Here is a 62,971-nt window from a genome sequence, read left to right as displayed (position 1 = left end):
CTCTCTCTCTCTCTCTCTCTCCAGCTATAGGCGACAGCTCTCACTCTGACCCCACTTTCGTATAGATTTATACGAAATTTTTTCGTATAAATTTATACGTAATTTATACGATTTATACCACTAAGGTGGTGGTAGCGCAATGGATAAGACACATGCCTTTGGTGTGAGAGACCCGGGTTCGAATCCACTGTGAGACACCAATGTGTCCCTGAGCAAGACACTTAACCCCTAGTTGCTCCAGAGGCGTGCGACCTCTGACATATATAGCAATTGTAAGTCGCTTTGTATAAAAGCGTCAGCTAAATGAATAAATGTAAATGTAAATGTATAGAGTTTTTTCCTTTGACTGGCTTCACTGCACTGTCAAGGTCATGAATAACAGCTTTCTCTATCCACCAGCCCTGGATTCCAACAGCTTATTCAAACCTGTAGCCCTCCACAGCGGGCATACACACCGCTCAGCCGGCCTTGACAGACAAAGGCAGAGTCAGGCTGTCGGGATTGGATGGCGTATCTGTTAATGTAGGCGGCGTGTGGGTGGATACTTGAGATAGGCAATCACCGCAGAGACGTTCTGCAAATTCAGCCGCTCAAGGCCGTTTTCCCCGACAACAGGTGCTTTCAAGCATTCAAGGCTGCCTTTTTGTTAATTCTTAGCATTTGAATAGCATACTAATGTAAAGTCAACTCAATTCCCGTCTCTCGAGCATCCGTCGCGTGTAACTACATTTGCGTCCCTCACAAGGTCAGGTTTTTTGGCTCGTCATGCCTGTTTTGGAACTGCATACACAGTGTGAATTGTGACGGTCTCAATTTCCGCAGACCGAGACAGCTTCATTAGCACCTGCACTATCAGCGGTTATTTACTGCGGCTCTGAGCTCTACGGACTCCCCGACGCTCCTGCTGAGCTCTGATAAGAGACTCCAGTGGCTCGCTCAGGAGAAGAGAGGGATGGAAAAGGGGGGGGGGAGGCGTTTTGTGTAAACAGGTTCTGCCGGGATGCTTTGAACACTGGAGATGAACTGTATCTGTTTACAGCCGAGAGAGGAATGCAAACAGGAAGAAGTTGAAGAAAGAATAGTGAAAAAGAAGTTTGGGCTGTCATTGAACCCGTGCAATTCCTTAATAGAGCTTGAGAAATTATGTGTAAATATTGCATTTCTTTTCTGCAAATTATTCAGTAAGGCAAAAAAAATTTCATGAGACATTTTATGTTATTCTTTCTTATCAGCCAGTTGCTTAATTGAATATTTCACATAAAAATATAAATTCTGCCATAATTTTTTATGTTTACACTAGCATTCAAAAGTTCATGGTCAGTAAGATTTATTTCTTTAGATTTTTTTTTTAAGAATTTAATACTTTGATTCAACAAGGGCGCATATATTGATCGAAAGCGACAGTTAAGACATTTATAATGTTACAAAAGATTTCTGTTTGAAATAAACACTGTTCTTTTGAACTTTCTATTCATCAAAGAATCATAACATTTTATTTATTTTTTTAAGTACAACACGTTCCGCAAAAATAAAAACAGTTTTCAACATAAATGTTGCCTCGGTCTTCCTTCACAAACATAAAAAATCAACCCCAAAATCTGTTTTATTTTTCATACAATCAGTCAATTGGTGTCAATGGGGCACCAAACATATGCCATTTTTTTAAATATCTTCTTTTGTGAGGGAATTTTCGGTGGAACTATCCCTATGAATTCTTCTGTGAATACTCCATTCCTCCATTCTCTGACACTATGTTTTCTCTATATGAGCTCAATGCTTACTAATGGCCCTGTCTATCTCCCCATCTTAAGAGACCTTCCACTGAGCTGTCATTACATAAATCAGGGGGTAGAACACGGTCTGAATAACAGCGGGGTCAGAGGTCATCCGCTTCCCTCCCACAATGATCCTTTTTTAATCTGCATTTTGTTCCATCCGTTTATGCCAGGGGTTCGATTTGTCACTCTCACATCAAAAATTCAATTTCCGTCCATGTACTCCATGTCTGCAGCCTCAGATAGAGTTGTTGGCAGCGTTTAGATTGTAATCTCTCACTCAATTGAATATATACATCCTTCTCTGTATAGTTTAAAAGTGAATCTGTATGTAAATGGCTGAGGAAGCACTACAGCACAATGCAGCATTGATTCGGACATGTTGGACCGTATGGTATAGAGTCAGTAAAAGGAAAAAGCAATCAGAGTAATGAACTCCTGCACAGTGATTCATTTTAAACCAATTCTGTTAAGTGTGACTGTGCTGTAGGTTTGACTAAAGAGGCGGGCAGACTAGATTCATTTCGGACTCTGAAACCTGATGTCAAACTTTTTTAGTAAGATATTACAATTAATTAAGGACAACCTCACAAGCATGAACAACTATAGTACTAGTACAACTATAGTACTAGTACAACTATAGTACAGTTGTAAGTGTGAAATAGATGACTGAATTAATCTTGTTTTTAACAAATTGGTTGAGTGAATGATTCCATGACTCACTCAGAGCATGTGAGCGGAGTGGAGCGGGAGCGAGCGGGGAGCGGGAGCGGGCGGATCTTGGACAGCTAGAGCGCAGAGCGGCATTTTTAAAAGGACGGAGCGTCGCCTTATTTCCTGCTCCAATTTCGCTCAGTTCACACCACGAGTCTGAAGCATGCTCAGTCAAACCTAAACCAGGATCCATCTGTCTTGCACAGTCATCAACAGTAGACTATTTTCAGTCAAAACTCGGCTCAATAATGGAGTTCAAAAAGTAGGCTACTTCAAAAAGGAAAATGAGAAGTCATACAGGTGTAGGCTACTATTAATATAAAACTAACAATGATAATGTGGTACAAGAAAACGAATGTGGAGACATCGTTTCAGTCAGCAAAGATTCATTTTAAAAATCTCAAAAGACACATCTCTCGAAAACATGAACGTGACCTACGCGAACACGCAACAAAAGGTGAGCAAATTAAGTACGGTAACTTGTAACAAAGTGTAAATTAAATATAGCGTAATATTCAAACAAATTCGTTTTTTCATTCAAGTAGATCTAATGGTTCGTTTTATTTAGCCGAATTTGTGTCGTCCGTAATAATATTGATATTATTAGGCCCATTTATTCGTTTAATTTTACAGCAGTTTGTGTGAATGGAAGCCAATTTAAATTTTAATCGTGCGCGCTGCGCAAAAGTTCACTTATCAAAATTCTGGCCTTATAGTTAATTTACTTTAAAAAAATGTATATTTTTGTTTATATAATTTTTATTTATATTATTAGGCCCATTTATTCGTTTAATTTTACAGGACTTTTTGTTTAGGCTATATTCCTTCTTACATAGGCCTGTAATTTGAAATAAAACATTTCAATTTGAAAAATGTTGTTGTTGCTCATTAGTTGTTTAGGAGGTAAGGCTGTGGTCTAAGCTAAAAGTGATATACATGTAGATTTTTTTCCTTTTTCGGAGCGAGCGGGGGGCGATTTGAGTGGAGCGCGAAGCAAACCTCGTTGAGCGCTGAGCGATAATGAGCGGAGCGGCCTGATGTAGCTTTGAGCGGGGGAGTGGAGGGGTGGACAGTCACGTGAGCGATGAGCGGAGATTCTCACCGCTCCACTCTCTCGCTCCACTCCGCTCACATGCTCTGGACTCACTAATTAAAAGTCACTTGTTTCATTCATGAATGAACCAATGTATTTGTCCAGTGTTTATCGAGTGAATGATTCAGTGAATCTCTCAAATACAGTTACTTAATTATTCCTTTTAATCAGTTGAATTAATGATTTAATGACTCATTCATAAAGACAGCCACTTTTTTTTCCTGAATAAATCAGTGTTTTGAATAAATCGGTTTGAGTGAATGATTCACTGATTCACTCATAAAGACAGTAATTAGCTTCGTTTCTGAATGAATCAGTGTTTTGAATGAATCGGTTGAGTTAATGATTCAGTAACTCGCTCATAAAGACAGTGATTAGCTTCGTTTCTGACTGAATCAGTGTTTTGAATGAATCGGTTGAGTTAATGATTCAGTAACTCGCTCATAAAGACAGTGATTAGCTTCGTTTCTGACTGAATCAGTGTTTTGAATGAATCGGTTGAGTTAATGATTCAGTAACTCGCTCATAAAGACAGTGATTAGCTTCGTTTCTGACTGAATCAGTGTTTTGAATGAATCGGGTGAGTTAATGATTCAGTAACTCGCTCATAAAGACAGTGATTAGCTTCGTTTCTGACTGAATCAGTGTTTTGAATGAATCGGTTGAGTTAATGATTCAGTAACTCGCTCATAAAGACAGTGATTAGCTTCGTTTCTGACTGAATCAGTGTTTTGAATGAATCGGTTGAGTTAATGATTCAGTAACTCGCTCATAAAGACAGTGATTAGCTTCGTTTCTGACTGAATCAGTGTTTTGAATGAATCGGTTGAGTTAATGATTCAGTAACTCGCTCATAAAGACAGTGATTAGCTTCGTTTCTGACTGAATCAGTGTTTTGAATGAATCGGTTGAGTTAATGATTCAGTAACTCGCTCATAAAGACAGTCACTTGTATTACTCCTGAATGAATCAGTGTTTATGAACCAATCATTTGAGTTTCGATTCAAACGATTCAATGACTCACTCATAAAGACATTCGCTTGTTTTGTTCCCGAATAAAGTGTTTCTGAACGAATCAGGACCAACCAACCGTTGTATTATAAATAACAATTAATTAAAAAATTATATGCATATGCTGTTCACATTAATATGAATGGAAATGAAATCTCAAAAACCAATTGCACTAATACATGAATTTACTCAAGCGTAGTACTCTGAGATTATGTTATCTGATTTGATGCCGGCATCAGTTATCTTCAAACAAAATGTATATTGAATGATGGGATATCTGCTGCTTTAATGGAGATGCCCACTAATGCATTTTCTAATAAAGACGTGTATCATACAGCCACAGGCTTTGAGAGAGCACTGATCTGAATCCGATAACCGGCCGCAGACCTGCCAAAGTATCAAACATTAATCACATCGTGCTTTTTAGTCTTCCCATCAATCTCCCAGACTCCCCGGCACCTCCTTCCTGACTATTCACCCCAGGTGTTCTTCTGACTGTTTGTAATCTAGATATCTCATCTCAAATAGCCAGGTGTTCTGCAAAAAATGCCTACATTATTTATTCAAGTGTGTCCGTGAATAATTAGAGGTTGAAAAAGTTGTGCTTGGTTCAACGATCTAGATGTGTACATTTAATGAAAATAGTTTCAAATAAAAGTTGACTTCAAAAAGCACATTTCAAAGCCGTTCTTTGGTCGAAACCTTCTGCCTTTTGGGCATGAAAACCATTAGGTTTTTTTTATCAGCAGTCAGCCGTGTGTAAATGTCAGATCTGGTGTACGCCATTATAGGGGCCGCATGTTTTGCGCTGTTTAAAGGTCAATGGAGCCTTGTGGGAAATGCAGACTGCAACAGATGCTTTTAAACATGGTAAAGTGCCTCTTGTTGGGGATTTGAGAGATTTGCATTGGATTCTGGGTAGTCAGTGCACTGAATGTACAAATGTGTGTATTACAGTCCCATCCCTGTGGGTTTTTCAATTAAATGTATGTTCTGAAAGTGTTTGGGTTCTCCTCTTCTCTGGTTATGTCAAGGTGTTTTCCCTCACTAAATTTCACATTTGGTTTTCCTGTTCTAACCCAGTTTAGTCAGAAATGCTGAAGGGGAGTCGACGTGTCCTTCAACAAAAGCTGCTGTCCTTGACACACACACACACACACACACACACACACACACACACACACACACACACACACACACACACACACACACACACACACACACACACACACACACACACAGACACACACACACTCCTAAACATGTTCACTTTGCTGACGAGGCATTACTGAGATCTTGCCTAGCCAGTCCAGCCCACTTGGGAATCAACTGATTTAATTCATGTAGTGCCGTATGTCATATCCAAAGGCAAACAATGGAATTTAGTTGGATTTAAGCCGTGATAATGATGTTTTAGAGTAATAGATGTGAATTATGATCAGTTATTGATGCTTATATGTGCACGATCACATCCAATAAACATGATTACACCAAACAAATAAGATTATCAGCACTGTGATTTTAAATTATTGGTGACAGGTCTTGGGCTGCTACACTAAAATGTATTTTATATTCTGTATGTTGCGTATTTAATAATAACATAATATATTCATAATGTACACACATTCACTATAGAATGAAATCTTAAAACAAGTGGCATTTTTTCTGGTTGTTAAACATTATTTGAACATTAATATAATATAATATAATATAATATAATATAATATAATATAATATACAAATATATATTATATATTATATTTTTTTATTTTTTTTATTTAATTTTTGTATAAATTATATCCATATCATCTTAATAGATAATGTATAAATGAGATTTTAAAAATGAATACAAAAAATAAATGAATAAAAATATATGAGAAAATAAAAATAAAAAAAATAAAAAATTATATACAGTATATATACAACTAACAGTGTATATATATTTATTTTCTAAATAAGCGAGGAGATAAATATTACAAGCAATATAAATTAAAGAAGTTGATCTCTGCTTCCTGTTAAAGGAAGAGGATGTGGATCTGACCGATGCATTAAAAATTCATCTGGCTTTCAGATTGTACACACACACACACACACACACACACACACACACACACACACACACACACACACACACACACACACACACACACACACACACACACACACACACACACACAGAGAAAAGAAAAACAGACGCTTGTGTTCGGCTTGTGTTTCATTCCCTCATCTGAATCGCCTGGCAGGGGGTGTGATTCTTTATATTGAACATTAATATGAATGAGACACTTTGGAACAGATTGCTTTTTCACAGAGTCTCATCTCAGTGTGCTCGTATGAACATTGATGGGACTTTTATTTATGCAGGCAAATAAATGTGTATTTTAGGTGTTTTTGTTCAGGATAACGTCCTCGTAGTTGACTTGAATGAAATGCTAGTTGTCTGTATGCGTGGCAAGTTTTATGAAGTGGAATGGTGAAATGTTGGTCTGTATCTCACATAAAACTATCATGTGACTCCAGAAGATTTGGACGTAGCGCACAAGCCGGATGGAATTTTTGTGATACTTTTCCTTTAAGAAACTCAAAAACAGCGGGTGTATAAATCTATCCTTTCATTTTTCTCCACAAACACTCTTCTCTATGCCATGTGCACACACACACCATCATCGGTACCTCCATTAACACGTCCAGGCGCCTGTCACTAGGAGGGTGAGTCGACAGGGAAAGTGTGAGAGAGAAAATTGCAGGCCGTTTTAAAATCAAAAGGTCTTCGAGACCAGACTGAAAGCGATCAAATGAATGGGTGAATGAAACCTGATTCCTTTGTAAAAGATCATGTTATTTATTACCCTACAGGATTTTCCCTGTTCTTTTGAAATCATAAAAAAATTGGCATGTTATTGACATCTCAGCCATGAGCACATTAATATATGATATTCAACATTCAAGGGTTACTCATTTTACAAGCGAAGGGCTTAACCAATCATAAAAGAGTTTATTTGCATATGAAACTCTTAAAGGTACAGTACGGTTTTAAAAGCCGATTTAATTCTGATGTTCAGCAAGAGGGTGAAAAATACCCTCATAAAAAAAAATTGTTGTAAAAAGCTAAATTACAACGGTTTTTGATGCAAGAAACTAATGAAAATGCTAAGTAAACGCAGGGGGTTCAAATTTAATTGAAATAATAATAATTAAAAAAACAATAAAAAAAAAGGACTATTAAGTTCTGGCTCAACCAATGGGCATGAGTTTTGGGAGAGACTATATGCTTGTCCAACCAATGACACACAAGGATGTATGTTAATGAAAATTTGGTTTGTTGCTGTTCGTTCCGCAGAATTCACACACTTTAGCCTAAAGTCGGCATTAAATGGAAGTCGTGATGTTTTTTCTTCCCTATTGTGACGTATATCCGAGTGAAACGCTTCTCGAACTAGAACAAATCTAGGGCGGGACGTGATTTTGCCCATTGGGAATTGATTGGATGGTTTGCTATTGGTGGATCTCATATAATGGTGTGCAGAGATAAATCATTTATAAGAAAAACTGCAATATTCCTTTAAAAAATGTATTTCGATCGTGTTGTGTTCTCACTAAAGATATCTATTTTTAAAACGTGTGCGATTATTAAGTCAAATAATGTGATGGGTGTTAAAAATAGAAAAAAGGTGAACCAAAAAGCATACAGGAAAGGACATAGAGAGCGACAAATGAAGCGAAAAAGGCATCTCAGTGGAGAAGACTCTGGAGACGTCGCCCCGTTCTGAGGGTAATTGAGCTCCGTGTGGCGGCAGACTCAGTCCTGTCAGTCTTCTGAAGCCCCATTTGCTGTGTTTAGCAGGTTGTGTGCTGAATACAGATGCAGGGATGAAAAGACAAGCACAGACCGTACGGCACGCCGCAATCACCGGCCAATCTAGTGTCAGAGCCCTCTTACCCCGTCTGTCAGTCTCTGTCTCCCCTCACATCCAGATCCGCCCCGGTCTGATGGAAAACGGATCAGTTCTCGGCTCGGCCTGAGGTGGCAAACGTTCTGCCGGTCTGAATGTGAAATGAAGGTTTTCTAAACGTCGGATGCAGTTTGCTTTCTCTCCTGCTCTCGTCGGCTCTTTCTGAGCACATAGCTGCAAGGACAGAGTGAATAATTCATTAGGAATTTAAGTAGTCGGTTTGGAGGAGTAATATTTACCTTATTAGATCTTCCTTATGGTTAATATTTTAAGCCTGAGAGGAAAGTCTGGGAAAATACTTCCACAAATTGAAAATATTCAAGACATGCAATTAATTGTATTAATTGAAAAGAAAAGTCTCTTTCATTTCGCCATGAGAATAAAATAAGTAGCATCTTCGGCTTTTGGTTAGTTATTTTTTGTTTTAGTCTGACTGGCGGTCAATTTTCACGTGATCAAGTGTTCGTATGGTTGAAACATTCTCTGCTGCACTCTTGATTGGTCTGCGGTGTTGCCATAGTAATGCAAAATTAGAGACGAATCATTTGATTAATCCACATTGTTATTTTTAAATGGAAGTAATTTAAAGAAATGAAAAACCCAAACAATAGCAATTATTGCCTCAAATTATTGCCAATTTTTTATTCAAAAAAAGAAAGCTGTCTTGGTTCTAAACTAATTGCATATTGTTATTGGACTCAGCATGGCTGTTTGCCGCAGTATTGCTTTTTCTCTCATGAGAGTGATGTGATAAACAGGCTCATCTGGACGTGATTGACACACACACACACACACACACACACACACACACACACACACACACACACACACACACACACACACACACACACACACACACACACACACACACACAGCCTTAAGATAACACCATTATTAATGCCAGTGTAGTATTTTATTTTTTATTTCAGTGTGTTAAGATTTTGGTTTTTGAAATTAATACTTTTATTCAGAATTTAAAGGATGCATTAAATTGGTCAAAAGTGACAGTAAAGGAATTTATGTTTCAAAAGATTTCAAATAAATGCTGTTCTTTTGAACTTTCTGTTCATCAAAGAATCCTGAAATAAATATTAAGAACAATAATAATAATGTTTTTTTGAGCAGCAAATCATCATATTAGAGTGATTTCTGAAGGATCATGTGACACTGAAGACTGGAGTAATGATGCTGAAAATTCTGCTCTGATCTCAGGAATAAATTATTTTAAAATATATTTAAATTGAAAACAGTTAATAGTTAAAACAGGTAGTGCTATAAACAGATAATACAGATAACAATTGTAATATGTTTAATTATTACTATTTTATTGTATTTATAATGTTAAACTAAGTATTTTCACATGGCTATTTTCCACCCTTTTTGTTACCTTTAAAATCTCTATATGCAAATGACCTATGTCATGATTGGCTAATCGTATAGTATGTTCATTTCATCATGGTTCTGACAGCATATACCATTTAACCTGCTTTTACAGCCTGGTTTCAGAGAATCCTTTTTTAAATCATGTCCTTTAAAGCAAAACCATAATATTCAGAGTTCCTTGTCGTCAGATGATTGTCTAATGACTCATGGTGGTGGCACTTAATGAATATTAATATGCGGTAACCTTTGTCACGGGGAGAGGAACACATTGTATTTGGAAGTGTACAGGTGTCATGCTGTGCTGACAGAATAAGGAACAAGCTCCTCACAGCATGAGCAGAAGTCATTAGCAGTCACTGCTCATCAATCTCCTGTGTGCCACAGTCCAGACCACAGAGCCATTGATTTAACATGGCCTTTCAGGAAACAAGATGGTGGAGTTCAAACATTTCAATATTCTAAATGCTTTTAAATTTACATTGCCAACTATATAGCAAAGTGCCCAGACATAAAAAGTTTTATTCTGGGCCCAGGGTGGAACCAACCTTATATATATATACATTCTTTTTTTTATTATTATTCTTTTTTTTATTTAATTTTTTATTATTTTTTTTTTTGTCATGTATTAAACTTAAGGGAAACTTCTACATTTTACAGAGTAAAAAAAAAAAAAAAAATGTATAATGTTAAAAAAAAAAATTTTATATATATTTAAATTTCATATTGTTCATTTATTTTAAAGTATTGTTTTCTCTCGTTGTATCTGTGATTTTGATTAGCATGAATGTTGTGCTTTCTGTTTAGCTGCTATAAATGTTGCCAGGCAGGGTTTGTGTTGTGGTAACCCAAGCTCAGGTTGCTAACAGAGTCAGAGCTGTCTCTTCATCCAGTCATTCATTCAACTACTTAATATTCCTGACAAGATCTCAGAACCTTTCAGCCTCATGCAGAACTCGGAGGATCCACAGACTGAACCTGCGAGCGCACAGGTAAATAACCTGGTGGTCTGATGGCCTTTACTGCTGATCTCAGAACAGGTCTTTGCGTGTGATGGTTTATGGTAGAATGGAGAAGAAATGGGATCCTTGAGTGAATAGAGAAAGAGTGAGGTTACATAGGGGGAGTGTGTGTGTGTTTGAACGAGATGGGTTGGTGGTAGTTGGACTTCTGTCCTATTTACATTACATTGAGGCAAAAGCGTACTGTAAGGCTACATAACTGTGTTTGGCGATGAGTTTAAGACCTTCATTCTCATGAAACTCTCTTAGAGGCCATGTTTTGGATTTTATGAGTACTGTATACGCATGTAGTTTATTACTATACATTTTTGAAAATGCTGAAATATTACAGGCCAAGTAACCTGCTCTGTAAGTACTGGGATATATAATACACTGTAGTAGCTTGATGTTTGTTGTCTAGGCTACAAACATTAAGCTGTATTTTTACATTCTCTGTATTGACCTTTACATGACAGGTATGTAATGTGTTACACAAACAAAGTGTTACAATGACCTCTACTGCATTTTGTCAGGATCTGTTATTAAAGTCGGCATGAAACAGAAGTTGCGCTTGTCTTTTCTTCCCTATTGTGACGTATATCCGAGTGAAACAACTTCCCGAACAAGAACAGATGTAGGGCGGGACTTGATTTTGTCCATTGGGAATTGATTGGATGGTTGTGGTTTGCTATTGGTCGATCTCATGTGAGTGACAGGTTGCCCCGCCCTCGCGCCAGTAAGAGAAGTTTCTGTAAGAGGGAGGCGGAAGTTATTAGAAGATAAAACATTGCAGTTTTCTTTAAACACGCTGTTTGTTTTTCCCCTCAGATGGAAAGGGATTCCTATGATTTGCCATCACATGACGCCCTCTCAAAGATCCTCCAGGAGTATCTTCACCTCGTCAAAAATCCTAAAACTCAGACCAGGACAGAATCTCTACCACAGAAAAAGTCGAACTCCCGGCTCAACCGAACCTTTGACGTGCATTCAGCTAAAAAAAGGCAAAATACCACATGATGGCCACTATAATTATTAATTACAGCTTTTAGCTTTGGATTGAACCTATAATTTCCATTTACTTTTATTTGTTGCTGTAAATATTTCCTTTTCAGTTCATCACTACCTGATTTCAAAAATGATCCTCATGCAAGTGAAGTCACTGAACATCAAACTAAAGTAAGTAATAAAACTGTAGATCCTTCTAGAAGTTTCCCAGAAGTGTTGCCTTTCCTCAAAGAGACTTTCAAACTCATTCAGAACCAGACTTTGAGTTGTTGGCATATGGTGTTGTCCACTTTCCATCTTTGGACAAAAGTATAATTCAGTTTTAATGCGAACGCTTAGAATACACATACATCCGAACGCATAGCCTTTCATACTCCATTTGATAGTGTAAGCAAACACCGGCGCTCGACGTGCACACCAGAAAGTTTAAAGATAGAGTAGGCAATGTTTTTCATTAACACTTTTTATACTGGTTGAAACTCTCTTCACATGCTGATAGCAATCAATAATAGAAGTGGTCTAAATATTAAAACATGTACATATATCCTTTGTGGAAGTCTCAGGACCAAAAAATATTCATCCAATCATTGCATTTGGTCCGAATGCATTGATAGGCTGTCCTACCTGCCTGTCAACATATTTATTTCCATAACTGCACGCACCTCCTCCACGATAAAAATGCATTTGTTGTTTTAGTTTAAACTAGAGTTGCGAGTATCTCTTTAGCCCTATTCGGACGGGACTAGTTTAACATGGAGAGGTGTGGTAAAGTAATAATTACCAGAGCTTCTCTGTGATTTTAGTCGCGTCCGAATGTGCCATCTCAGTAATCATTACGGACAATGTCAGTTAAGATTACGGCGACTTCTACCTTCAGTAAAAAGGTCCGGAAAAATCACCTCAGGTCCCGTGCGAATAGACCCGCTGTAAATATGTACGAAAATATTTTGTCATTTCTTGTTTAAAAGCAGTTTTCCTTGGTTTTTCAAGTATGGAGACGCTTGAAAAGCATTCAGTTGCGTTCTAGACGCTGGGACAAATCTGTGGCAAAACTCAAGTGTTTTACACATACCATTCAGATCAGAAAGAAGATCGAAAGCACTTGTTAAGAGGCACGAAACATCTTTTAGCGTTAGGTAAGTGCCTATTGCCAACACTATCCAATCTGAAGTTAATTAATACATCGTTTGACCGGACATAACTGTTTTATATATATATATAAATATATTGTTTGCGAACGTGATATCAGGAAGCAATGTAATACACACATGACGACAGGAGGGTGACGGCGATGCACAAATCGAGTTACTCCTCCCACTTCTGCTAGTTTTACTGAGATTTCTTATCCCGTGCGAATTGCCCATTACTATTACAGACGTCCTGTGGTGAAATTACATCACTCCATCTACCCTTGTAAAGTTCATCCCGTCCGAATAGGGCTTTAGCCGCCTCACAAAAGTGCTTGTCAACAGGGGTCTGTTGTTGTTTTGCATCTCCAGTAATTTGTTTGTTTTTTCAGCTGCAAAACAATAGCCCAGGGCGGTGACACCATCTTGTGAACCAAGTAATTACAGCAAAAATGCCTTCTGAGGACCCATACAGATTATCCCTGCGTCCGAATATGCATAATTCCATACTATAGGAGGCGAAAAACAATATGTGAGCTGAGTCGCATGTCTGAATTCACATTATTCATAAAACAGTAGGCAAAAAGCACCCTGATGACCTACTACTTCCGGCGAGATTCTGAAGTGCGCATTCACTGGACACTTTACTATCCCAATGAGGCCACGGGAGAGGATTAATGAATGGAAGTGAAGCGACGCAACTGACACCGTAGGTCACATGACAGTGACAACATGGCTAATGTAGTACGCCTGAATTTCATTCATACTACACACATCATACTCTATAGAATGTACTTTTTAACAGTCGGAAAAGTACGTTTCAAACCAAATGTAGTACTAACAGTATGCAACAAATACAGTATGATTGCGCGCCTACAGTACCGATGACGCTGAGTCACGTATACTATACGTATACCCTAGCATCTGCGTAAAAATCAAAGTTTATTTTGGCTACGTAATTATTCGTCATGAATATTCACACCATGATTCGGGAATTCAAATAAAAAACCCTCCAGACCATCTCAAGGTGACCCTTATATGTCCACAGTGTTCATTCTACAGTATGAAGGTTTGATGAAATTGACAGTCTTTGCTTTTCTCATCATATCGGAATCATTGCAAAGCCCCCTGCTGAGAAAGAAAGAGAGCGGGAGAGCAGCACATATGTGCTTTTATAATGTGATTGTTTGAAGCAACAGTACAGACTGCGCAGGACCTCTGTCTGCGGCGTCTACGGGGACCAATCTCTCTCTCCATTCACTTTTTCATTGGGTTCAGATGATTCCCTCCGTCTCCACCCCTCCGCGGGCCCCATCTCATCACCGATCATCATTCTCACCTTGCATGTGTGCCCTTTCAATTAAGCGCTCAATTTCTTTCAGACGACCCCAGGGAGCCACAAGCACACTGGCCCAGATTGGAATCGCCTAATCGGTCCCTCTCCCACCCCTCCCGTTTCTGCGCACCGACCTCCGACGCAGACCCCCTTCCTGCACACAGTGACCCTGAGTGAAAAGCAGGCGCCTCCGTGGCATGTTACATGACATGCGACATACGAATAACACAATGGCACAAAAGGATGCCTGGAAGTGCGGCACATCCCACAATGGCCCTGGTCTGCTGTCTATTTAGCACAATACAATGTCTCAAAAATGCTATTGTTCAGTTCTATAGAATGAACCAAGGTAAAGACATGTTGACAAATGTAGATGTGCCGACTTTGTTACACTTTGTTCATCCCATTTGTGTGAATATGCTTTAGCTAATTTTTTGAAGAGCACTTATTACAGAAATAATATATTTTAAAAGAATATACTTAAAGTCCCCCTGTAGTCAATCATTTTATCCCTTAAAACGCATCATTGATCACCAAAATGACAAATGTAAAAGTTTTTATAATGCCTTAAAATAGCTTGAATGTAACTCTACACCCTTGCCTCATTTAGTATACGCGGTTCTATGAATATGCAAATTAGCCCCGCCTTCACTCACTCACACCAGCTCAGAGACACACTCGTTGACGATCACACGTTGACCTGATTGGTTACAAGGTAGTTTGTGCTACCAGCAATTTCAGCAATCAGCAAACACCAGCAATTTCAAACCACGTTTTTGAGACTGTCTTTGGTCCACTGCAGTTTTAAAGTGCCCATATTATGCTATTTTAAAGTTTCCTAATGTTATTGTGGAGTCTTCTACAACATGTTTACATGCATCAAAGGTAAAAAAAAAACAGTTTAATTTCCTCATAATATACATTTGCAAATCATCACATTTTCAATGATTCTCAAATGACTCGTGAGATGAATCAATCTCTCTAAATCCCTCCTTTCTGCGATATACTCTGCTCTGATTGGCCAGACAGCTCAGTCTGTTGTGATTGGCCTACCGTGTACAGCGCGTCGAAAACAAAAACGCCATAACAACGTCAGCTGTCCTGAGGCTTCCTACACTGTAAACTAAACACAGTAATGAACAATGACGTCGATTTGACCATATCAATGCGAGCGCGAGTCCGATAATGAAACATTGGAAGAACTAGTTATTCAACCCGAACCTTCATCGCAAGGACGACTCGAGCAGGACTCAGTGTTTCTCAGTGATACATTACTCAGTTTGAGGTACATTGTATGAGATGTTGCAACTGTAATTCCTCACCATCAGCATTAACAAGTGCATGTCCATCAACAAACCGATTATTTTACTTGTAGACTAAGTTATATTTACTGAGTATTTTTCTAATATATTGCGGTGAATTCGTGGAAACTGTATCAATAGTGAGTGAATGATCTGATGTAACATAAACGTTGGTAAAACAAATAATTCCTCGAAGTAGTGAGAACGACAGACAATCTGCAGTAATAGACACAGTTATAGGTAATAGTGGTCCACAACTGATTAGCAGAAGTATTTCAGTAGGACAGTAATAACGCGAGTTAGCCAGCTAGCAGGAAAACAACACAATATAAAATTCAAAACTAAGTATTTTGAACACCATCGTTCAAGAGAAAGCGGTTTGTGAATCCTGCATTGAACTCTGAGATTTGAAAAGCAGTCATCAGTGAAATAAAGGGAACACAGCAAAAGTTTAGGATTATACTGCTGTTCAAGTTTTCCCTTGTGTCTGCGCATGCAATAAGTGGGCGGGCAATATGCTAATGTTTCGTCTTAACATCACAATGAGATGGCTTATGACTCGTTTGAAAAACGATTCATTTAATTGACTCAGAGTCGACTCTTACTTTTGAAAGACAATAACTTTATATACGGTGAACTTTCAGATTTAAAACTTTGCAGGATGTTTTCATTCGCTTACAGCCATGTCACACACTACATGAAAGGTCATTTTCAAAAATCCATAATAGGGGCCCTTTAAGGAGGAAATACTCAGCAATGGTGTTGACTTATGAATTTACACAAGGTTTGTCTCAAAGCACATTAGAAACACCACACAGACATAAACATTAAAAGCTTGATTTTCACCACAGGAGGACATTAAATGTGAACTGAATGTAATGTTTTGGACACTTAATTGCATGCTAGTGTTTTTTTTTAGACCCACTTAAGTAGTAATTCTATAATTCTATTGCCTTTGAAATAGTGTGGTTAAAGTGTACTGCCGAAGTGCTGACAAGCATTTGTGGTAAACTAAAATATACTTTAATGTCAGTCCTATGCATGTCATGAATTTAAATGTAGCCTATAGTTTTAATTTTAATTTGAAGTACACTAAAAGTGCATATTCAGTAGTTACTTTTTCACAAAAGTATGACTGGAACAGTATTATTTTAGCTCTACCTATAGCTTTATTTTAGGGTAGCCTATCTGATAGCAACTAGTTGATGAAAGCGTCTGTTTTAACCCAACCACACATTAAAAACGACAGTATATCTGCCTTACCTTTAAAAATGGTTAAATGATTCAAGCGAAGCATAAAAAGGAATGTTATTTGGGCAGATATAGTCAGGCTCAGACGAGCGTCACATTCAAACAGACTGAGGATCGGTGTTTCTCTCAGCATCCCGACTGAACATGTGACTTTGATTCCACCTAGTGGCGGGAAACTGCATCTGCCCCTTCCAGACAGTTGGGCGTTGCATAAAGTCAAACGAATAATTTTAAAAATAATTATGCCAATGACCTCCAGCTATGATGATCCTGTTATGAAGAAACTCCTTACTAAAATATAAAGCCAGCTATATATTTTCATGGACACAATCCCTTTTATAGTCTGACTTTTACAATGTCATTGAAGCAAACTGTTAAAATAATATGTAAAAAATATTTCCTTTTTATTAAGTTGAAAACATATATTTATCCAAATAGGCTATTATCAACATTTGGCTAATGAGAATGTAAATAAATATATATAGGCTATATATATATATCGTTAACATCATTTTAACTTTGAAACCCTTAAAATACATTTATTTTTTTCTCTGATCCGCTAGCACAACTTTGCATCCCTCCAATATTGAATCTTGAGTATTGAAGCTTTCAAATAGAATATTGTCAAGATGAATTAACAATCATGCTTAAAACACACACACACACACACACACACACACACACACACACACACACACACACACACACACACACACACACACACACACACACAAATATATTTAGATAAACACCACCATAGCACCTTGGGGTAGCCTACCATTTAAACTCTTTGGTTGGCCATATATCAAAGTACCATATACTATGGTATCACCATCTGATACTAGGACTGGTTTCTGCTCTTGCAATTTTCTTGCTGTATTATACTTTGAAATAATATCCTGAATGGAAATTGATGGTTAAAGGTTTAGCGGAGGATGTTTTACTTCCTGGTGGGTAGTCTAAACTATTGGTCCTCCTAATTGTCAATCATTCTGGTGAATCAATCAAACTTTTCAAAAAGTGGAGAGGGCGGGTCTTATCTAAAATTTGGAAAGATCCTCCGCTATACCTTTAACATTTGCAATCTATATTTGCAGATCATTTTGTTTGCACAAATCCATTTTCTCCTCTAGGAGTTGGAAAACTATCGTGCGGCTATGCATAAGATGGCGGATGACATCATCGGCCTGCGGTCTCAGGTGAGCGGACTGGAGTCTGAGAACAGTCGGCTCCGGCATGACCTCTCCCAGCATCAGGACCTGGGCCACAGCCTGCTTGACGACACCGACACGGACATCATGACCAAGACCGAGATTGCTGACCGGATCGGTAGAGTTTCTCCCACTATAATCTCATTTTAAAAGCATAGGCCTATCATTAGTCAAGGATAACCAGTCAAAAATTGCATTTGGATAAAATCATCTCAGTTTTCTAACATAATATCATCCTGGCATAATTTATTAAATTTTTACATTTTAAAACCTACCTCCACAATGCCAGAAACCACAATGCCAGAAAGTCAATAGCGCAAACTAAAAAACAAACCTTGCTTAGCAAACACTGCTAATGTGCTCTGTGTGATGTTAGCTAATGATTTGCAGTATCATTCATGTCCGTAGTACAAACTAACACATTACACTCTGATTAGTATAACATTAAGTATTAGCAATAGTTGGCTTACTTAGCAAACACATTAAGGTTAACACCATTAGCAAATGATCTGAAGTATCATTCATGTCTTTACCATACAACCCGATCTAACGGCAATTCATATGTATTTACGACCTTACTCGTAAGAATTTGTGCGATTTTTGCTAAATCGTATGTATTTTACGAGTTGCCCAATTCGTATGAATTCGTACGAATGACCTACCCCTGACCCCGCCCCTAAACCTACCCGTCACTGGGATTTAGACAAATCGTACGAATTAGCCACCTCTTAAAATACGTACAAATTGGCCGTGAGATAGCGTTGGACGATTAATAATTTTGGTAAATACCAGCAATAGTTAGCTTGCTTTTTCTTAGTGTTATATGAATGACTTTAGCGCATGAGTTGAGGTATCACTTATGTTCGTAGCGCAAACTAAAAAATTACACTAATTTTAAGTAGTCAGCTTACTTATCAAACACCACTAAGCTGTACTGACTGGTTTTTATCTATCATTCCTGCCCATAGCAAAAATGAACAAATTATCCTCTGAAATACCTTACGATAAGTTGCTGTTAGCAATAGTCAGCTTACTAACACCACTAAGGTGTTCTAAGTGTGTTTTACTGGCAAGTGATTTTAGGTATTATTCATGTCTGTAGCATGAACATTCAAATTATGCTCTGATTAATTCTTAATAATTATTAGTAATAGCTTGTTTGCTTAGAAAACACCACTAAGGTGCTATGAGTGAGTTTTAGCATGTGCTGCTTTGAGGTATCATTCATGTCCGTACTCCGTACTAGCATAAACGTACAAATGATCTCATTACTTAATGGTAAGTATTCTTGCTTAGCAAACAACACACTATGGTAGTCTGAATGGTTAAAAGCACAAATGATCAACATTGATCATTCAAAACTAACATTAATACAAATGGTAGCATTAGCAGTAGTTAGCTTGCAATGGTTAACAGTGCTAATTAACGTGGAGAGATGATGTTCATATGTACATGCAGAAAAAAATTAACAACATCAGACAAAAGTTTTGGGGAGTATCACATTTCAAATGTTAAAAGTTGAGCCTGAAGTGATTTGCACAGGTTTCATGTCCTCTGAGCTGTGCTGAGGATTGATAAGACTTCTCATTTAGCTAAGGGAATCTGATAAGCACTTACTGCCTTATCTGCTGAAGGACAGTTTGTGTCCCTCACACACTCATATGCACACAAACACAAGGCTCCGCTTAAAGGACACGTCAAAGACCTTTGAGGCCTTCAAAGCAAATGCAGGCTTTAATTTCCTCTCTCTCTGGTGAATGCACTGCTGGCAAACAGGGGTTTAGATAATGTTTTCTCCAAAAATATCTCCACAGTGTCATGGTCACACTATTTGCTGATGTTTCTGCAATGCTCAGAAAACAGATTTTGTCTAACCATAAATACTTAAAATTAAATTATATATATTCAATTTAATAGAAACAGAAATATATATGTCCCCAACAGGGAAGTTTCTCAGAAGTTTAGCTAATGTTCTGGCAAGGTTCTCTCAAAGTTATGAACAATCTTTCTTTAATGTTCGTCTAAAGTTCTCTGGGTAGGGTTGCACCAGCCGTTCGTAAGTTCTTTCTTAAATTGGAACGTAAAGTCCACACTAGAGGCTTAGTGACTACTAGCTAGTTTGTAACTAACTCTGAACTTTATTCCGTTGCACCATTTGTTCGTAAGCCAGAACGTAGCTAGTAGGTCGTAAGCTCTCCATAAAGTAATGCGTAGTCGCGTAATATGACGTTTAGCCTCGATGATCCAATAGCAGCCTTCAAATACGTGAGCAGATGTTGTGTTGAAATGCTGTGAATTTCAGTTTATCCTTCATTCTTTTGCCTCACGTTACTAACGGTAAAAATAAGTTTCCATTAAATACGATACTTGATCATGAATAGCATAAGTGTTTTTATAGGTAAATAACATTCAGAAACTGTATTTGAAATGAAATGAATAAGGATCAATAAATAAATATTGATACAAAAAAACATAAAAAATTACGTTTATAGATTATGACTGATATTTGACATGCACAACATGGACCGATGCACACAACGGCGCGCTGTTTAGGACGGGTTGGTGTTAACTTCTATCCTGGTGAACTTCTATCGCTGTGCAATAGAAAGCATCCTGACCAACTGTGCTACAGTGTGGTATGGGAGCTGTTCTGTTGCAGAGCGCAAGGCACTGCAGCGGGTGGTGAAAACCGCCCAGCGCATCACTGGGACTCCACTACCTGCCATCGAGCACATCCAGAGGAAACGCTGTCTGCATCGAGCTCGCAGCATCCTTAAGGACTCCTCTCACCCAGCCCACAGACTGTTTTCTCTCCTGCCCTCCGGCAGGCGTTTCAGGTGCCTACGGACCAGGACCAGCAGACTAAAGAACAGTTTTTTCCCCAGAGCTGTCTCTTTATTAAACTCTAACCCTCATTGATCCCACTCCCCTCATATACTGATAGACTCTCCTCTCCCTCCTCACACCTGCCTCCATTTTGTTATTTGCAATACTATAATGTTCATTTGCACTGCTGACTGTTATTATAGAAACAACTGTTTACATATGCATCTTGCACTACTACCTTGACTGGAATATGCTCAATTTGCACTGCCGACTGTTTATTTACAGTACCGACTGTTTACATATACATTTGCAATACCGTACTTTAACTGTAATATGCAATTACTTCCACTGCACTTTCACTCGGATAGCTTCTGTCCAAACATTATTTGCACTACTTTAAATCCATTGTTATACTGCTCATTTTAGCCTAACTTATACATATATCTATTTGTAAAATTCTGTTTATAGTAATAGCCATCTGTATATTATGCTCACATTCTGTTTATAGTAACACCCATCTGTATATATATTCATAGTACATATCTATCTGTAAAATTCTGTTTATAGTAATAGCCATCTGTATATTATGCTCACATTCTGTTTATAGTAACAGCCATCTGTATATATATTCATAGTACATATCTATCTGTAAAATTCTGTTTATAGTAACAGTCATCTGTATATTATATTCAGTACATATCTATCTGTAAAAATTCTGTTTATAGTAATAGCCATCTGTATATTATATTCAGTACATAGCTGTAAATTCTGTTCACAGTAATAGTTATCTGTATATTATATTCATAGGACAAATCTATCTGTAATTTTTTTGTTTATAATAGTATTCAACTCTATATTTATTCAGTACATATCCATGTTCTGCACTTATGGAACCACTGTATATCCTGCACTTGCTGCTATTGCACTTCTGGTTAGACCTAAACTGCATTTCGTTGCCTTGTACCTGTACTTGTGTAATGACAATAAAGTTGAATCTAATCTAATCTAATCTAAAGATAGCCGCTTACAAAAGTAATCTTTTCACATAATGTTCTCTCTCTAAAATGTAAGCGTAAATGTAAATGTCAGCATAATCATATTTGTCTTAACAATTAAAGTCTGTCAGATAAAAGAAGAGCTTATGCTTATGAATATTTATTTATTGATCCTTATTCATTTCATTTCAAATACAGTTTCCGAGTTATTTACATATAAAAACACTTATGCTATACATGATCAAGGCTATCGTATTTAATGGAAACTTATTTTTACCGTTAATAACGTGAGGCAAAAGAATGAGGGATAAACTGAAATTCACAGCATTTCAACACAACATCTGCTCACGTATTTGAAGGCTGCTATCCGATTGTTAAGTCTGACGTCACGCGTGACGTTTAGCCTTTTCCGGGTCCAAACGCTCCTCTCGTCCAGAAATAACGTGGAACCTGTAAATTTATTTACGATCACGTCCTTCTTAGTGAGGCACCCTTGGCGGTCAAAAAGGGTTTAAATTCCTTTAACACCAACAGAGTGGTTAGTGTAGCTCATCACTCAGGTGGCATAATTAAGGGTAGAGACCAGGCATCAATGAAAAAGAAGATTTACGAGGTTGAAGTGAGTTAGCTCGGGACACGGGACACAGCACTGCGGCATTGTAAAAACACTCAATAACAACCAAAACACTAGCGAAAGCGGTAGGTAGGTAGAGAGGACCTGGACTTTGGACCCGGAAAGAGTATCGGAGAGTGGTTATGTCACGACTTAACAACCGAATTGGATCATCGAGGCTAAACGTCATATTACGCGACTACGCATTACTTTACGGAGAGCTTACGATCTACTAGCTACGTTCTGCCTTACGAACAAATGGTGCAACGGAATAAAGTTCAGAGTTAGTTACAAACTAGCTAGTAGTTACTAAGCCTCTAGTGTGGACTTTACGTTCCAATTTAGGAACGAACGGCTGGTGCAACCCTACGCTGGTCTTTAATAACGTTCTCAAAACGTTAGCACAAAAACGTGATTTATACATCTTTAATAGAAACCTTTCCTAAAACATTTTAATTTAGATTTTTTTTGTAAATGTTACTACTTGTTTCAGAATGTTTGTAAAATGATTAAATGAAATGTTCCCTTAACGTTAGCATAACCAAGAAAAGTGTTCATAAATGTTTTGCACATTCAGAGAACATTTAGAAATAATCTTTTCATAACTTATTAGGAACATTCACTAAACATTTTCAGAACATGTTTTAGTCTATAAAAGAAACAGAAGAGATTCATTTTTAAATAAATTTTATTTTATACAGTAATGCTCATTTTCATTGTTATTGTAATATGTTTGCTGGTTCATTAAGCACTTATGAATCTTCTATGGCCCTTTCTGCAGCCTCTCTGAAGTTCAAGCTCTCCAGTGAAAGCAGCAAAGCCGCAGCCCAGAAGGACAGGATCCAACAGCTTCAAAACGAGCTCATCAGGGTGGGTTAATCAAGGCCGGCCTCCTTCAGATCATTTCAAGTTTTTAATAAAAGCTGCAGCAGTGCTCAGAGACCGCGTGTTTCCTTTCTGAAGCTCAAGGGATCCATCGACTGGCATACATTTGTGCTGTTTGCTGGCAGTTAGGAGATGCTGTATCAAATGCATTAATGGTTTCCTCCCAAGATCATTGATTGGATCAGGTCGTTGAATTTGTCTCCAGACTGCATGGCATATTGCTTGTTGTATTTGATACAAAGCTAAAAATACACAAATCTGGCTGGAGACCCCTGGTAATTGAGTTAACTCACTGCATGGACTCATTGGACCTGAGTTTTTAGCTCTTTATTTTGCTTATTGCAGAAGAACGACATTGAGAAAGAGTTTGTCCAGCTGCAAAGAGCACATCAACAGCAGCAGGCGGTGCTAAAAAGATATCAGGTCCGTGACAGTAAAATAACTGTGCTGGAGGATACAGTTCGCCAACAGGAAAAGGTATTTAGCTCTTCTGTACATCAAAACACTGTTTCTGTCATTTTTCGACCACCAAACAATCAAGCTAATAAAACACTAAAACACAGTTTGTTTGAGCATCCTGACCAGAGCATGAGTTTAGGACAAAAGACAAATTCACCCCAAAATTAAAATTCTGTCATAATTTCTCACTCATATGTCATTCTAATAGTGTTATTTTAGTAAATAAAAGGGCATAAAGGTGCCATGAAATGAATCCATGAGACTCAAGTGGTTTAATCCAAGTCCTCTGAGGACATATGATAGCTAACGGGGAAAAAATTATAATTGCTAAATGTTTAATTCTGCTTCGTTTTTTTGGGTGCATTCATGAAAAAATCCCTCCACGCTCTTGGTTGTGGTTGGTTGAACTATTTCTTTACATATCTAGCAAGGATCTAATGTATAATGTGTTGTATTATGTTTTAATTCACTGTGCAGGTCATTGAGAAGATGGAGAAAATATTGGATGCAAAACTGAAGGAAATAAATAAAGAAAATTCAGAGATGAAGAGAACAGCTGTGAAACATAAAGGTGTGCCTTTACACCAGCTTTTAGTGGAAACACACACACAAAAAAACATTTCAGTTATGATTTATTGGTCAGAGCCATGGCTTAGTGTTTGTGGTGCTCATGCTGGAAATTTGGGTTCGAGTCTGTCCTGCGTCATGCCCTAAAAACTGTCTTTATACTCTCTTTATCAATAAAAAGTGTGAAAAGCTTTCCAGAAATTGCCACTGACAAGTAATCGTGCTGTTGTATATAGATAAAGAGGAGCTCAAGAGTAGAGAGATCGAGTCTGTGCTGGCGGCAGAAAACTCTCGACTGCGAGCAGAGCTGGACAGGCAACGTAATCTACCCCCACCTATCATCATTCAACCGCCTGTGCAGGTAAAACCCCAGCTTCCCCTCAAACAGCCATCCCAGACAGCAAACACAGAGATCCGGCCCACATCTGGTACGCGCTGAATCCACATGTACCAGATGTGGCCCGGATCTGGGCCGACACTGTCTGGGATTCTGCACGAATGCTTTAATGTGCACATTTTATTAATGTTTTTGATCTCAGTCCCATCAGCCTTTCTCAGACAGCGAGAAGCTGGACTTATTGACGCAGCTGGCGAGAGCTGAGGGTCGAATCCAGACACTGGAACAACAGGTTTGATCCTTTAACACTGTGAGAAGACGTTTCACTTTGTGTAAATTATTGGTTGGGATGCAGTGATTGGTGCGAGCGCTCTTGACACATTGCGCTGTTGTGCTTATGTGGGTGATTGAGGTTCGAGTCAGGCCAGTGACCTTTCCCATTTGTTCTTTCTTTCCCATATAATTTCCTATATCATCTTGTTACAAAAGAAGCATGTCCTAAAAAATGACATTTATCTGTTCCTGTGTAGCTCAATGGAATGTATGTTTTTGTTTACACAAACACTGGAACAAGACACTTCAGTCGACACAAGAAATTGTAATAAATAATGTTTTTTTGAACACTGCAGTGTTTGTGTTTGTGATATTGGTCATTTGCGCAGCTGAAGGAGAACTCCAGACAATGGGGAAAAGAGAAACAAGACATGTTGACCAGACTCAGTGAATATGAACATGGATTCACTCGAACATCTACCATGATTCTTTTTGATCTGCCCGTGGTGAGTAAATAACTGCTATTTACTTAAACTTATATCTGATATCAATGGTATCATCTATTGAGTCTTCCTTTTTTATTTCCGAACAGAAAAGTGTGTCTGATTCTGTATTGGGACATTCTCGACACAGGCAACTGGAACCTCTGAAGTGATCACGTCTAATCAGAGTTAGTATTTTGCTAAATATTTTTGAAAAAAAACAAGTGTATTTTTAGTATAAAACACATCATAACATTTTTAAATGCCAATTTTCATTTATTCATATTCATTCAAAACTCTTCAGAATATTTGGATATATTTGTTTTTAAAAAAAAATCACATTTATTTAAACATTTTAGTTTTTCTGAAATATTTCAATTTAGTACCAGTCAAAATTTTTTTTTTTTTTACTTTTATTCAAAAAATCTGGAAAATATTAATAATAAAGTCATCAAACACTTTGAACAAACTTGGAGAGTCATAAAAAAAAAGTGTTAAAAATTAAAATGAAATTTTAAATCAGTGTTATTTTAGCATCATTGAGAAACTAATATAGTTTTTATTAATATTTTAAAATAGATATTATGTTTATGTTTTCAATTTTCGTTTTAATTTCAGTTAAAGTTTTAGTAATTTTGTATTGTGTTTTTGTCATTTTTATATTCGTTTTAAAAAAATAAAAATGTCTATTTAGTTTTTATTCATTTTTTATTTCATTTTTGTTTTTATTTTTTAAGTATATCAAGTTAAACTAAATAACAATGAGAATATTGCCGTGGAACAATTTTTTTTTTAATTTAATTTATTTTTATTTTTAATTTCAGTTAAAGTTTTGTAGCGTGTTTTTGTAATTTATATAAGTTTTTATTTATTTTTATAAATATGTCTTCAGTTTTATTTTTATTTTTTAAGTATATCAAGTTAAACTAAATAAAATTGAGAAATGTGGCAACTTTTTAGATTTTATTTTATTTTATTTCAGTTAATGTTTATTTTATTTCAAATACCAAAAATGTTTATTATGGTTTTAGTTTTAGTTTCAGTGATATGAATATGAATATGAATATGAATAACCATATTTTAAATGAACTTTTTTCATTACTCGCCTTCATGTCGTTCCAAACATGACTGATGTTTTTCTTTTTCTTTTTTTTTATGTTGTTTTGAACATTCTTCAAAATATCTTCTTTTATGTTCCAGGTTAGAATGACATGAAGGCGAGTAAATGATGACACAACAATCCCTTTAAGATCATGAGAAACTTAAATTGAGTCTAATCTTTTGACAGGTATTACATCTCAAAGACGGACTGTTCGCCGTCCCTAAAGCTCAGAGTTGCGTCCAGTCCAGTTCAGTCCTCGACATCATTTGCAGCTCTGCTATCTGCTGGCGTTCAGGGGTTTGATGGTTAGTATGATGGGCTTCTCGGGCAGTAAGATGAGCTCAAACGTGCTCCTAACCTCCACCTGCCTCTGCTTCTCAAACCTGAAGTTCTCCAGCATCTATAAAGATGACGAAACGACAAATAAGAAAGAGAATCAGCCCAACGTTATTTAGCCACTTGAGAGGATATGATGTTCCTCGCTTTAGAAATCCACATACATGAATAAGGAAGAGCTGCATCTCTGTCTCGGCGATCCTGCGGCCCAAACACTGGCGTGGGCCGAACCCGAAGCTCAGGCTCTTGAAGTAGTGGGTCTGGGATCTGACCCAGCGAGCGGGACGGTACTGTTCTGGGTGCGGGAAGACCCGATGATCACGACCCATAGCGTACAGACCCAGCTGAACTAAAGTCTGATCCAGACAGACAAGAGAACAGTCGTATTTTGTCCAGTTTGTCATGAAATAATTCAGTAATTCCCTTAAATTCACACTCACCCCTGCTGGAATGTGGTAATTTTGAAGGACGATGTCTTCAGTGATGTATCTTTGTAGACTCACAGCTACGGGATGTAACCTTCAGAAGGAAATATATTATTTTACACACATGGCAAATGCTTGTCACATTTATTATTTTATTTCTGGGTGTTTCTTCACTAATTTGAACAACAAAAAGTTGTAATCGATAAAGCTTAATTGTTGTCAATATTGTTGCTTGTGGTGAAACTGACAACATTGTGATTTGTATAAATATTGACAAATCAATTTCACACATTAAATATTGAAATGGTTTATAATTATATCACTGTAAAAGTATTTTAAAAACAATATTTTTATGATATATATATATATATTTGTGCTGTTAAATCGATTAATCACATCTAACATAAAAGTTTGTATATATATACACACACACATACAGTATGTATACACAGTATACAATATACACACATCGATTAATCGATTTGACAGCACTAGGAGCCTATATATATATACATACATACAGTGCTGGGTAGTAACTGATCATTTGTAATCTGAATTACGTAATCAGAATACAAAAATGAAGAACTTGGATTATATTACATTTTAAAATTCAGTTAGAAAATAATCCATAATTTAATGATTCTCCCCAATTCTTATTTTTAAATTTTCCTTCCTAAAAAAAGCCTATCACTTATAATACTGTATGTTTAGAAAATCTTCTAGATTTGTGGAATTGCACACACCCGCCACTAGTAAAGTGGCTTTAACCTTGAACAAAGAGACTAAATATTTAATAAAAATCAACTCCTGAAAACTTATAGTTGATAAGTTTCCCTATAGTTGAACAGAAAGGTGTTTTATGCCATAATATCTTGGAGTGAACTGTTTGTATACCTTAAAGTTTCCTTCAGGGCTCCTTTAAGCAGAGGAACCATCTTAAGCATCTGCATCACGTCTCCTTTAGAGGCGATACGAGCAGCCGAGATTTCCCCCCGGATCTCCTCCTGCAGGTCCGGGTGTCGGGCCAACTCATAGAGCGTCCACATCAGTGTGATAGACGTCTGACGCACGCACAAACACAGAAAATATCCCAATACATCAACCTTGAAAACATTTAGATTAAACACACTATATATAACCCGGGTTCATATTCTGTAATACCACCCAAAAATGAAAATATATAATAATTTACTCAGTCATGTCATTCTCTCTGTGAAACACAAAAGAAGATGTTTTGAAGATTTTTTTTGTCCATGCAATGAAAGTCAATGGGGTCTAATGTTGTTTGTTTTGGACCCCATTGACTTTCATTGTATGGACAAAAACATTCTTCAAAATAACTTCTTTTGTGATCTGCAGAAGAAAGTCATACAGGTGTGGAATGACGTGGGTGAGTAAATTATGGCATTTTTATTTCTGGATGAACTATTCCTCTAGCGTTGATTATTTATCTTACCGTGTCGACCCCTCCAGCCATCAGCTCCGTGACACTGGCCTTTATGTCCTCGATGGACAGTTTGTCCAGCATTAGAAGACTAGCCAGCACACCAGGGTACTTCTGGCTGGCTTCTGGATCTTTCCTCAACTGTCGGTAGATATTCTGGATACATCGGTCGGCTTTGGAAAAACCACATTGAGGGATGAAAAATCAGTGGAAGTTTCAAGAGGAAAGGCCCCGATATACTTCGAAGAACTGGTGTGATGTAATTTCGAACAGAATCAGGCCAAAGTTACGTTTGTTTCAAGTTCATTTTGGGAGTTCGAAACAGCTTGCCAAAGGGAACTTTTCTGGAAAAGTTCGCTCCGGCTGGTAAACACCTGGTAAATACCATTGGTCCGTGGCGATTACATAATTAGGTGTGGCTCTGATGATTGAGGTGGAAATCTTCTCCGGTTCATTTTTTCTATTCAGTATGTCGAGGTCGGACGTTCGAGAGTAAAAACATGAACACACTGTAGAGCTGCTTTATAGTAGAAAATGAAGTTGTAATTGTAATTGAAAGCGACACTAGCTGCGTTTCCATTCCCCTTCAAATTGCGCAAATTGAAATTGCGAATTGAAAATATGCCCAATGGAAACACGTCAATTTCGCAAAAACTCCCATTTATCGCAAAAAAGTTTTTACGTTCGCATGAGGTGGTTTTTCAGGCAATTCGAAAAAGAAATATTTCGCAAAACTGCAGTTTTTGCGCATTTACAGGTCACCTGACGTAGGTGACGCGGTGAACAGAATACGAGACAGAGTTCTTTATTAAATTCATATAAGACAAAAGAATTACAGTAATAATGGATTCTAAACCTCAAATAAATGCCACAATCAAGACCTCAGAGCAGATATGAGGGAGAAACACCCAGAAACACCTCATATGTGCCGCTCACAAGTATAATAAGGGTCGTTCCTTCCATTAATGCTTGGAAAACACACATACGTCTCCTTCGATTAATAATAATGGCCAGTGCGGTGGCCGGGATATAGTACATAAACCTACCAACGTCCGTTGCCATGGCAAGATGCGTGGGCAGCATTGGGATGTTTGCTAACAGTATAACGCTGGTCACATATTTTGAAATTCTATGCAAAGAACTTTGCAGTGAGTATATCAGAGCCTGAAGTGTTTCTCGCCATAAAGACCAGCATGGATTGATTTCATCCTATGCAACCAGTGTCGTGTTACCCTGGTTAAAGATGCCGTCCCAGGCCTCCACGTGGTCCTTCCAGATTTTGGCCCCCATGCGGCGGAGCAGGGCCGGAGGAATGAACAGCATGGGCGAGGTGGTCTTGAACATGACGGTGATGCAGTCGATGAAGTGCTGGGCATCTGGATCAATGTAGTCCAACAGCAGACCCAAACGCTCACCGTACAACACAGCACTCACGGCTGAGAGGAACAAACAGGGTTAGCTTTCAGATCCTCTTCACTTCCACACAAGAATGATTATCAATATTTAAAAATGAATATTACCATGTAATAAGAACAATTGGTTACACTTTATTTTAAGGTGTCATTGTTACAGTGTAATTATATATTTAAGTACTAAGTAATATTAAGCAACTACATGTACTTACTATAGGGTTAGGGTAGGATTAGGATTCGGTTGAGGGTTAGTTGCATGTAATTATGCATAATTTACTGTTATTACTATGGTTAGTACATGTAACATATGTAAAAAGGACACTGTAAAATAAAGTGTTGCCGAACAATTATTAAAACAGACAGAAACTGATATATTCTACAAAATTTATACATAAAAATACCTATAAAATTGTAAGTCATTTTGGATAAAATGTAAGGGGAAATGTTTTTAAATTGAGTAAATAATGCTATATAATACTGTGTGTGTGTGTGTGTGTGAGAGAGAGAGAGAGAGAGAGAGAGAGAGAGAGAGAGAGAGAAATAATTGAAAAAAAATTGTTAAACAAATAAACATTAACCAGAAACATTGTATATCCACCGGATACTATATATATATATAGTATATATATTCACATTTCATTGTACAGACAATTATAATAAAATAAGAAAGGTGTGTTTGTTATTGATGGTGTCAAACCTTACATTCCAGTGCGTACTTGAAGAGTTCATGGGACAAATCTGTGGTCCATTCATTTTGTCCACTCCTCTCAATCTTTTTATAGACTCGAGCCACAAAGTCCTGACCGACCTCGTCCAGGAGCGGCACGAAGTTCCCCTGCACCTTTGGAGAAATCACCTCCTTGTTTAGAATGATCCTATTAGATTTCCAGTCCTCTCCATCTCTGCAGGAACAAATCAATATCTTTTACTATTCCAGTAAACGTGGTTGTAGCAGATCTGGAAAGACTCTGCCTACTTTAGCAGGACGCCATATTTGCGGTTCCTGTAGTCCCTGTAGGAGGTCCACGCTTCCACCCGGAGTCTCTTGGGATAATGGCCCTCAGCTTTGAACAGGATAGCAGCATCTTCAGGCTTGATGATGTTCACACTCTCGTAGTATCCAACCTTTTCCCTGAGCAAATGTATTGTGCAGATATAGGCATCATATAATGTTAGAATATGGTTTCACAATGTTCAGGTGTTTTTGCATGATTTTGAGATCCATCTTTTCACACTGAGGACAACTGAGGGACTCAAACACAACTAGTAAAAAAGGTTCAAACATTCCCTGATGCTCCAGAAGGAAACACGATGCTTTAAGAGCCAGGGGGTGAAAACTTTTTGAATTTGAAGATCACGTTCAATTGTACTTAATTTGTTTTCATGGGAAACATGTAAGTATCTTCTGTTGCTTCCCAAGGGCAGTACTAAATAAAATAAAAATTTGATATTTAAACAAAGTAAGAAAGATTTGGACATCTCCATCCTGTTCAAAAGTTTTCACCCCCCGGCTCTAAATGCATCATTCGGCTCAAATATGCAAAAATGCTGGAAAACGGACGAATTTTTGGGACCTGAAGGGTTTTTCTGAAGAACATTGGGCAGTTTAATTGCTCATGACAAACAAGGGCCTCAAGAATAACCATCACAAAACTAAACAAAAACAGTCGTGGATCCTCCAGGTAAACGACACACAGTATTGAGAATCAAGGCTATGTGAAATATTATGTGAAACAAGTTTTTTTTTCTTTTTTTTTTTCTTGTGGACTAAACATCTCTTATGTAAAATATCTTATTCAGGACAGTCCTAAATATAATTTTTTTATGAATCCTCTTATTTTGTTAAAATAACATTGTGCAGATCCTGTAAGGGGTATGTAAACTTTTGAGCATGACTGTACTATTGAAGTCAAATGAGGACCATGTTTGAGAGTGAGTAAATTATGACAAAATTAAAAAATTTGGGTGAACTCTCCCTTTAATATACCTCTTTGATGATGAACAGGGTCACATGAACCCTTCAAGCACAGACTATTATGGAACAATTTCTATATTAAATGTCTTTTTTAGATTTGTTCGGTGGTGTAAAAATGTTTAGGTGGCATAAATGATTGTACAATGAAAAAAGAAATGAGGACAATTTTTATCATTGGGTAAGTAAGTGTGGTGTAACAACATGCAAGTAGCCATTTATTGTCATGACAAAATAAATAAATAAGTCAAGGTCAGTATGGTTTATTATTATTATTATTTTAAATATCCAATATTTTGACCTTTATAAATGCGCCTTTTGTTTAGGTCAAATGGAATAACCCTAGAAAATATTTTTGATATTCATGAGTCAAAAATGTGTGATATTTTGAAAATAAATTTGGAAAAAAAACTGTCTGAAAATATTTTTAAGCTATTTTAGTACTTTTTATGTCATTAAACACATTTCTGTAGTATAAAATTTATGAAATGAACATAAATACAATTATTAAAATTCTTTTTTTTACCACCTTTGACCAATTTCTATGACTTTTCAAGTTGTCTCTTTGATAACTGGGGGAACAAAATAGTAACACTTTATTTTAAGGTGATGAAGTTACACGTTACTACATGTACTATTAATAATACATGTAATTAATATTAATGACAGTGCATTATGCATATTACAAGTAACTAACCCTAAACCTAAACGTAACTCTACATGTAGTTAATTGATATTACTCAGTACTTATTTGAGCAAGTAAAATGTAACTACGTCACCTTAAAATAAAGTGTAACCAAAAAAAGTAATGAAATATCTGAGGGGAAAAAAAGAAAAAATATATATCCCAAAGAAATAGAAATGTGCATGACTGTATTTTTGTTTGTTGAATTTATATGAATCTTTAAGGCCTGGAAATCAAATTTTTCCTGAAATGTACAGATTTTTCATGTCCATGCAATCCTGTATATGGCACCGACTATTAGTTGTAAAAAAATGTGTCGTTTTACCTGTAAATGGGACCAAACATATTGAAATTGTGCACCATAATCCGGTGTATATTCCTGAGGCCATCCATTTTCCAGAAAGTGTAGAGACTCGCCACACCGTTCTTCCACAGTCCAGGAACCTCACTGAAGGGCAGTACGGTAGAGTTGTCCTTTTGGACAGCAGGTACTCGTCCTGCATGGTTCGTCCTGACCTGTGGTAGGTGCTTAAGTGTGGACAGACACTGAGCCAGACGGGCCCTCAGACTCCAGCGGTCCATCACACCCTCTCACTGCCTCTCTCGTATGGAAAGAACAGCTGCTGTGGAAAGCAGCTGTTTGCTTTAATATGACTTCACATGTCAAGGATGATGTAGAAGTGTGCTGAGGACATAAGAGACCACCCCAAATTTTCTGGGACATTCATAAGATGTGGTGCCCCCTACTGGCTATTATTGAGGGCCTTATTGTGATGGACCTCCTGATTACACTTCTATGGGGAAGAGATTTGTCTCATTCTATTTTCTATTCTTTTCAAGTATAAGTAGTTTATTTTTATTTTTATGAATTTATTATTATAATTGTTTTATATGGTTCTTCTGATGGTCTTTCATTTTTGCAAAATGTAATCAAAAGTTTCAATAGTAATAATAAAATATAAATTTTCTAGGACCCCGTTTCCCAAACACACACTCAGTAAAAAGTCTTATCTGGTCATCCTTCAAAAGCACAATGCTTCCTACCTGTAGTTCAACGCCAGGCTTAGTAGAGGGCCACTTTCTTTTTGGTTGCAAAAGAGTTACTTTTCCATTATTCCCAGAAAGTTTGTGCCAAATGTTGTACCCGGCACATTCGTAAATGGAGGGTCAATGGACACACGATCTGTTGGAAGGTCAGCCATTTTTTGAGCCTGTGGTTCTCTTCTAAGTCTTCTGCATGTAACACATTCATGAATGACACAGCAAACACGTCTCTTGCCACCAACTATCCAATAGCCAGCAGCACGCAATGCACCCTCTGTGTAATGTCATCCCTGGTTTTTAGGGTGATGTACCCCAAAGAGAGGCAAATACCAACACTCTTCTCTTTCCATGAGATGGGGAGCTTCTTCAGCATGGTTGTTCCTAAAAACCTTGCCCATAAAAGTAAAGTGCTGTTTCATCTCTGGATTTCTCTATAGATTACATCTCAAGCTTGACAACCTTTTCATGGCTTGACATCTTTAGTTAGGAAGTTTGCACCTCGGAGCTTTGAAAGGCAATGGCGCTACCCAACTGTTGCTTTCGTCTTTCTCCAGCTCTTGTTCCATCATGTGAAGGAACGACAGGTCATTGACAGATGGGGCCACTTTGTTGTCATCACAGGTAACCTTAAATACTTCTTGACCAAACTAAACACCTTTTGTGATTGTAAACAAGTTGATCCACAGAACACATTCCATCGTAATTTCTCCAATCCTTACTGTTGGATAGGCATTGTTATTTTGTGTTAGTGAAGAATGTACTCACAGTGGTAGATTTGTGAATGTCGTTCAGACAACTATCACCCATCCTAGGTCAAGCTACTGTGCATAAGGAGTATCATGAGGACAGTTTACCTGTCCTCGAACCTTATGTACCCTGATAATGTCACGACCCAGAAGAATCATGATAGGAGCATCTGGGTCTAACTCTGGTATGAATGGAGCTTTATGCTTCAAGTGAGAGTGATATAGAGCAGCACTGGGTGTGGGAATCTCTGCCCTATTGTCTGGAATGTTGTTACACTAGCAAACTTGGTAGAGAGAGGACTACCTTTACATCTACAGACTCGATTTGGTAGGTGGATGCTTTTCGACCAATGGTCTTTCTTCTAAGGGTATTCGGAGAATCTGTGCCACTTTCTTTGAAGACATTAAAGAACTCAGAACGAGCTAATGACCTATTGCACTGCTCATCAAGGATCATATAGACTTTCAGTGCTTTCGCAAGCTGGCCTTTGGGATAGACTTTCACCAGGCTGATTTTTGAACATGACTTATTACCAGAGGTGTAAAGTCCAGGTTCAGAAAGTAAAAGTCCTCCTCAGTATTTTGTTCCAATCACCTGGATTTGCTAATTAGCACAGTTTTTCAGCCAGGAGATGGAGATTAAATCAGCTGGCTGAGTTCATGGGTGGAATAAACATATGGCAGGACTTTTACTTTCTGACCCCTGGACTTTACACCTCTGCTTATTACTAAGGTCTCCTCTGCAAACCTTAGCACAATGAGCTTCCACTTCTGTCGGTGGCGTGGGAACTTCCTCCCCGCCGTGCTGGGATGAGGAGGCTGCTCCTTGAGCTTTTGGAGTGAGGTCTGGGTGTAGTGCAGACATGTGTTTCTCACTTCTACACTCAGGACATTTGGTCACAAATCTGCAGTTCTTAGCTGTGTGTTTTGTGGCTAAGCAACACTTGAAGCAGATTCTCTTTTCTTTCAAAAATGCAAAACGTTCCTCCAAAGGCTTCTCACGGAAGGAACGGCATTTCCTTAGTAAGTGAGGTCTTTTGTGAATGGGACAAAGTCTCTCAGCATCCTCAGTTTTCAGTTCATCTTTATCAGTGTCAAAATAAACAGGGGAAGACACATGTATCTTGTTAACTGAGACTTCTCTTGATTTGCTTGGCTTCCATCTAGCCTTGTCTGCTTTATGAAGTGTATCTGTTTGATTGAAAACATTTTAACGCCGAGTCATTCCTTATTCTAGCTTGTTGACTTGTAAGGTCAACCAAGAACTTAAAGGGGGGAAGTGAAACACCATACCTCTCTTTGTAACCAGATCATTTGTGACAGGAAAAGTGCTCTTTCGATAACCTCTGGAGCACCGTAACACTCTTCCAGTCTAGTCCATATCATGTCAAGACCTCTCAATGACTGATTAATGTGTACTGACCTCATGTGTTTAGCGTGTTTCTTTTCCCAACCAAGAAGTACATTTCTTCACTAGATGTCAAGTTCAAACCACTAAAAGACCGCTGCCAGGCTCTGAAGCTTTCTGGTTGGTCACTGAAGTGTATTAAACCAGTGTTAGCAAGTTCAAGCCGAGCAAAATATCTGACAAAGTCTGAAATGTCTAACTTTTCTTGTTGGGAAGGTTAAGTTGCCATTGTGAGAGGTGGCGTGCTGCTTTAGGTGAAACTGGTGTGCCTTCTGCGCTGGTTATTATCTGGAGTGTTACCAGAAGGATGATTCACACCTGGTGAGAATTGTGATGGTTGAGCAGAATCTTTTCTTGGTCGCATGTGGTAAAATTCAGTGTCATCTGAGCAATTCTCTTGAAACATGGCTCTGCTTTTGATGCTAATTCTGTGACTGCATGTAGATTCATCTGTTCAACGTATTCACATGCAATGCATCAACAGGAGCTGTTTCCAGTGGACGATCATGTTTACTATGGACGCTGGTGTCAACAGCTGCTTCTAGAGCCTCTGCTTCGGCTGCAGCAGTTTCTCTCAGAACATTTTAGCCATTTTTGCCTCCAATTTGTCTTTCTCCATCTTTATTCTTTCCTCCTCATCTCATGTTTCAATATGCATCGGCACAAATGACTTTATTTGAATGCTTCATTGATGATACTGAGCTGTAATCTCCCTTTAGTAGTGTGCAGAAAGAGCCTTGAAAACTCATTCAAGTGACCAAATATATATACACCAAAATGCTATAGTGGAATAACCTTGTTGTAAAGTTTTCTGTATAAACAGTTGCGCAAGGGCACCAAATATATGGGGGTCAAAGGTCGAGAGACAGTCAGCCTTGGACAAGACAACGAATCAGCCTATAAACACAAACCTCAAGGATGTTGCAAAGTGTGTGTGCAATAATCCAAGACTCACCGGATTAGCAGAATATACATTTATTGGAAAATATATTTCTGTAATGTCAAGACAAGTCAGTCATAAATAGATTTCGAATCAACAGTTTATTGGGTAAATACACACATTGAAATGGTTGGGTCACATAATACTCCACACTTTTATAAATAATTAAACAACAAAAACAACATTGACACACCAGGAAGTGAAAGCATATAATTAAAAATATAATTAAAGCCCTGAAGCTATTTAAACATTCACAGTGTAAACCTTAAATTATTTACAAAGGCCTTTGATCAATTGAAATAACTACAAACGAAAGCGTTATAAATCATGTCATGTTGTCTTGAGGTGTTTGATGAGTGTCTCCAGCTTCATGGCCGTGTTCAGATCTCCCTGTACTCTCAGTCTGCCGCTGCTGTATGCGGCGAACGGTCGCAGGACGCCCTGGAACATGGCCAGCAGATCCTGCTCGCTCATGCACAGAGAAACATCCGGCTCTCCCGGCAGGACGCCCGCACCACACGCTCCACGTCCTGAACACAGACACAGTAAACCGCTGAGGCAGCATTCAGGGGATTTCACTACAATGCACAAACGGTCTAGAGACCATTCCCAAACGGGGCAGTACATAATCTTAATACATGGTTATCAATTTTCTCTGCATGTAATCATATACTTTTAATAGTAGAGTAGGGCTCGAGAGATTATGGATGATGTTGGTCTTAATTTTTGGTGTTAGAACTTTTTTATACTGTGGATTAAAGCACAGTGTAAAAAATGCATTTCTTATAGGCAACCAGATATTCACCATTCAATAATCTTACCTTGATGTTTCATGTAGTAGCACATCTTTATTTTAGCATTATAGTTTTATTAATAGCTTTTATTTTTAGTTTCATGTTTAGTAGTTTCGTTATGTGCTTTTATCCTTTTATTCGTTTTTTTTTTAATACATTTTTTATTTCAGTTATTATAATTTTACTGCTTTAACTTCAGTTTAATGCCAAGGCAACTTTCCTACGTTTAGTTTATTTTAAGTTTTTCAACTAATATATATATATTTTACTTGATTTCAGCTGTATTTCAATTTACAGAAATGTTTTTTTTAATACTTTTAGTTTTAGTTCTGACCTCTGACTTATTGTTTTTTCCCCCTCATTTTTAATGGCTAATAGCAGAGTCCCAGCAAACACAGAATGTCCCCCTAACATTAGTATTTGGTTCCCGTTTGGTTTATTGTGATATGGATCACAATACCTGGTCAAAACCTGGAATAACTTTAACCGTGCGTTTCCCTGAAAACATTTGCACACCTTAGAAAGTTTGTCAACCAATCAGATTCAAGCATTCAACACCCCCATAGTATAATTACTTATAATTAATATAGATATGAGAGTAAATATAATTTTGGAAAGATTTGACATCTAAATGAAAATAACGATGCTAATTGAGAAGAAACAAAAGAAGCATGTCATGCTAAAGTGTACAATTCAGTGGTAAGAAATAAATGTACTGATATCCTACTTCAAGTCAAATAATTGTTTATTAATTTTTTTTAATCTATATTTTAAAAACCATAGATTGTGTTGATGTCATTGTCTGCATACCCCTTGAAATCTAGTAAATTTTACATATTAATGGACAAATTGAATCTTATTTAATCTTCCATAAGATGTATGATGTGCTCGGATTATTTTGATAAATTAAGCAATAAATAAAAACATGATATGTTTTTTTTTTAATACTGATTATAAGCATCCACATAATACTGTTTTATTTATGATTAAAGATTAAAGAATATGTAAGAATAAACATGATGAACTGAGGGTAGGGGACCGTTAGACTAACGTTAGGGCAACGTTAGAAAAATGCTCTACAAACCAAAAACGAATGTTCTATTTCTGTTAAGAAAACTTTCCTGGTTAACCAAAAATAAACCTTAAAAAAAATTGGGGAACCAAAAATTGTTAGCTGGGGTAACAGAAATAAGCTATAGTAGAAAGGATTTCCGAGATGTTGCAAGCTATGCCCGAACCCAAATCACCCAAATGAGCTCCATCACTAAGCCATGGCTCCGTCCTGATATTGTTCCTAGGATCATAATACCAATAGCGGGCACTACACCAGGTGTAGGCAGTGAAATGGCATTGGTAAACAGGCTTTTTTTGGTTTATATAATAGCGTTCTCTCACACACAGTCTCAATCTTACCTTGAGTCAGGTCCATATAATAGCTGTTGGTCTGTCCAGAGTCAGTGGTGATCTGAAAGTGGTAACAGGCTCCCACCTGATGAACCAGCTCCTCTGACAGCACAGATCGGACCACATCCATCAGTCCATCCACACTGCTGACACTCGCAGCTGAAACTGAACGCAGCTCGTCTGCAAAGCTCACTGTATCTGGAAGGAACCACAACATTTATTATGATGGCTTGAAAACATTTCATCATAGGTCAATTTACATTTAATATTAGTCTCTTATATTCTGTCTGTCAGTCTAGCAACAACTCACAACACCTTACCAACAGCATTGCAACCAGTTAGAACACCTTGGTAACAGCCTGGCAACCACTCATAACACCTTACCAACAGCATTGCAACCAGTAAGAACACCTTGGTAACAGCCTGGCAACCACTGATAACACCTTACCAACAGCATTGCAACCAGTTAGAACACCTTGGTAACAGCCTGGCAACCACTCATAACACCTTACCAACAGCATTGCAACCAGTTAGAACACCTTGGTAACAGCCTGGCAACCACTCATAACACCTTACCAACAGCATTGCAACCAGTAAGAACACCTTGGTAACAGCCTGGCAACCACTCATAACACCTTACTAACAGCATTGCAACCAGTAAGAAGAACCCTTTAGCGAACAGTCTATCAACTTCATTAAAGCACAATAGCAACTGTTAAGGAGTCCCCAAAGTGTCTCAAAACATTCCCTAGATAGCCTAGACACACACAACTTCTATAAGCTTCCACATGAAAAGTATTTAACTACATAAGATGAGTTTGACATTAACTTTTTTGCTCACCAGCAGCTGAGGCTAGAGGTTTTCCAAAGATACAGCATTTTCACTGGCCACAATTTTGACATCGAAACCATGGGAAAAAGCTGCCATATAGATATAAAAAATATGCTCTCATAATTTGGCAGCGGGTATATTAGGCTGCTGTCACTTTAAGATCTGACGCACGGAGCCATTTTACTGTTACACATGCGTTTTCTTTCTCAACTGTTTACATTCACTTAAAAAAAAATACAGTAACTGACTGTGTTTGCGTGAATAATCGGCAAGACCGGCATTTTGACATTATTTTGTGTGTATTTGATTGTTTAAGCTCAAAAAGCAGCGAAAAACAGCTCAATTTAGTACTGAGAGGCGGCTGAGTAAATGTATGTGCAATACGCGCAATCCCTCAGCGACGATCAAACCCAGTAATATTCATCCGGAGCAAATGAAACGAGTGAGTGAAGGGAGGCGGGTATGTGTGTAACTCGCTGTTGGAGAGATGAGAGAGCGAGAAAGTGCAGCTGGTCTCGTGTATCAGTTCTGTAGAAAATGAGTATTGGAAGCGTTTCAGATATTTCAGTATTGATGTGTATCGAAAAATCTATATTTTTGACAACACTACATTGCACTTAGGTTACTATTTCAGATGCCTTTTTAAAAGACTACACCTGAAAAATGTATTATATGCAATTCAACCCGCCAAAGTGACTGCGTTACACACGGCACTGCTGAAATCAACCCGCATTTGGCGGGTTGGCGGGTGTTAATGTCAAGATATTTTTTTAATCGCTCTGTATTTTCCTGAATATGTGGAGGGCTCTAACATCACCTTGACTGCATTGAGGCGCAGCCGTCTGGCTCTGGCTCTGGCTCAGGAAGTGCATTGCGAGCTGCTGTATGGGTCCGGTGAGACCTTCCAGCCCCGGGACAGAGGGGGGCATAATTAAAGGCCCCGAGTGACCACCGTCTGGTTCCCGGAGCACCCCCTCCAGGATCAGCTCCACACGGTCCACCTCCAGCCCCCATGGCTTGGTCATCTCGTTCATATCCATCTGCATCACACAAGCAAAAAATATTAATCTTGGGGGAAAAAATCACGGAATTCAGAAAACAGAATGTAATATTTCTCACCCCGAGATGTTCCCCTAGTTTGATTCTCTCTGTCTGTATCTCCCTCAGGGTCTTTTTGCTCAAGTTCTGCATCATGGCGTTGTGTGCAGTGAGACGGGTGGAGGCGTTCAGATCCTGCACGGCCACCACTGACATCACCGGACTCCAGATCCGGAACTGGATATCCGCTCCAACTGACACCAGACCACCGTCTTTGGTGGTTACCTTTTGGTGGAAAAATTGTGGGAATGTCAAAAATAATACTTGGTATACAAAGATACGTTTTTAAAAAGCACTGTTATTTCATCGCACCTTGCATGGTGGGACGTTAAAGGCTCTGGTCCGCAGGTCAACTTTCTGCCACTGATCAATCAAGGGCAGAACCAGAACCACTCCTGGACCTTTAGGAGGACGGATCCGACCCAGACGAAAAACAACTATCCTCTCATAGTTTGGTACAACCTAAAAATAATACTGTACATGTAATAAGTGCTTAATGAAGACTAAAACTCTGATAATAACGTGCTTAGATCGAACTGACCTTTAGGACAAACCATCCAGATATGGGAAAAGTTATGAAAGTAACTAGGAAAACCAGGAACGTAACGATCAGGTTGCAAATCCAGGACAACAATCCTTGAGATTTATCTGAAATAAGAATTATATAGATATATAAGTTATATATAATATGTAATAATTATATTTAATCATTAGTGCTGTCAAATCGATTATTAATGGTTAATCACATTTAACATAAGTTTGTAAATATATATATATATATATATATATATATATATATATATATATATATATATATATATGTGTGTGTGTGTGTGTGTACATACACACACATAAACATATGTATGTAAGATGAGATTAATCGATTTGACAGCACACATACATATAGTATATAATATATTTACAAAATTTTATGATAGATGCGATTCATCATGCTTAATTGATGACAGCACTAATAATAATTTGTTGTTATCATATAATAAATAAAAATATATACATATCATTATAGTAAAGTTACATATTTAAATCATGGTGTAGCCTATATATATATATATGCAACATTATGCAGTGTTACTATCAAAATAATATTGATTATTTGCACTGTAGTAACGTTAACTATAACGTAACCTTACCTGTGAAGTCGTTTTGAGAGACTTTAGGGACATAATCGAATGAATGTCCTCTCTGGTCATGATTGTGAGTGAATTGAGCATAAGATGAAAACAATCCAGGAGTGTCACTGTACAACTGATCTTTCTGCGACAGACACTGATACTCATAACCCGGAGACTTCCCGAACATTGTCATGCCGTGTCAGAATAGATCTCGCTCCCTCCGTGATGACTATGATTGTTTATTATTGTTAGAAAAAAGTTTTTATTTTATTTTTAAGCTCAGTGTATGGATGGACCATAGACTGTAAAAAAAGATGGACAGTCAAAACAAGAAGCACTTCCGCGTTTTGCGACGTCTTACATGACGTCATGTGTTGATTGGGTGGCAACGCAACAGCGCCCTCTATAGTAACGGAAGTGATATGCATCATGTTTGGAAAGGTATGATTTTTTTTATTATTCGTATGGAAAATTGCATTATTTTCAATATGAATTATAGTGTTTCCCCTTTTTTCCAAACGAGCCTAACTGCGTTTAAGATTATGGAAGGCAGTTTGACTGAATGAGCTGACAAAATCCCTTCACGTTCTCATATTCAGAGACTTCGAGATAAAGTTTGGTATTTTAATGAGACGTGGTATTACAAGAATATGGAAAGAGCTGTTTTCATTCGCTGCATTCTTTTCCTCCTGATTCTTGTGAATGCTTTGTGGCAGATTGATTACCAATAACCACAGTTTTACTACAAATACCATAATGCTTGTGGTCGGTGGTTGGTAGCCTACTAATTTGTTACTGTATTGCTTTTACAATTTTAAATGTCCTTTTAATCTTTTAACCTTTGAGGGTCGTCGTGTGAGAATAATATCATCACATAGTACCCCGTTTTTGAAAATGCTTAATATTGCGTTCATAGAGTGAACCTTTCGCTGATCGTTTACTGTTTAAAGTCACTTCCATAAATCGAACAAAGCCAACCCCAAAAATAGGCAACACTCAGAGAGCAATAGATAGATAGATAGATAGATAGATAGATAGATAGATAGATTGATTGATTGATTGATTGATTCCAGGTTTCAAGAAATTAAAAAATCAAGAAGATCATTAATACATTTTATTTATAAGTCCTACAAATATGAGACATATCTTCAAACTTTTACCAATTAACAATTTATTTCACACTTTAATTTCAAACTGATCATCGAACATATTCTAAATAATCTTGAATTATAATGGCCTTGGAAGGCAATTTGCATTATATACATAACCAGGCTGTGTCACATAATTAAGATGCATAGACTTATTAGCATTATTATGAGTATAAAAGCTACAGTAACACAGATAAAAAGAGACATAAAATAAGACATAATGAGAACAAATAAGCAACCTATGCAAAATAATAAATACATTTGTGTGTTTTTCTTTCTTTTTTTCTTTTTTTTGCATTCACGCAGATTCATTGGCATAGTATTGTAACTAGCATGGCAGTAAAGCAAAGCACCTGAAGTCTAGAGGATTTTGTTCCTCTACAAACTGTCTTTCAGAAAGGCTCCTCAGTTTTTGAACATGTCACACAGCAGTTTCTCCATGGGCGTGTTCCCGATGGTTCTTTGGAAGAAAAGGTGCTCGATTCTTTCTGAACTCACAAAGTGAAGGGATGGAAGGAGAAGTAATAGTCTGCCAAACCTAAAGACAGAGAGATTCATAAAAATAATTTGTGTTAGTTGTGTCCTCTCTCAAAAATACTTTTTAACTTCTTTATGCAAATGTGTGTTTGTGCGTGTGTGTGTGTGTGTGTGTGTGTGTGTGTGTGTGTGTGTGTGTGTGTGTGTGTGTGTGTGTGTGTGTGTGTGTGTGTGTGTGTGTGTGTGTGTGTGTGTGTATTTGCTCACCTGGCGACTTGACTGGGGTAAAGTGTGTGGATATGTTGAGCTAGCAGCACTTGGGACTGATCTTGTAGATTCTCCACCTGTTCTGGGTCTTTAAGTCCTCGTGTTTCTGTTACAGAATGCATAGATTACTCACTCAGAACACCAACTTAGTTTTTGTTTGCTATCATTAATGCCCCCTTGTGGCAAGAAGAGGGAAAAACCTACCTGGTTTAAACAAAACAATTGCTTTCAAGCATGCAAACTCAGTTGGATCCACTTGCAGGGGCTTGAAGCGGCTAAACACTTCTTGAAGGACCCTCAGGTCGGAGGCGGAGGGGCTTCCCTTGCCCTGTCCTGGGGGTGAGAGGTCAGGTAGGGACAGCAGGGGGCAGTTGTCCAGAGGTAGCGACCACTGAATTGCACAAAGTAGAAACAGCTCACTCCATGCTTCCTCAAGTAGAATCACCTAAAATCACAAAAATGGTGGGTTAAAACTTGCAGTTATGGATGGTGAGAGATTGTTAGGGTGATTATTTAACAATATTTGTTATTTTGATTGGCACTGGCAGATAATTGTACCTGCCGATTAATATACCGTGTGTCTGAAAATAGCTTACATTGTCGGCAAGAAACAGTAAGGTAAGAAACAATAGTGCACCTGACTCTCACCTGGTCTCTGAAAGGTAGATGTGAAAACACTGGCAAATTCTTGGCCCATTTAACAGACATGAAGAGTAGGCGGGCTGAAGTCTCATATACACTCTCAGGGCCGCGCGAGGGGTAGAGAGCACTGCCGTACTCCGGAGAACTCCTTTCCGGTTCATTACTGGTCACGTCAATGTTCTCATCCACTGTAAACACAGTTACATACAACATTTTGAACTGATAAAATGTGGATAGAGAGTTATAAGCTTGTTGAAAAGGTCAGCTTAGACCAACATAAACTTATAAACTTGCACTACAGTATTTAGGGTTGGTCTTGCTGGTAGACCAGCGTAGCCGTGTCCAAAACATAAGGCAGTACTGTCTCGCTGCCTAGTCAGTCAATGACTTAACATGTATCATTTTGTATATTAAGGTACCTTGTACATTGTCAGAATTCCCTTTGTTTTTTGTTTTTTTTACCTTTAGAGGTACAACAGTTTGTCACACTGGGGCAGTGTCCATAAAGGGACACCTTTGTACCTTATATACCCCTAAAAGTGGCATATTAGTACCTTAGTACTAGTAAGTTAAGTTACTACTATAAACCTTTTAGCGGCAAATAAGGTACAAAGTTGTCCCTTTTAGGATGCTGCCTCAGTGACAAGTTGGCCCCTAAAGGTACCATTTTTGCACATTTTTCTGATAGTGTAAAAAGGTTTCAAACTGCCTTCCAAAGCACCATAAAGTCACAAAGATCTAGAACAAATTCAAAGTTCAAAGTGAGCTTTTACTTTAAGTGAGTTTTACTTTGTTGCCATCCTATTTCCGAACTTTCGGACATGGTGCTCATTAACAAAACAGAGCTAGTGATGCTGGTTGACCAAGGCGGTCTCATTCCTTACCATCCTCTGGTTCTAGCTTGGCGCAGGTCTCGGCCGTCATCAGACTGGCCATGAAGCGATGTCCGTTCTTGGGGCTGTTGGAGTGGTGGATAGCATCTGTGGAGCTGATGCTGGAGCTGATGGAGGAGCCCAGCAGTGGGCGGTTGATCACAGAGCAGGTGGATGAGGAAGTGGGCTCCAAGGTGGTGGCGAGGTGCTCCTTGTCTTTATCCACATCCAGTGAGTCTAACCTGACTTGAGCGGTGCTGCGGGGCTGACGCTCATTCTGAACAGCTGACAGGAGATGGATGGAAAGGTTTAGAAAGCGGAGACAATAGAGGAATAAGTCGAAAAGAAGAGGATGCCTTTAAAAGTTGACTCACCATCCTTGTTCATGCCAGCTTGAAGGCATTTCTTTAAGCGACAAGCCTGGCACTGATTCCGATGGGCTTTATCCACAGGACACATGCCTGTACCAGCTTGACATCTGTAAATTTCAATATCAGTTTCTTAGTTTATGTTATTGCACTGGTTTTAAAGAACATTCTACCTTCAATCTTCTCTGCTCCCAACTTTGAATATGTAAGGTGTTTTCTCACCTGTAGATGAGTCTGCGCCTCACACTGCGCTTGAAAAAGCCACTGCAACCATTGCAAGCATATATCCCGTAGTGTTTCCCACTGCTGGTGTCCGAACACACTTTACAAAGAAGTCCCGAGTTCAGGATCTTGCCAGGAGCGGGGCTTTTACCTGGGAAATCAAGGAAACAACTATTTGTTATTCCATGTCGCAATCACTTATTCCCAATCCAATCATTAGGAAAAAGTAATCACTAGACAGTGTTTTCTTAGTGTTTCAACTGCCAGTTCATACTTGTTGAGGTATAGGGCAAAGTGTCCAGATTTTGTCTACATAAACCTTGCTTTTAAGAATATAGTGTTTTAGGACTTTCGTTGAAATATTAAAACTGAATTTCAAAAATACCAAAAGTTTGAAAGTTTATTGATTGCAAGAGTCTTTGCCACTTGTTGCATGTCCACTTCAAACTAAATTGAAGAAGCAGTTACTCACCCTCTTGACTGTCATCTGAGTTGCTCCTGGAAGATTCTGATGGTGATACAAATTGTACCATCGACATTTCTGACATTGGATCCTCCATTCAATGTACTGGTGAAGTTCACACAAGCTGTTTCTGAAGTGTACCCTAAGAAGGATCTGTTTTTTTAGGTCAAAATATCTGTCCCAGGTGAATTAATTGGAATCCTAGAGGGTCCTTAAAAAGATCCGTCCAGCCTTGAGACTGTTCGATGTTTCTTCAAGTTCCTTCAAGGACTCTATCCTGGTCCGTTCTTTACTCTGAGTATCTCTGTGCTGTAGAACTTCTTGTCTGTTGCGTTTGTAAAGTGCAGTGTGGTCTGTCACCTCCTCCTGGTGAGTCTAGCGATGCCGGACAGTGAGTGACTCTGAGGCTACCGTGGGCTCCCTAAAGGAAGACAGAGGGATTAGCAGCAAGCGCTGTGTAAGCAAGTGCCTATTTGTCATCCTCTTAATCTTTACTGTCCATCTATGGGGTGGATCAATCAGTCACACTCAGTATTAGCTCCATCCACAACAAGTGTGGATAGAAACGAATAAACAAAAGGATTGGGGTTGAGTCATAACTCTCCATCTAGCTCTCTTTCATGCTCTCATCTCTTCTCTTTTGAGGTTTTCCCTCAAAATTCATGAATGAAGACTTTGTTAGCATCACACCAAAACTTTCAGTGGTTAGCTATTGATTGATATTTTTTTTATGTGGTGATTTGGCTATCAGTGGTTTCTAAGTTTCAGGAATCAATATTGATTTCATGGGTCAACACCTGTTTTTGATATGATCGGTGATCCAAATACACATTGACATTTTTAACTACACAGGGCATGAGATATGAAGGAATGCTAATGTCTATCTGTACCTACAAATTTTGATGTGTAACTACAATCGCTCTTTCTTTCTTTAAAAAAAAAAAGAATCATATTTCTTATGTACAGTGCTCAGGCTGTAGGGAGCATCTGCTAGGGGATTCTTCCCTAAAGTTTTATGGTATTTCATCATTGTTTAATCCTCAACTGTCCACCATTAACGATGAGGCAATGCTAATCTCTATTGGCTCGAGTTAGTCAAATCTGCTGGATTTAAATCTTGTTTTTACTCAAAAAAATGATGTCCAACAATGATTGACTGTGGCATGTTTGCCTATAAGGACACTGAAATTCAAATAACATTTTTATGACGTCATGATGTTTACAAAATGTTTGTTCAACATCAATATTTTAGGCTAACATTTACATGAATTTATTAAGGAAAGTATGTTTTTGTTGCTCACTTTTTTTTACTTTTTTTTTTACATTACTTTTCAACTTTCTTAAATAGTCATGGTGTAACAATATTTCAAATCAAAATTTCAAAATTGTCCATTTCAAAAGATGCAATATTTTTTTTTATATTACTGTAGTATATATTATATGTTTCTATGCACACTTGAACCTTAATTTTTTTTGTTCATATTTGTATTATTTATTTATTTATGCCGTTTTTTATTTAAAGTTTTTGCATACTTACAACATTGATATGAACTTATTTTCATTTTCATTTGGGTTATATTATCATGTTTAATTTACATAAACAATAAATGAATGTTAAACATTATAAAATAAATGTAATAAGATATGTTTTGTATTTTTTACTGTATAATGTACCATGTACATTGCACATTTATATTACTTTACATTTTTATACATATTTTAATTTAAATATTATTATAAAATAAATACACACATGCATAATATTTTATTAAAATATTTAGTTTTGCATGCCGTATAGCATGTCACACTGCAGAAAACTGTCCATTCTTTCTTCATGAGTCATACAGTATTTACACTATGAACCAAATTGTCTTTTTATGACCAAACCACTACTCTCAGATCAACAAATATTAACTCTCTCTAACTTTCAGAGCACAAACACGCATCACCTCAGCAGAAGTCCTGTCTGCTCCTGTACCCCCGTTAGCATCCGCTAGCACCCACTTCAAATCAGCTAAGCGGCTTAGCCTACCATAAAACGTGTTCTCTCAAGATAACAAAGACCTCAAATGAAAAGAGGGGGAGCAGGGAAAGAAAACAATTAGCCGCTTGTGAGGCTGTGGGAGCCGCGCGGGCCCCGACAACGACACCGGTGCCATATGGTGGCTGCTCTCTGGATCCAGCTCTGCCTAATTAGTGACCCCTGTGTGATTTACTGGTAATTAGAGGGCTGAAGTCAGTGATTTGCTTTTTTCTTTTGATTTGTGTATCTATCTTATTAAAGTCTTAAGCACTGCAAGGTCACACACAAAAGCCAGACAGCAGCACATGCCATCTTAAACCCATCTCCCCACCACGGCGAAGGGTCTGTCATTGGAGCCACAAGCACAACAGGTGGTCAAATTGCTCATAAACATGTAACCACAATCAAGTGACCTTTTAATTGCAAAAAGCTTTGTTTTGTTTTAACCTACAGGACTGTTGACACACAACAATAGATTTGAAGAAGTTTAACACGCCTTATCTTGACTCGGTTGATGTAACTCTTCTCTAATTGGTTTGTTTAAACTCAAAAGATGAATAAGCGGCAGACAGCGTGTAGTGTAGTCTGATGAGGAGATGATCTCTGTGAACCAAGAATCCTCCTTAATACTCCGTTGGCATTAAACTGGTGTCTTAGTCCCACTGACAGAGCCCTCTCTGTTGACCTAAACGACTGTGTAAAAAGATTACGGCTCCTCGATTAGGTTGGGGTCTTCTTGGGGAGCAGACGGAGCCATTTGAACTCTGAACTGGAGACTTTAAATTTGTTCTGTCTCACGAAGGCCTTGAAACATAGACCTAAGTGAACAACAATCTCACACCTTTTTGCACATTTTTGTGTAATTTTGATTTACTGTCATATTTGGCGTCAATTAGGTGTGTTTAGCAGATGTGGGTTGTTGCGATTACGGAGCGAAACAGTAACTGTGGAAGTGATTCCGCTGAATGAAATGACATGGTTGCCAAAATTACTAGACAATACTGTTTTGTGTGTGAATAAAGAATGTCTGGAGATGGATGGTAGCTCATAATAATATACACATATATAATACACCTGAACTTTGCTGGAAGGATTTCCAGGAACAGGATTGGGCACCCCTGGTTTAGGCAATAAGGCACTCATGGCCATAAAAAATTTTTTGTGAATCTAGTCACAACAAAAATAAATAAATAAATAAATAAATATGATCAAATATAAAAATATTTAACTGAATAAAACAAGTTGTCTGTAAAAAATTATAATACTGACACAATATATTTTTCTTCCATTTGTTCAAATATAATTAAGTGAAATTTATTTATTTATTTATTTTTTCGATCTTATATAAACATCATTCTTATTTAGGCTAATGATTGTTGGGAAGGAACAACCAATCAGATCAGTGGTTACTACAATACATCAGTCACTCTCAGCTGCTGATGAGCCGATCGATCGCACTACCGCATGGGTTCTCCAGTTCTCCATATGGACTGAACAACTTTTGCATGGTTGAAGTGGATTTGTTTAAGTTGTGCGTCTATGATAAAATGTAAGTCCTTTAATGAGTGTTTTCTAGACAACATGAGTTTGTTAGACCGTGAAGTGACCACTATCCTAGCATCTAGCCTAAGATGTTCAGTTAATATGTAGGCTATACTGTATATTTAAAATGTATTTGAGTTCAGCATAATAATGATCATTGATTGATGCATCCTGTATGTATAAATGTATATGTTTGAATAGTGTAGGCCTATAGATTCGTTCTGTAATAATTGTATATCGTTGTAAGCTGGATTGTATGATGAATCAGCAAAGATACAAAAGAATTTCATGTAATCATATAATGTTATCATATAAACATTTCATATAATGGACAGTCATCAGGATAAATGCAGGTTATTGTTAATAATGATGGAAGTGTTTGATACTGGCTAAATATTGTTAACGGTTTTAGACCACACAAACATACACCTGTTTGTACAGTTACCTCACATATCATTTCTGAGAAGATATTTCCAAGCAATGCCCCGTGGTCTGACTGTGCTGTTCATTTGTGCTGATTATTCATGCTGGACTTAATTAAAAACTGTTACTTCTGATTCCTGCCTTGTTCTGACAGACAAATCAGTGCGAGCACAGTGACCCTGAACCAGTGCAATAAGTAAACCAAATCTGGTCCTTTGAGCCGGATGATTGTGCTTACACTGGACCTGAATGAATGAATATCAGTCTCAAGGTGCATGTCCTATACATTCAGTCCACCATCCAGCCTACTTGGAAGAATTTGAAGTTCAGTATCCAAATCTAAACTAGAGCTTCTGTGGCAGCACAGCAGTCACATGGGCGAGAAGATTACCAGCACAGTGATATAAGGATGGCACACTGGCACCGTTTCAGCCACCATTGTACAGATGAGGGACCTGGTAGCCGAACACCTGATTTGTTAGATGCAAGAGTCCCAGAAATAGAGCCCTGGTGTCTCATAAAATATCAGTGGAGTGAGAGAGACGAGTATTCTCCACATTGGAGACTTATTCCATACCTCTGGAATCCAGGGAAATATTGCATAACCTTGAAACAGAGAACAGCCAGCGCCATCAATGACAGCAAACAATGAAGGAGGAAATCAGACAACTGGAGATCCAGAAAGGTATAGAGATACTAAAGAGAAACCAGCCAAGTTCAGCTTCTCCACTTCCTAACACCTCCATTACCCTCACCTAGAACTGTCTACAGAGAATCAGAGAAATATGTTCAAAAACCAGCCCCTCGAGTCTATCCAATACCAGCCCCATGCAGACTTCCTACCTCACAGAGTAAAGAACATATTAATGCTACAGATATTGAGACTCACGTTTCTCCATCCCCAGCCCAGAGTCATTACCCAGACAGCTTTACTAGTAACTCGTATTCCTTCAAACACACTTGAACCCTTCAGAAACCAACAGGTCTCATGGCAGGTGGAGACGGAAACTCTTTTAACTTCTTCTCCACAGCCAACCATACCTGATTTCATCCATCGAGACCCAAGTGAATTTGCCCGCTTTAGGTTAGCTTTGTGTTACTTGTTGCCAGAAGATGCAACTAAATTGTTCAAATATCAGGTGCTAGTTGATCACTTGAAATTAATGGAGGCACGCCTGATAGCAGGCTCGTTCCTGAACTTACCCCATATTCAGACATCATGGTGGCGTTAACTGGGAGACATGGGCTCCTCATCACCTGGCTCTAAACAAGACAGCAGCTGTTATAGACTCCCCAGATATTCAGCCTGGTGACACAGTGAGCTTTGAGCGCTTTGCTCTCCAAGTCCAAGCACGCCTCCTCAAGACTTTGAGAATAGAGGGCAAGGTTGAACTACGCTTTGGTTCCCATGTAACACAACTTCTCACTAAATTACCTCCAGAGCTATTCGCAGCCTATAGAAGGAGCATCAGCAATAAACCTGGTACCGTGTATGCACTCATTGACTCAACTCTCTGTAGAACATAAAGAGGCTGAAGTTTTGAGTCATGGTGCCATGAGAGCTTTGGTGGAAACAAAGCCCAGAGAGACAGAGTCAGACCCAAGCTGGACTTAAGCAGAGAACCCAAAGAAGCCCTGCCGCAGGTGTAATGACAAACATTTGCAGATCGTACACAACGTCAAAGTAAAGACAGCAAATGAGGGCACATGTGTCTGGTGAGTTCTACCACAAAACCTCTATACTTGGACAGAACGAGTCCTTTTGAAGGTGATTAGAGTAGCCCTGCAGCATACTGGTTAGAGTTTGGCCACCTATGCGATGGTTGATGATGGAGCACACCATCCTCCTGTCATCAGCAGCCCAAATGCTAGGACTCACAGGAAAGGCAGAGGTCTTAACCTTAAGAACCAAAAGGGCACGATCTTACTACACTCAAAGGTACATCAGTGTCTTTCAGAATTTCAACACCCTCTCAGCCATACAAGCTAAAAAATCCAGAATGTATTCACAGCTGAACCCTTAAGCCTTGCAGAGTACATGTATCCTGTGGCAACCTTACAGCAGAAATACAGCCATTTGAAATATAGCCATTTGAAAGGCCTCCCACTCCAGCCCATTCATAAGGCTCATCCATTCCGTCCTGAACAAGTTTGTTCGCAGATGATCCCATCCCGTTTTTCTTTCAGGTGGCTGCTGGCTAGTTCGCTCTATTTTTTTTTTTACTGTTCAAAAAGACATCTTGCAGCCCCAACAGCTCTTTCAATGGCTGTACTCTTTAATGCAGAAGCAGTCACCATGTGTGGCCAGTGCAGCAGATACTGGCCCATCCAAGCCTCTTCTCCAGTATGTTTGCTGCAGCCACAATATTAGGGAATATTGGGGACCTATTTTATAAATTAGGGAGTTTCATACTTTGCCTCTACATCCTCAAACTATTCTGCGATGTTCATAGCTGTATGTCTGTCTTTGCGTGGCATGGTAGTGAGGCAGAAAGACATCGTCTTCTACTCATCTCCTACATAATGGCATGTAATGCCAAGGTAGGCTTCAGTGGCTACACCTGTCTCAGTATTGTTGATGTCACCCTTTACCTTTTGGAATGGCCTATCTCCTGATACTTTCTCTCCATCAATTTAGTAAAATGTGCTCTTGAGGGAAGTGTGTATCCTGGGTCGAGGACACTGATCATACTTTTAAAACCTTGGTCTTCAACCATTGACATGTCAGTGACCAGCATTTTGAGGATGGCCTCAGTTACAACAACTCAATCATAGTGCGCTGTTTCTTTCTGAAATAAAAAAAAAGATAATAATATAAACAGTATTTATGCATTACACTGCCTTGCCAAAAGTCGCTGCTTGGATTTAAATAGGCAAATGCTTAAGAGTCTATAATTGGATCATTATTACAGGGATTATGTCTCTAGCATGTTATATGTTTGCCAACGGACGGGCATATATATGAATAATGACTGTTTACTATTGTCTTTTTAGAGCTGCTTTACCATAGAATTGAATTCTGTTTGCAGTTCTGTTTATCACTGTATAGCTGCTTTAAAAATGTGTATTTTATAAAGTGCTATATAAATAAAGGTGACTCGACATGAACGGTGATGTTATTTTTGTGTATGAAAAATAAAGCACTGATAATTAAACTACGTTTAAATTAATATTTATGTATTTATGCAATATTTATACCATTTTGTGGATGCACGCAAAGTTTGCAAGTTACAACCTTCTTCACAGAATTTTATATAAAATGCTCCCATGCCATAGAGGACTTGGGTCGCACACATTTTTCCACTGTTACTTTGCCTGTCCGCCATTCTTCCGATGTGCATTTGTTGTGACGTGTGCATGCCAACTAATCGATAAAGATTTTTATGATTGATTATTAATGATTTTATTGATTAGTTGTTGCAGCCCTAGAGCTGTGGTCGTCTCAAGTGACACCCAGGTATCAACTCTAGGATTGAAATGACACTGTGAATGGGATACATTCGGTTACAAACCCCACCACGTAAAGCCAGAACAATGTACTCTGTGTCATATCTATAGAGTATTGGCAACTCAGTATGATCCCCAAAGCTTTATCCTTCTGTTCACCACACAGTCTAAATTGTTTCTCCAGAGACCGTGGGATAAGCAGCGGGAATGGGATGACCCTAATTTGCCTGAGGGTCTCCTGAAATCCTGGAATAACTGGGAAAAAGAACTCCCTAACCTGGCCACCATTGCCCTGCCTTGTTGTCTTGTGACATCAAATACAGACCAGTCTAAGGTTACCAGACAGATCCAAATAGTTTGTGACGCTTCTGAGAAGACAAATGGGTCCGTCACCAATCTACACATAGAAAATCCACAAGGCCAAGTCCGGCTTGCCTTCATTAATGGCGAAATCCCAAGTTGCCCCTAAGCGACGACAAACCATTCCTCGACTGGAAATATGTGCAGCTTTGAATGGTGCTCAGCTGTCCAAACCCCTTGTATGTAAACATACTCCACAACTGTCCTGGCATGGATCACTTCTGAATCCTGTAGATTCAAAATATTTGTTGGGATAAGGATAGCAGAGATTCAGGAACTGAGACATGGACTCACAAAGCAACCCAGCTGATGACCTTACCCGAGGTAGAACGCTTACAAAGCTATCAGTACCCAACATCATATTTACTCAGACCCAAACTGGATTGGCCAGTTACTCCTCTTATACAAACCCCTTTCTATAAAACTGAACAACGAAAGGGAATTTTCTGTGGCAGAAACTACTGCCCCTAACATTCCTGAACCTGCTAACTATACTTCCTGGAGTAATCTCCTAGAAACAACAGTTCAAATCCATAAAACCAATTGAACAACCACTGGCAATGGATTATCAGGCTGCAGAAATGCTCCTCTTCCAGAAATCACAAATTGACAGTTTCCCTGAGGAGTATAGACTGCTCAAAGCAAAGCAAACCAGCACTCAACCAGTCGGCTGTTAACCTTGGCACCTGAATATTATGAGTCTTACCAGGTCATCCGAGTTGGTGGTCGTCCTCATCGTGCCGAAGGATTGGAACCATCAGATATCCACCCTATACGCTGATTTCACGCAGCCGTTATTTTGAAATCGAAAGCGAGGCTCCGGTGGGAAGAAAACCGGAAGTATCGCCTTAATCACAGGTGAGTCGTGAATGCGATGGCGTATTGTTGTGTTTAATGATGTTGTGTCAATTCTAAAAATGTACACACATTTCTTTCATACTTTAGACTATATACAGTGAAATTCATTTATAAATAAAATATTTTTTTTATATATAATTCAGAATGTAAAAAAAGAAGCAGGAATGAACTATATACATTTCCTATATTGAATATTAACATCCAATAGTGTAAATCGTGGCTGCAGCTTCAGGTTGGTAATCCAAGGCAACGTTGTTTATCTTTACTTCCGGGGTTCTTCCCACCGGAGCCTCACTTTCGATTTCAAAATGGCGGCTGCGTGAAATCAGCGTATAGTGCTAGATCCTCATCACACAGTCACCAAACTACCAATAAATGACTATGATAACATGCTCTGCCACCCTGGACCAGAGAGTATTTGTGGAAATAAGGAGAAACTTTGGGGTACTAAGACAGGATCATTAAAAAGTAGTCATTACAAATATGGCAGATCTGCCACCAGCCAGACTGAGACTTAAAAAAACCACCTTTATAGAACTGGCATTGACTGTTTTGGACAATTTCAAATCAAACTTGGTAGATGCTGTGAGAAGAAAAGAGATATTCTTTAAGTGCCTTACCACAAGTGTTCACCTCGACCTGCTTGCCTCTATAGATACTGATTCTTTCCTAATGGCCCGTCGTTATAGGCCTTGTACATTATTCTCAGAACAGGACACAAACTTTCATGCTGGGGAAAGAGACATTCAAGAGGCCTTTGCATCCCTCAGCCCTCAACTGCAACAGCATCTGGCCAAGCAGAAAATATCTTTCCACTTCAACCCACCAAATGCGAGAGATTCGCTCTGTAAAATTGCCCTTTGTATCACCATCGGCTCACACACAGTAACTGAGGAGGAGGTGCTCCTGAATGTACCTATTGAAGTGGAAGGGAACCTGAATAGTAAACCACTGGGGTACACATCTTCCAGTGTAGCTGACTTCAACCATGTTATGCCCAATTACCTGCTCATGGGGTGACCTGATAGTTCAATATCCAGCTAAAGAGCTCATGGTGTGGCGGAAATAGAGGCAAAGCCAGGTGCTAGCCAATCAGTTTTGATCAAGCTTCATTCGCCACTACTTACCAACACTCCAAGCTTGTCACAGATGGCATACAGATGCGAGCGACATTTCCCCGGGAACTATTGCCATGCACAATAATGATGTGGGAAAAAATTAAATAAACCAGGAACTCTACACAGAACAAGTGGTTTGGAAAATGGAAAACAAAACAAAGAATCCATGGCCCATACATAGGACAAGCAGTAAAATTACGGTAAAGTAAAGTAAATATACGGTTTGGAAAAAGGATGACTTTTTCTTTTTCTTTTTTCTTTTCACCTGCTGGTCTAGAATTGTAGTGTTTACCTGACCTCTGTACCCACTTTGTTGTGTTTTGTTGGTTTGCTCGTATTTGTTTCCAGACAGCGTGTTCAGCATGGGAGAATGAGAGCTGAAAACAGGGGTGTCAAAACATGTGAGTGCGAGTTTCCAGAACTAAAGCTCGGCGCATGACACATTCCTGTTGATGTCATGTGTGAGTGACACACCTGAGCGTGTGCTTCACAGCAGCTCAAAGCGACACCGGCCACAACGGCTCGGCATTAGCTGTGTTTATGTAACTAGCAGGTGGCAATAACGCATAATGTTCCTAGTGGCTTTTTAGGACAAGACTTGCTTAGATGAGCAGAGCAGAGATTACCATAAAACAAAGAGATTAGATTGGCCTAAAAATAGACGGAATATTACACACTATGATTGATAAGGTTTACAGGTAACCCTTTAAGTTCAACTTTGGATCATTTCAGGTCAAGGCTATTTACTAGGATGCTGGTTAAGCATGTTTGATGTTCAAATGGTATTTCATAATCATCTTTAGTGCTCAAGTTCTGTATCTTTTATACAACCCATATGATGGTTCATTTAAAAGTATGCACACACAAAAAATGGCCAGAAATGTTTTGTTCATATATTAAAAAATTTATAAATATGTATTTCAATAAATTTAATACAATAAATATAATTTATTTTATATAACAACTATATTTTATATAATAATTGTATATAATTTAACTTATATTTCCTCATATATTTTTGCCTATTCTGTATACTTTTATATAATATCGGTAATATATTTTAAATACAAAAAATATAAATATATTTATGCTGTCCAAAATACAAATTTGCATTCATCCTTAAGAAATGATCATTACAACATATATATCATACATATATATACACACATACAGTATATTGCTGTATGGGAAACAGATTAAATTTACTATAACTTAAAATATAAAATTCTAAACAACTAATATAAAATAATATATTAATACCTACTAATAAAAATGATAAATATAAATTAAGCTACAACTGTAAGATAGGTATAAGACAATATAAAATTGATGACATTTAATTGTATTCATTAAAATGCATAATAAAATAAAAGCGATTTGGAAAAAGGATGAAAAATAAAATAATACAATTATACTAGCAAATATTTATGATTACACAAAAAAATTAAAAAGAAAAAATGACAGGGATTCTTTTTCATTTTGCTTTTTCCCTGCAGATCTAGAAGTGTTTGCCTCTGCACCCACTTTATTGTGTTTTGTTGGTTTGCTTTTATTTGTTTCCAGAATGATAACTAAAGCTATAACTTTAGATATTAGATATCAGATAACATGCAACTATACTGACATTTCATTGCATTCACTGACTCTAAACACTGATATTCAGATTACATCAAACACATTTAGCTGTGAACATCCCTTAAGCAACAAAAGACTTACACTGATCACAATGGCATTTCATAGGCACAGGTTTAGTGTAGCAGAGCAGTCATGGGCCACAGTTAAGGCTTTAGAGTCTGATCTGTGCAGTGCTGACAGTGTAACTCAGCAGGTGTTACATAACCGTAAGCTGAAGTCTCTCGCTGTGTGCGACCAGACCGTGAACGCCACAGATTACTATAGGCTCCCTATACGTCAGGGGAAAGCTGTTGATGTAAGACGCTCCACGCACAGGATAACATAACACCCCTGCCTATTAACACTTCCATCCACTGTCAAATCGAATTAGTCTATGATATAAGGGAAATAATTGCATTGAGAGAATAAGTTAACTAAAATGTCTTTTGAACTTTATATGGTAGGATATATATCCTACCATATAAAGCATATATATATATATATATATATATATATATATATATATATATATATAGAAGTATATATACACTGTATTAATATTTTAAGTCAAGCATGAACACATACTTTTTAAAGTTGAAACAATGTTGGATTTTAAGTTGTGATAAATAACCGCAGCATTTTTTTTTACAGTGTATATACTTATATATAATGTGTGTGTGTGTGTGTGTGTGTGTGTGTGTGTGTGTGTGTGTGTGTGTGTGTGTGTGTGTGTGTGTGTGTGTGTGTGTGTGTGTGTGTGTGTGTGTGTGTGTGTGTGTGTGTGTGTGCAGAGCCGGATTAACGCAAAGGCAAACTAGGCACGTGCCTAGGGCCCGATTGGCGGGATGGGGCCCAGACAGAGGGACAAAAAAAAAAAAAAAATGTCCAATGTCCTATCTACAATTTATTTCAATATTTATTAATTAACTAAAAATAGTTACGATGTTTATCTTAACCATAGACTGTTACATTACTGCAGTTAAACCAATGAATGTGTCCGTTACAAAGCGGGTGCCGGCTTCTGAAAGTATATGTAACGAACGCATCCATAAGGTGCTGCGAGGCAAAAGCCTAATAAGCACACAAAGAAGCACAGCTCATAATGCAGGTGTGTGAGTTGTCGTCATCTATTTTGGAGTGATTGCAATGTATTCTAAATATAAACTTGTACTGTAGATCAGCGTCATTTCTGGAAAAATCATTCACCGCTTTATTACGAGTTTAAAAGAGCGCGAGCGTCATTAACGTGCCCAGACGCGACGCTTTGAATTTGCGCGTACAATGAATAACATCGCGTCGGGAGCTGACTAGTAAAAAAGCTACAAAATTAAAAGACAAGACGTCTGTATTACGTCAAGCCAACACACTACAACATTTTTAAATGTTTCAAATAAAGGATCTCATATCTATGGGTCTATCTTCTAAATTCTGCTGATGATTAGATTATACCCTGACATTACGCCAATAATATCAGTTTATATATTTTTTTCTGCTCAGTAGCGATCGTGTCTTTCTCTTCCACTTGATTTGTGTATAGCATATTTAAGGTAGCAATGCAATATAAAAGCACTTATGCTCATCTACTGAAGTGGGATTCTGGAACTGTGAATAAATTGAATAAAACAGCAAAATAACAACAACAACAATAACATCTTCATTAAACAAAAAAGAGATTACCTTAGATAAAGTTTGATTACATACAGTACCGGTAAAAGTCTGGACCCATTACTATTTTTAATGTTTTTGAAAGAAGTTTATTATTATGCTCTACAAGCCTGCATTTATTTGATCAAAAATACAGAAAAAAAACAGGAATATTCAGCAAGGATGTGTTAAATATATAAAAAGAGATAGTGAAGACTTTTTTAAAACAACTTTTTAATAACCAAAAATCCTGAAAAAAAGTATCACAGGTTATAAAATAAATATTAAAGGAGAAGTTCACTTTTAAAATGAAAATTCTGTCATCATTTACTCACCCTCATGTTGTTTCAAACCTGTATAAATTTCTTTCTTCTGCTGAACACAAAGGAAGATATTTAGAAGAATGTCAGTAACCAGACAGTTTTTGGGTCCCATTGACTTCCATAGTATATTTTTTTCCTACTATGGAAGTCAATGGGACCCAAAAACTGTCTGGTTACTGACATTCTTCTAAATATCTTCCTTTGTGTTCAGCAGAAGAAAGAAATTTATACAGGTTTGAAACAACATGAGGGTGAGTATATGATGACAGAATTTTAAAAGTGAACTTCTCCTTTAAGCACCATTTCTAACATTTGATAATAAATCTGAATATTATAAAGTTTTCTGAAGGATCATGTGACACTAAATTCAGCTTTGCATCACAGAAATATAAAGTATAGTAAAATAGAAAACCATTATTTTAAATTTTAATAATATTTCACTATATTATTTTTCTGTATTTTTGATCAAATAAATCCAGGCTTAATGAGCATAAGAGACTTCTTTCAAAAACATTAAAAATAGTAATGTGTCCAAACTTATGTACTGTGTAAGTAAAAATATACTGCTTTTAAAATTAAATGTTGTATAAATAAAAAGGTTAGGAATCATATTTGTTTCAAGTGTTTTTTTATTGGGGGTGGGGGGCCTCCAACATGAATTTTGCCTAGGGCCTCCTAATGTCTAGAACCGGCCCTGTGTGTGTGTGTGTGTGTGTGTGTGTGTGTGTGTGTGTGTCTGTGTGTGTAAGTAAAAAGGCAAATAAAACATTTTCCATATTGTCACTTTACCATAAAATATAAGCAATGTTACTGTAAAAAAAAACAAGTAAAAAACTATAAAGTAAAACCCCATACATCCACTGTAAAAAAAATGGTAGTGATGTTAATTTCAATGGAGAAAAAAAACCCTGTTAACTACTTAAATTACATTAAAACTAAACAATTTGTAAGTTGCTTTGGACAAAAGCGTCTGCTAAATGACTAAATGTAAATGTAAATTAGCCTGCAATACCTGCCATGGTAAAAATGCATATACGTTTGCTGTAAATATTTTTAAAAATCAGTTTAAAAAAATCACTTAAAGAAATCTACTTATATAATACTGTACATTTTGCAAGGCATTATGCCTTATAATGCCTTATAATACCTTATAATTTATCAAGGTTCATTGCTAGAATTCAATAAATATCATATTTGTTTTCACTTTATTTTAAAACATTTATTTTTATGTTTGTTATCAGTTATGTGCACTGGCAGATATAAATATGCATACATTTGTAAATTATATGCATACACTGTAAAAGTTGCTTTAACTTAATAATTTTAAGGCAACAGGTTTCCTAATTTTTTTAAGTAACTTCATGCGTAATAAAAAAAAATAAAAAAAATAAGTTAGGCTGTCAACTTGACAATTCCACAGAACTTAATTTCTTTCAGTAAAACGTGAAGTTATTTACTTAATTTTTAGGCAATGGGGTTCCTAACTTTTTTAAGTTAAGTCAACTCATCACCTTTTACAGTGTAGACACAAAATGTAAATTTAGGGGTCTCTACCTATTGTACCTAATGTAGAATCATAAAAAAATATATATAATAATATTTTATTTAGCCTATTCTTTATAGGTCTATGTCTGAAAGTTAGTTGAAGTTGCAAAGAACTTTAGAAAGTTAAAGCTAAACACAATGATCGCTTGGAGTTTGTCTAATGAAGATGAAGAGTAAAGTTCTGTCAGTTTCTCCGATGAGAACAGGCTTCTGGACGGTTCTGGAGGCAGAACGCAGGGGTGTGTGTGTGTGTGTGTCACACTCTCAGCGCTCGTCCGCCTCAAGCACGGCCTGACCTAGATCTCTGACAGTAAACAGATGCCGTAGCGCTGCTGCCATCAGCAGAATACAGCGCTGGGCGGATCACTGTCAGATTAACCCTGAGGAGGAACGAGCATCACTCATCACTGCTGCAGGACAGGAGGACGAGCAGCTCAATGACTGACGGCTGACCCGCAGACGCCACGTGTCACACACAGTATCTGACACGAGCGGAAGGAACGCGCGGTGAAGCATTAAATCAATAAACACAAAGGGCCCTATCATACAGCCGGCGCAATGCAGCGCAAGTGTTTTCTGCTAGTCTCAGCCCGACGCAGTTATCATTTTCCTGTGACAAGTTGTTTAAATAGCAAATGCATTTGCGACCGTATGTGCGCCCATGGGCTGCTGGTCTGAAAACGAGGTGTGTTCAGACGCATTGTTGGTGCGTTGCTATTTTGAGGACACTGAAATAGACTGTGCCATTAACCAACTCAAACCTGGTCTAAAGTCAATGGCGGAGTATTTGTTTGTTATTTAAAGGGCGCATTGGTAATATGCTCCTATAGGCACACACTATATTACACACACAGGGCAGCAGCACACAAACATGACAAATATTACAAATAAAAGGATTACAATGTAAAATATTAATATTGTATACATAAAGATATGGTGAATCCGGCTTGTCCCGTAGATGTTCTGCTTGTGCGTTTTAACCTCGCGCACGACCAGATCCGTTTTCTCTCTGGAGAAGCGTTCAGTTTTTCCACTCGAAAATTCTGCCATGTAAATAGCGAATCCGCCATGGCGCGAGCGCAACTGGCTTTTAAAGGGAATGGGAGATGAGACTCTGGTTGGTTTATTTCACGTTACGCCCAAAACACACCCATTACTCATTAAGAGAATAGGGACAACCCTTTTAGACTATGCGCCAGGTGACCATTTTTCCCGTCGTTAAACTAGCAAAAGTGGATTCGGACT

General features: G+C 37.9%; 4 protein-coding genes across 6 annotated transcripts; 1 reads left to right on the top strand and 3 right to left on the bottom strand.

Annotated features, from left to right (window-relative positions):
- The first annotated feature begins 10,776 nt into the window (after positions 1 to 10,776).
- Positions 10,777 to 27,022, top strand: ccdc33 (coiled-coil domain containing 33). Its single transcript, XM_082159588.1, has 12 exons — positions 10,777 to 10,918; positions 11,756 to 11,928; positions 12,040 to 12,103; positions 18,081 to 18,276; positions 23,374 to 23,462; positions 23,823 to 23,954; positions 24,414 to 24,507; positions 24,740 to 24,864; positions 25,043 to 25,132; positions 25,503 to 25,619; positions 25,706 to 25,783; positions 26,884 to 27,022. Exons 1-11 carry the CDS (start codon positions 10,874 to 10,876, stop codon positions 25,766 to 25,768), a joined length of 1,188 nt encoding a protein of 395 aa, XP_082015714.1. The 5' UTR covers positions 10,777 to 10,873; the 3' UTR covers positions 25,769 to 25,783; positions 26,884 to 27,022.
- On the bottom strand, positions 26,968 to 33,599 carry LOC309490424 (cholesterol side-chain cleavage enzyme, mitochondrial-like). Of its 2 annotated transcripts, XM_082159584.1 has the most exons (9): positions 33,297 to 33,599; positions 31,291 to 31,446; positions 31,017 to 31,216; positions 30,135 to 30,338; positions 28,915 to 29,075; positions 28,353 to 28,519; positions 27,474 to 27,552; positions 27,198 to 27,389; positions 26,968 to 27,097 (listed from the first exon to the last, which is right to left on the bottom strand). In XM_082159584.1, the coding sequence occupies exons 1-9, from the start codon at positions 33,551 to 33,553 to the stop codon at positions 26,975 to 26,977; spliced, it is 1,539 nt and encodes a 512-aa protein (XP_082015710.1). In that variant the 5' UTR covers positions 33,554 to 33,599; the 3' UTR covers positions 26,968 to 26,974. The 2 variants fall into 2 exon arrangements, with proteins under 2 accessions (XP_082015710.1, XP_082015709.1); XM_082159583.1 differs by having other exon boundaries at positions 27,198 to 27,552.
- Positions 33,600 to 37,191: 3,592 nt separating this feature from the next.
- Positions 37,192 to 42,718, bottom strand: stoml1 (stomatin (EPB72)-like 1). 2 transcript variants are annotated; one of them, XM_082160127.1, is made up of 7 exons: positions 42,389 to 42,718; positions 41,779 to 41,885; positions 41,550 to 41,699; positions 41,259 to 41,462; positions 40,957 to 41,179; positions 39,317 to 39,499; positions 37,192 to 37,639 (listed from the first exon to the last, which is right to left on the bottom strand). In XM_082160127.1, exons 1-7 carry the CDS (start codon positions 42,561 to 42,563, stop codon positions 37,440 to 37,442), a joined length of 1,242 nt encoding a protein of 413 aa, XP_082016253.1. In that variant the 5' UTR covers positions 42,564 to 42,718; the 3' UTR covers positions 37,192 to 37,439. The 2 variants fall into 2 exon arrangements, with proteins under 2 accessions (XP_082016253.1, XP_082016252.1); XM_082160126.1 differs by having other exon boundaries at positions 39,317 to 39,505; positions 42,389 to 42,717.
- A 1,179-nt stretch (positions 42,719 to 43,897) lies between these two features.
- nr2e3 (nuclear receptor subfamily 2, group E, member 3) lies at positions 43,898 to 46,926 on the bottom strand (the record flags this gene model as incomplete). The annotated part of the gene is made up of 8 exons (XM_082160283.1): positions 43,898 to 44,056; positions 44,263 to 44,368; positions 44,467 to 44,707; positions 44,911 to 45,092; positions 45,789 to 46,061; positions 46,151 to 46,254; positions 46,367 to 46,517; positions 46,839 to 46,926. 8 exons carry the CDS (start codon positions 46,924 to 46,926, stop codon positions 43,924 to 43,926), a joined length of 1,278 nt encoding a protein of 425 aa, XP_082016409.1. The 3' UTR covers positions 43,898 to 43,923.
- Between the last annotated feature and the right edge of the window lie 16,045 nt (positions 46,927 to 62,971).

This window comes from Leuciscus leuciscus (assembly GCF_965113295.1).
Source record: "Leuciscus leuciscus genome assembly, chromosome: 25".
Taxonomy (NCBI): domain Eukaryota; kingdom Metazoa; phylum Chordata; class Actinopteri; order Cypriniformes; family Leuciscidae; genus Leuciscus; species Leuciscus leuciscus.
Note: the sequence above shows the minus strand (reverse complement) of the source record. Positions and strands in the feature narration are given on the sequence as shown.

Bases quoted from the DNA above. Each gene is read 5' to 3' on its own strand.
- ccdc33 (XM_082159588.1), top strand. From the start codon at position 10,874: ATGCAGAACTCGGAGGATCCACAGACTGAACCTGCGAGCGCACAG. The intron at 12,104-18,080 runs GTAAGTAATAAA...TTTCTCCTCTAG, and splicing joins TCACTGAACATCAAACTAAA to GAGTTGGAAAACTATCGTGC. The intron at 23,955-24,413 runs GTATTTAGCTCT...TTCACTGTGCAG, and splicing joins CAGTTCGCCAACAGGAAAAG to GTCATTGAGAAGATGGAGAA.
- LOC309490424 (XM_082159583.1), bottom strand. From the start codon at position 33,553: ATGGACCGCTGGAGTCTGAGGGCCCGTCTGGCTCAGTGTCTGTCCACA. The intron at 31,217-31,290 runs GTAGGCAGAGTC...TTGTTCCTGCAG, and splicing joins AAATATGGCGTCCTGCTAAA to AGATGGAGAGGACTGGAAAT. The intron at 28,520-28,914 runs GTAAGATAAATA...TGCGTGCGTCAG, and splicing joins TGGCTGGAGGGGTCGACACG to ACGTCTATCACACTGATGTG.
- stoml1 (XM_082160126.1), bottom strand. From the start codon at position 42,563: ATGACAATGTTCGGGAAGTCTCCGGGTTATGAGTATCAGTGTCTGTCG. The intron at 41,180-41,258 runs GTGAGAAATATT...TGTGTGATGCAG, and splicing joins AACTAGGGGAACATCTCGGG to ATGGATATGAACGAGATGAC. The intron at 39,506-40,956 runs GTGATGTTAGAG...GGTTCCTTCCAG, and splicing joins TGCGCCTCAATGCAGTCAAG to ATACAGTGAGCTTTGCAGAC.